This window comes from Pleuronectes platessa, chromosome 2, assembly GCF_947347685.1.
Source record: "Pleuronectes platessa chromosome 2, fPlePla1.1, whole genome shotgun sequence".
In the NCBI taxonomy this organism is placed as follows: Eukaryota; Metazoa; Chordata; class Actinopteri; order Pleuronectiformes; family Pleuronectidae; genus Pleuronectes; species Pleuronectes platessa.
The window spans coordinates 11,233,385-11,305,473 of NC_070627.1; the positions used below are offsets into that span (position 1 = coordinate 11,233,385).

At 42.2% G+C, this 72,089-nt stretch overlaps 4 protein-coding genes across 4 annotated transcripts in view; 3 read left to right on the forward strand and 1 right to left on the reverse strand.

Moving 5' to 3' along the window:
* The first annotated feature begins 23,346 nt into the window (after nt 1–23,346).
* Nucleotides 23,347–26,183, forward strand: LOC128460591 (mucin-3B-like). Its single transcript, XM_053445837.1, has 9 exons — nt 23,347–23,359; nt 23,624–23,748; nt 24,217–24,281; nt 24,369–24,571; nt 24,703–24,868; nt 24,964–25,128; nt 25,775–25,845; nt 25,946–26,028; nt 26,142–26,183. Exons 1-9 carry the CDS (start codon nt 23,347–23,349, stop codon nt 26,181–26,183), a joined length of 933 nt encoding a protein of 310 aa, XP_053301812.1.
* A 4,882-nt stretch (nt 26,184–31,065) lies between these two features.
* Nucleotides 31,066–34,897, reverse strand: LOC128452246 (ERBB receptor feedback inhibitor 1-like). The gene is given in 4 exon segments (XM_053435512.1): nt 31,066–34,099; nt 34,272–34,360; nt 34,553–34,707; nt 34,709–34,897. Coding segments are annotated over 4 exon segments (1,305 nt in total). The 5' UTR covers nt 34,769–34,897; the 3' UTR covers nt 31,066–33,098.
* A 1,638-nt stretch (nt 34,898–36,535) lies between these two features.
* Nucleotides 36,536–39,188, forward strand: LOC128460600 (28S ribosomal protein S16, mitochondrial-like). The gene is made up of 3 exons (XM_053445846.1): nt 36,536–36,569; nt 37,644–37,910; nt 38,814–39,188. The coding sequence occupies exons 1-3, from the start codon at nt 36,536–36,538 to the stop codon at nt 38,942–38,944; spliced, it is 432 nt and encodes a 143-aa protein (XP_053301821.1). The 3' UTR covers nt 38,945–39,188.
* A 27,800-nt stretch (nt 39,189–66,988) lies between these two features.
* The window catches only part of LOC128460629 (spore coat protein SP96-like), a gene marked incomplete at both ends in the record, with an annotated part of 6,462 nt that continues 1,361 nt past the window's right edge, over nt 66,989–72,089 (forward strand). The window contains 3 exons of the mRNA XM_053445876.1: nt 66,989–67,005; nt 67,249–67,282; nt 71,339–71,386. Of these exons, the coding sequence (XP_053301851.1) occupies nt 66,989–67,005; nt 67,249–67,282; nt 71,339–71,386 (99 nt within the window). The remainder of the gene's footprint in view (nt 67,006–67,248; nt 67,283–71,338; nt 71,387–72,089) is intronic.

Below are 72,089 nucleotides of genomic sequence, written 5' to 3' on the forward strand. Positions count from 1 at the left end.
GTTGGAGATATTGAGACCACTTATTAACCTGGCTGGGTTTGTGTTTAACAATCTATTTATAGAATGCCTATTCAATTCAGTGGATATCAATCAACATGTTGCTCAATATATAAATATTGGACTAAAATAATGTAACAACATGTGTCAACAATAGAACAAATAAAATACTATTTGCCAGATGTCTGGGGAATACAGCTAATAGAGTGTTTTTTGAATGTATCACTTGTGTTTTCCTTGAAACAGACCCACCTACCTCACACAATCACACCTTAGTCCTTGACCACTTCACTTTTACTGTGATCTGGACTGTAATAAACACACGCACTGGGTGTGCATGTACACTCAACTTTACAGTTCCTTACAGTGCCGTATCACAATAAGAGGTTTGCTTAGGGAGGGTAGTCCGTCTCAACCTCAGTTACCAGTCGATCATTGATGACACACGGGGGAGACTGAACTCCGATAGACAAATGTTTATACAACTGCCAGCAGAATCAAACTTTACTGCCAGTACATTGACGATTGTAAGGGGAGATCATTTGACATTTACGGCAAGACAGAGAATTACAGAAAAGTCTACATTTTTCTGCCTCAGTGGAATATATAGGTATTCATGGAATGAGGAACATTGCAGCAGTTGAAATACTTCGTTTTTGCATCGTTTGGATGTTTACCTGAAAGACTTGGAATATGAAGACGTGGATTTATTTGGGATCCAGTAACTGGAGGAGGATTTCCAACATTTTCATAACTCTTGCTTTTGTGGTCATCATACTAATTTCAGTCAATGTGTTCTTTGTACAAAAAAGGGGTAAGTCTATGATTTCTATAATTCTTATTGCATAAACGAGTGATAGAGAACCCATTTGAATTAAGAATGATAATTTGCATGCAATCTTTACATTGATATAATTTGGCAGTATATTTACAGTGATTCAATTTGATATAATTAATTTTAGTCCCAGTTAAAGTCGTCAATGATATACACACAGTGGATATAAAAAGTCTACACACCCCTGTTAAAATGCAAGGTTTTTGTGATGTAAACAAATGAGACAAAGATAAATCCTGTTTGAACTTTTTCCACCTTTAATGTGACCTATAACGTGAACAATTCAATTGAAAACAAACTGAAATCTTTTAGACGGAAGAATTAAAAATTAAAAACTTACAATAACCTGGCTGCATAAATATGCACACCCTTAAACTAATACTTTGTTGAAGCGCCTTTTGATTTTATTACAGCACTCAGTCTTTTTGGGTAGGAGTCTATTAGCATGGCAAATGTTGACGTGGCAATATTTGCCCACTTTTCTTTGCATAAGGGCTCCAAATCTTTCAGATTGCGAGGGCATTTCCCGCGCGCAGCCCTCTTCACATCACCCCACAGCTGTTCAATTGGATTCCAATCTGGGCTCTTTCTGAGCCATTCCAAAACTTTAATCTTCTCCTGGTGAAGCCATGCTTTAGTTGATTTGGATGTATGCTTTAGGTTGTTGTCATGCTGATAAGTGAAATTCCTCTTCATCTTCAGCTTTCTAACGGAAGCCTGAAGGTTTTGTGCAAAACTGACGGGTATTTTTTAACTATTCATAATTCCCTCCACCTTAACTAAAGCCCTAGCTCCAGCTGAAGTAAAACAGCCCCAAAGCCTGATGCTGCCACCACCATGCTTCACTGTGGGTATGGTGTTCTTTGGATGATTTGCAGTGTTGTCTTTGCGCCAAACATGCCTTTTGGAATTATGGCCAAAAAGTTTAACCTTGGTTTCATCAGACCATAACACATTTTCCCACATGCTTTTGGAGACTTCTTGTATGTTTTCGCAAAATGTAGTCGGGCTTGGATGTTTTTCTTGGTAAGAAAAGGACTCCGTCGTGCCACACTACCCATTAGTCCAAACATACGAAGAATACAGGAGATTGTTGTCACATGTAGTACACAGCTAGTACTTTCCATAAATTCCTGCAGCTCCTTTAATGTTGCTGTAGGCCTCTTGGAAGCCTCCCTGATCAGTTTTCTTCTCGTCTTTTCATCAATTTTGAAGGGATGTCCAGTTCTTGGTAATGTCACCATATTTTCTTCACTGTGTTCCATGGTATATCTAATGACTTGGAAATGAATTTGGAACCCTTTTCCTGATTGAAACCTTTCAGCAATGAGATCCCTCTGATGCTTTGGAAGCTCTCTTCAGAACATGGCTTTTGCGCTAAGATGCAATTAAGAAAATGTCAGGAAAAGCCTACTAGAACAGCTGAACTTTACTTGGGATTAATCAGAGTCACTGTAAATGATGGAAAATGTGTACTGAATACTATTTAATATGAATTTGAATGGGATTTGTTAATTCTGAATACAACCACATCCCCATTTATAAGAGGGTGTGCACACTTATGCAACCACATTATTTTATATTTATTTTTTTATTTTCCCCCCTAAAAGATTTCAGTTAGTTTTTTCAATTGAACTGTTCACGTTACAGGTCACATTAATGGTGGAAAAAGTTATGCCTAGATTTATCTTGGTCCCATTTTTTTACATCACAAAAACTTGGCATTTTTAAACTGTAGACTTTTTATATCCACTGTACATACTTACAAAAAGAATGACTGCCCTTAATTCTTAACATTGCACGTTACTCGTCGCACAATATTTCATGTTTATTTGTACAAAACATACGCACATATTTTTCAAGCATGGTTAAAAAAATTTGACAATTATTGGTTGTTAATTTATTTTAAATTATGACATCTGAGGTAATATTATCTGCACTTAGGGAAGCATATTTGACAAACCTTTGTAATCATTACAAATCATCACTTTTATTACTAATAATCTACCTGATTCATATTATTTACATTTATAGTTGAATAACTTTCTTCATAACGAAAAGTTATTGCAGCTTTAGGTTTTCAACAGATACAGTCATCTTAGCACTCGTCTCTATCTCATGATGGCATAAATCCAAATTCCATTGAGGCAATAGAGTTTGCATAACAAGGGAATCAGTGATACTGACTGTAAATGGACGAGAAGTTCATAACTATAGAAAATAAATGGTGTGCCACTGAACCATTACAGAAACTGGATGATAGATTGTTCATCTGGACATAAGTAAAATAACCAGTTGCACAGTGCTGAAGGGAATGCATTTTAATTTAGTAAACTTAGTTAATATTGAACTGACATGGGAATTCGACCAACACTTGAGAGATAACAAAAATAACGTAAAAAAACTATTTGGTGATACTTCCAATAAGACAAATTGAAAACAATGACATGACAATAGAATGTTTTGTGATGTGTTATCTTCCATGTGTAACTGAAAATGTGAAGCAAGTCGCTCTTAAGGTCACAAACAAATTGATGCATCTTGCACAACCATTGTTTCTACAGGAAATCAAAATGCAAAACAAGATCAACCTGAGAACCAGTGGAAGAGAACACAGACAGCACCCGACCCTCAGGGGAACAATCAATCAGAACTCAACATGAGAGTAGATGAACCGTCACAGGATTTGGAAAATACTACAGCAACTCTGCAAAGTAATTCCCCATCAACAAACATATTTCCTTCATCCATGCAGACGTCAGCTGAATCCACAACAAGTGAATCTATGACACCAACAACATCTACCACACTTACCAGTTCAATACCAGCATCAACTACCCACACTATTGAAACTACAAAAACAACCCTGCAAAGTGCTTCTCCATCATCAACCATGTTTACTTCATCCATGCAGACTTCGGCTGAGTCAACAACAAGTGAATCTATGACGCCCACAACATCTACCACATCTGCCAGTTCATCACCAGCATCAACTACACAGAATACTGAAACTACCAAGAGTACCCTGCAAACTGCTTCCCCATCAACTACCATAAATACTTCATCCATGCGGACTTCGGCTGAGTCAACAACAAGTGAATCTATGACGCCCAAAACATCTACCATATTTACCAGTTCAACGCCAGTATCAACCACCCCAACTATTGAAACTACAAAAACAACCCTGCAAAGTGCTTCCCCATCAACTACCATAAATACTTCATCCATGCAGACGTCAGCTGGATCCACAACAAGTGAATCTACCACAGCTGCCAGTTCATCACCAGCATCAACTACCCAGAAAACTGAAACTACCAAGAGAACCCTGCAAACTGCTTCACCATCAACTACCATAAATACTTCATCCATGCAGACGTCATCTGGATCCACAACAAGTGAATCTATGACGCCCACAACATCTACCACATCTGCCAGCTCATCACCAGCATCAACTACACAGAATACTGAAACTACCAAGAGTACCCTGCAAAGTGCTTCCCCATCAACTACCATAAATACTTCATCCATGCAGACTTCGGCTGAGTCAACAACAAGTGAATCTATGACGCCCACAACATCTACCATATTTACCAGTTCAACACCAGTATCAACCATCCAAACTATTGAAACTACAAAAACAACCCTGCAAAGTGCTTCCCCATCAACTACCATAAATACTTCATCCATGCAGACGTCAGCTGGATCCACAACAAGTGAATCTATCACACCTGCCAGTTCATCACCAGCATCAACTACCCAGAATACTGAAACTACCAAGAGTACCCTGCAAACTGCTTCCCCATCAACTACCATAAATACTTCATCCATGCAGACTTCAGCTGAGTCAACAACAAGTGAATCTATGACGCCCACAACGTCTACCACACTTACCAGTTCAATTCCAGTATCAACAACCCAGAATACTGAAACTACCAAGAGTACCCTGCAAAGTGCTTCCCCATCAACTACCATAAATACTTCATCCATGCAGACTTCGGCTGAGTCAACAACAAGTGAATCTATGACGCCCACAACATCTACCACATCTGCCAGTTCAGCACCAGCATCAACTACACAGAATACTGAAACTACCAAGAGTACCCTGCAAACTGCTTCCCCATCAACTACCATAAATACTTCATCCATGCAGACTTCGGCTGAGTCAACAACAAGTGAATCTATGACGCCCAAAACATCTACCATATTTACCAGTTCAACACCAGTATCAACCACCCAAACTATTGAAACTACAAAAACAACCCTGCAAAGTGCTTCCCCATCAACTACCATAAATACTTCATCCATGCAGACGTCAGCTGGATCCACAACAAGTGAATCTACCACAGCTGCCAGTTCATCACCAGCATCGACTACCCAGAATACTGAAACTACCAAGAGTACCCTGCAAACTGCTTCCCCATCAACTACCATAAATACTTCATCCATGCAGACTTCGGCTGAGTCAACAACAAGTGAATCTGTGACGCCCACAACGTCTACCACACCAACCAGTTCATTACCAGCATCAACTACCCATACTATTGAAACTACAAAAACAACCCTGCAAACTGCTTCCCCATCAACTACCATAAATACTTCATCCATGCAGACGTCATCTGGATCCACAACAAGTGAATCTATGACGCCCACAACATCTACCATATTTACCAGTTCAACACCAGTATCAACCATCCAAACTATTGAAACTACAAAAACAACCCTGCAAAGTGCTTCCCCATCAACTACCATAAATACTTCATCCATGCAGACGTCAGCTGGATCCACAACAAGTGAATCTATCACACCTGCCAGTTCATCACCAGCATCAACTACCCAGAATATTGAAACTACCAAGAGTACCATGCAAAGTGCTTCCCCATCAACTACCATGAATACTTCATCCATGCAGACGTCATCTGGATCCACAACAAGTGAATCTATGACGCCCACAACATCTACCACATCTGCAAGTTCATCAGCAGAATCAACTACACAGAATACTGAAACTACCAAGAGTACCCTGCAAACTGCTTCCCCATCAACTACCAGAAATACTTCATCCATGCAGACTTCGGCTGAGTCAACAACAAGTGAATCTATGACGCCCAAAACATCTACCATATTTACCAGTTCAACACCAGTATCAACCACCCAAACTATTGAAACTACAAAAACAACCCTGCAAAGTGCTTCCCCATCAACTACCATAAATACTTCATCCATGCAGACGTCAGCTGGATCCACAACAAGTGAATCTACCACAGCTGCCAGTTCATCACCAGCATCGACTACCCAGAATACTGAAACTACCAAGAGTACCCTGCAAACTGCTTCCCCATCAACTACCATAAATACTTCATCCATGCAGACTTCGGCTGAGTCAACAACAAGTGAATCTATGACGCCCACAAAGTCTACCACACCAACCAGTTCATTACCAGCATCAACTACCCATACTATTGAAACTACAAAAACAACCCTGCAAACTGCTTCCCCATCAACAACCATAAATACTTCATCTATGCAGACATCAGCTGAATCCACAACAAGTGAATCGATGACGCCCACAAGGTCTACCACACTTACCAGTTCAATGCCAGTATCAACTACGCAGAATACTGAAACTACCAAAAGTACCCTGCAAAGTACTCCGGTATCCGTTCCCATAATTACGTCATCAACGCAGACTTCGGCTGAATCAACAACAAGTGAATCTATGACGCCCACCACATCTACCATATTTACTAGTTCAAAACCAGAATCAACCACCCAAACTATTGAAACTACAAAAACAACCCTGCAAAGTGCTTCTCCATCAACAACCATAAATACTTCATCTATGCAGACATCAGCTGAATCCACAACAAGTGAATCCATGACGCCCACAACATCTACCACACAAACTAGTTCAATACCAGAATCAACCACCCAAACTATTGAAACTACAAAAACAACCCTGCAAAGTGCTTCTCCATCTACAACCATGTTTACTTCATCCATGCAGACGTCAGCTGAATCAACAACAAGTGAATCCATGACGCCCACAACATCTACCACACTAACTAGTTCAATACCAGAATCAACCACCCAAACTATTGAAACTACAAGAACAACCCTGCAAAGTGCTTCTCCATCTACAACCATGTTTACTTCATCCATGCAGACGTCAGCTAAATCAACAACAAGTGAATCCATGACGCCCACAACATCTACCACACTAACTACTTCAATACCAGAATCAACCACCCAAACTATTGAAACTACAAAAACAACTCTGCAAAGTGCTTCTCCATCAACAACCATAAATACTTCATCTATGCAGACATCAGCTGAATCCACAACAAGTGAATCTATGACGCCCACAACATCTACCACACCTACCACATCATTATCAGCGTCAACCACCCAGAATACTGAAACTACCAAGAGTACCCTGCAAAGTGCTTCCCCATCAACAACGATAAATACTTCATCTATGCAGACTTCGGCTGAGTCAACAACAAGTGAATCTATGACGCCCACAACGTCTACCACACTTACCAGTTCAATTCCAGTATCAACAACCCAGAATACTGAAACTACCAAGAGTACCCTGCAAAGTGCTTCCCCATCAACTACCATAAATACTTCATCCATGCAGACTTCGGCTGAGTCAACAACAAGTGAATCTATGACGCCCACAACATCTACCACATCTGCCAGTTCATCACCAGCATCAACTACACAGAATACTGAAACTACCAAGAGTACCCTGCAAACTGCTTCCCCATCAACTACCATAAATACTTCATCCATGCAGACTTCGGCTGAGTCAACAACAAGTGAATCTATGACGCCCAAAACATCTACCATATTTACCAGTTCAACACCAGTATCAACCACCCAAACTATTGAAACTACAAAAACAACCCTGCAAAGTGCTTCCCCATCAACTACCATAAATACTTCATCCATGCAGACGTCAGCTGGATCCACAACAAGTGAATCTACCACAGCTGCCAGTTCATCACCAGCATCAACTACCCAGAATACTGAAACCACCAAGAGTACCCTCCAAACTGCTTCCCCATCAACTACCATAAATACTTCATCCATGCAGACTTCGGCTGAGTCAACAACAAGTGACTCTATGACGCCCACAACGTCTACCACACTTACCAGTTCAATTCCAGTATCAACAACCCAGAATACTGAAACTACCATGAGTACCCTGCAAAGTGCTTCCCCATCAACTACCATAAATACTTCATCCATGCAGACTTCGGCTGAGTCAACAACAAGTGAATCTATGACGCCCACAACATCTACCACACTAACAAGTTCAATACCAGCATCAACTACCCAGAATAGTGAAACTACCAAAAGTACCCTGCAAAGTACTCCGGTATCCGTTCCCATACTTACGTCATCAACGCAGACTTCGGCTGAATCAACAACAAGTGAATCTATGACGCCCACCACACCTACCACATCATTATCAGCGTCAACCACCCAGAATACTGAAACTACCAAGAGTACCCTGCAAAGTGCTTCCCCATCAACAACCATAAATACTTCATCTATGCAAACTTCGGCTGAGTCAACAACAAGTGAATCTATGACGCCCACAACATCTACCACACCTTCCAGTTCATCACCAGCATCAACTACCCAGAATACTGAAACTACCAAGAGTACCCTGCAAAGTGCTTCCCCATCAACTACCATAAACACTTCATCCATGCAGACTTCGGCTGAGTCAACAACAAGTGAATCTATGACGCCCACAACATCTACCATATTTACCAGTTCAACACCAGTATCAACCATCCAAACTATTGAAACTACAAAAACAACCCTGCAAAGTGCTTCCCCATCAACTACCATAAATACTTCATCCATGCAGACGTCAGCTGGATCCACAACAAGTGAATCTATCACACCTGCCAGTTCATCACCAGCATCAACTACCCAGAATACTGAAACTACCAAGAGTACCATGCAAAGTGCTTCCCCATCAACTACCATGAATACTTCATCCATGCAGACGTCATCTGGATCCACAACAAGTGAATCTATGACGCCCACAACATCTACCACATCTGCAAGTTCATCAGCAGCATCAACTACACAGAATACTGAAACTACCAAGAGTACCCTGCAAACTGCTTCCCCATCAACTACCATAAATACTTCATCCATGCAGACTTCGGCTGAGTCAACAACAAGTGAATCTATGACGCCCAAAACATCTACCATATTTACCAGTTCAACACCAGTATTAACCACCCAAACTATTGAAACTACAAAAACAACCCTGCAAAGTGCTTCCCCATCAACTACCATAAATACTTCATCCATGCAGACGTCAGCTGGATCCACAACAAGTGAATCTACCACAGCTGCCAGTTCATCACCAGCATCAACTACCCAGAATACTGAAACTACCAAGAGTACCCTGCAAACTGCTTCCCCATCAACTACCATAAATACTTCATCCATGCAGTCTTCGGCTGAGTCAACAACAAGTGAATCTATGACGCCCACAACATCTACCACACTAACAAGTTCAATACCAGCATCAACTACCCAGAATACTGAAACTACCAAAAGTACCCTGCAAAGTACTCCGGTATCCGTTCCCATACTTACGTCATCAACGCAGACTTCGGCTGAATCAACAACAAGTGAATCTATGACGCCCACCACATCTACCACACCTACCACATCATTATCAGCGTCAACCACCCAGAATATTGAAACTACCAAGAGTACCCTGCAAAGTGCTTCCCCATCAACAACCATAAATACTTCATCTATGCAGACTTCGGCTGAGTCAACAACAAGTGAATCTATGAAGCCCACAACGTCTACCACACTTACCAGTTCAATTCCAGTATCAACAACCCAGAATGCTGAAACTACCACGAGTACCCTGCAAAGTGCTTCCCCATCAACTACCATAAATTCTTCATCCATGCAGACTTCGGCTGAGTCAACAACAAGTGAATCTATGACGCCCACAAAATCTACCACACCTTCCAGTTCATCACCAGCATCAACTACCCAGAATACTGAAACTACCAAGAGTACCCTGCAAAGTGCTTCCCCATCAACTACCATAAATACTTCATCCATGCAGACTTCGGCTGAGTCAACAACAAGTGAATCTATGACGCCCACAACATCTACCATATTTACCAGTTCAACACCAGTATCAACCACCCAAACTATTGAAACTACAAAAACAACCCTGCAAAGTGCTTCCCCATCAACTACCATAAATACTTCATCCATGCAGACGTCAGCTGGATCCACAACAAGTGAATCTATGACGCCCACAACATCTATCACACCTGCCAGTTCATCACCAGCATCAACTACCCAGAATATTGAAACTACCAAGAGTACCATGCAAAGTGCTTCCCCATCAACTACCATGAATACTTCATCCATGCAGACGTCATCTGGATCCACAACAAGTGAATCTATGATGCCCACAACATCTACCACATCTGCCAGTTCATCACCAGCATCAACTACACAGAATACTGAAACTACCAAGAGTACCCTGCAAAGTGCTTCCCCATCAACAACCATAAATACTTCATCTATGCAGACATCAGCTGAATCCACAACAAGTGAATCGATGACGCCCACAACGTCTACCACACTTACCAGTTCAATGCCAGTATCAACTACGCAGAATACTGAAACTACCAAAAGTACCCTGCAAAGTACTCCGGTATCCGTTCCCATAATTACGTCATCAACGCAGACTTCGGCTGAATCAACAACAAGTGAATCTATGACGCCCACCACATCTACCATATTTACTAGTTCAAAACCAGAATCAACCACCCAAACTATTGAAATTACAAAAACAACCCTGCAAAGTGCTTCTCCATCAACAACCATAAATACTTCATCTATGCAGACATCAGCTGAATCCACAACAAGTGAATCCATGACGCCCACAACATCTACCACACAAACTAGTTCAATACCAGAATCAACCACCCAAACTATTGAAACTACAAAAACAACCCTGCAAAGTGCTTCTCCATCTACAACCATGTTTACTTCATCCATGCAGACGTCAGCTGAATCAACAACAAGTGAATCCATGACGCCCACAACATCTACCACACTAACTAGTTCAATACCAGAATCAACCACCCAAACTATTGAAACTACAAGAACAACCCTGCAAAGTGCTTCTCCATCTACAACCATGTTTACTTCATCCATGCAGACGTCAGCTAAATCAACAACAAGTGAATCCATGACGCCCACAACATCTACCACACTAACTACTTCAATACCAGAATCAACCACCCAAACTATTGAAACTACAAAAACAACTCTGCAAAGTGCTTCTCCATCAACAACCATAAATACTTCATCTATGCAGACATCAGCTGAATCCACAACAAGTGAATCTATGACGCCCACAACATCTACCATATTTACCAGTTCAACACCAGTATCAACCACCCAAACTATTGAAACTACAAAAACAACCCTGCAAAGTGCTTCCCCATCAACTACCATAAATACTTCATCCATGCAGACGTCAGCTGGATCCACAACAAGTGAATCTACCACAGCTGCCAGTTCATCACCAGCATCAACTACCCAGAATACTGAAACCACCAAGAGTACCCTCCAAACTGCTTCCCCATCAACTACCATAAATACTTCATCCATGCAGACTTCGGCTGAGTCAACAACAAGTGACTCTATGACGCCCACAACGTCTACCACACTTACCAGTTCAATTCCAGTATCAACAACCCAGAATACTGAAACTACCATGAGTACCCTGCAAAGTGCTTCCCCATCAACTACCATAAATACTTCATCCATGCAGACTTCGGCTGAGTCAACAACAAGTGAATCTATGACGCCCACAACATCTACCACATCTGCCAGTTCATCACCAGCATCAACTACACAGAATACTGAAACTACCAAGAGTACCCTGCAAACTGCTTCCCCATCAACTACCATAAATACTTCATCCATGCAGACTTCGGCTGAGTCAACAACAAGTGAATCTATGACGCCCAAAACATCTACCATATTTACCAGTTCAACACCAGTATCAACCACCCAAACTATTGAAACTACAAAAACAACCCTGCAAAATGCTTCCCCATCAACTACCATAAATACTTCATCCATGCAGACGTCAGCTGGATCCACAACAAGTGAATCTACCACAGCTGCCAGTTCATCACCAGCATCAACTACCCAGAATACTGAAACCACCAAGAGTACCCTCCAAACTGCTTCCCCATCAACTACCATAAATACTTCATCCATGCAGACTTCGGCTGAGTCAACAACAAGTGAATCTATGACGCCCAAAACATCTACCATATTTACCAGTTCAACACCACTATCAACCACCCAAACTATTGAAACTACAAAAACAACCCTGCAAAGTGCTTCCCCATCAACTACCATAAATACTTCATCCATGCAGACGTCAGCTGGATCCACAACAAGTGAATCTACCACAGCTGCCAGTTCATCACCAGCATCAACTACCCAGAATACTGAAACTACCAAGAGTACCCTGCAAACTGCTTCCCCATCAACTACCATAAATATTTCATCCATGCAGACTTCGGCTGAGTCAACAACAAGTGAATCTATGACGCCCACAACATCTACCACACTAACAAGTTCAATACCAGCATCAACTACCCAGAATAGTGAAACTACCAAAAGTACCCTGCAAAGTACTCCGGTATCCGTTCCCATACTTACGTCATCAACGCAGACTTCGGCTGAATCAACAACAAGTGAATCTATGACGCCCACCACACCTACCACATCATTATCAGCGTCAACCACCCAGAATACTGAAACTACCAAGAGTACCCTGCAAAGTGCTTCCCCATCAACAACCATAAATACTTCATCTATGCAAACTTCGGCTGAGTCAACAACAAGTGAATCTATGACGCCCACAACATCTACCACACCTTCCAGTTCATCACCAGCATCAACTACCCAGAATACTGAAACTACCAAGAGTACCCTGCAAAGTGCTTCCCCATCAACTACCATAAACACTTCATCCATGCAGACTTCGGCTGAGTCAACAACAAGTGAATCTATGACGCCCACAACATCTACCATATTTACCAGTTCAACACCAGTATCAACCATCCAAACTATTGAAACTACAAAAACAACCCTGCAAAGTGCTTCCCCATCAACTACCATAAATACTTCATCCATGCAGACGTCAGCTGGATCCACAACAAGTGAATCTATCACACCTGCCAGTTCATCACCAGCATCAACTACCCAGAATACTGAAACTACCAAGAGTACCATGCAAAGTGCTTCCCCATCAACTACCATGAATACTTCATCCATGCAGACGTCATCTGGATCCACAACAAGTGAATCTATGACGCCCACAACATCTACCACATCTGCAAGTTCATCAGCAGCATCAACTACACAGAATACTGAAACTACCAAGAGTACCCTGCAAACTGCTTCCCCATCAACTACCATAAATACTTCATCCATGCAGACTTCGGCTGAGTCAACAACAAGTGAATCTATGACGCCCAAAACATCTACCATATTTACCAGTTCAACACCAGTATTAACCACCCAAACTATTGAAACTACAAAAACAACCCTGCAAAGTGCTTCCCCATCAACTACCATAAATACTTCATCCATGCAGACGTCAGCTGGATCCACAACAAGTGAATCTACCACAGCTGCCAGTTCATCACCAGCATCAACTACCCAGAATACTGAAACTACCAAGAGTACCCTGCAAACTGCTTCCCCATCAACTACCATAAATACTTCATCCATGCAGTCTTCGGCTGAGTCAACAACAAGTGAATCTATGACGCCCACAACATCTACCACACTAACAAGTTCAATACCAGCATCAACTACCCAGAATACTGAAACTACCAAAAGTACCCTGCAAAGTACTCCGGTATCCGTTCCCATACTTACGTCATCAACGCAGACTTCGGCTGAATCAACAACAAGTGAATCTATGACGCCCACCACATCTACCACACCTACCACATCATTATCAGCGTCAACCACCCAGAATACTGAAACTACCAAGAGTACCCTGCAAAGTGCTTCCCCATCAACAACCATAAATACTTCATCTATGCAAACTTCGGCTGAGTCAACAACAAGTGAATCTATGACGCCCACAACATCTATCACACCTGCCAGTTCATCACCAGCATCAACTACCCAGAATATTGAAACTACCAAGAGTACCATGCAAAGTGCTTCCCCATCAACTACCATGAATACTTCATCCATGCAGACGTCATCTGGATCCACAACAAGTGAATCTATGATGCCCACAACATCTACCACATCTGCCAGTTCATCACCAGCATCAACTACACAGAATACTGAAACTACCAAGAGTACCCTGCAAAGTGCTTCCCCATCAACAACCATAAATACTTCATCTATGCAGACATCAGCTGAATCCACAACAAGTGAATCGATGACGCCCACAACGTCTACCACACTTACCAGTTCAATGCCAGTATCAACTACGCAGAATACTGAAACTACCAAAAGTACCCTGCAAAGTACTCCGGTATCCGTTCCCATAATTACGTCATCAACGCAGACTTCGGCTGAATCAACAACAAGTGAATCTATGACGCCCACCACATCTACCATATTTACTAGTTCAAAACCAGAATCAACCACCCAAACTATTGAAATTACAAAAACAACCCTGCAAAGTGCTTCTCCATCAACAACCATAAATACTTCATCTATGCAGACATCAGCTGAATCCACAACAAGTGAATCCATGACGCCCACAACATCTACCACACAAACTAGTTCAATACCAGAATCAACCACCCAAACTATTGAAACTACAAAAACAACCCTGCAAAGTGCTTCTCCATCTACAACCATGTTTACTTCATCCATGCAGACGTCAGCTGAATCAACAACAAGTGAATCCATGACGCCCACAACATCTACCACACTAACTAGTTCAATACCAGAATCAACCACACAAACTATTGAAACTACAAGAACAACCCTGCAAAGTGCTTCTCCATCTACAACCATGTTTACTTCATCCATGCAGACGTCAGCTAAATCAACAACAAGTGAATCCATGACGCCCACAACATCTACCACACTAACTACTTCAATACCAGAATCAACCACCCAAACTATTGAAACTACAAAAACAACTCTGCAAAGTGCTTCTCCATCAACAACCATAAATACTTCATCTATGCAGACATCAGCTGAATCCACAACAAGTGAATCTATGACGCCCACAACATCTACCATATTTACCAGTTCAACACCAGTATCAACCACCCAAACTATTGAAACTACAAAAACAACCCTGCAAAGTGCTTCCCCATCAACTACCATAAATACTTCATCCATGCAGACGTCAGCTGGATCCACAACAAGTGAATCTACCACAGCTGCCAGTTCATCACCAGCATCAACTACCCAGAATACTGAAACCACCAAGAGTACCCTCCAAACTGCTTCCCCATCAACTACCATAAATACTTCATCCATGCAGACTTCGGCTGAGTCAACAACAAGTGACTCTATGACGCCCACAACGTCTACCACACTTACCAGTTCAATTCCAGTATCAACAACCCAGAATACTGAAACTACCATGAGTACCCTGCAAAGTGCTTCCCCATCAACTACCATAAATACTTCATCCATGCAGACTTCGGCTGAGTCAACAACAAGTGAATCTATGACGCCCACAACATCTACCACATCTGCCAGTTCATCACCAGCATCAACTACACAGAATACTGAAACTACCAAGAGTACCCTGCAAACTGCTTCCCCATCAACTACCATAAATACTTCATCCATGCAGACTTCGGCTGAGTCAACAACAAGTGAATCTATGACGCCCAAAACATCTACCATATTTACCAGTTCAACACCAGTATCAACCACCCAAACTATTGAAACTACAAAAACAACCCTGCAAAATGCTTCCCCATCAACTACCATAAATACTTCATCCATGCAGACGTCAGCTGGATCCACAACAAGTGAATCTACCACAGCTGCCAGTTCATCACCAGCATCAACTACCCAGAATACTGAAACCACCAAGAGTACCCTCCAAACTGCTTCCCCATCAACTACCATAAATACTTCATCCATGCAGACTTCGGCTGAGTCAACAACAAGTGAATCTATGACGCCCAAAACATCTACCATATTTACCAGTTCAACACCACTATCAACCACCCAAACTATTGAAACTACAAAAACAACCCTGCAAAGTGCTTCCCCATCAACTACCATAAATACTTCATCCATGCAGACGTCAGCTGGATCCACAACAAGTGAATCTACCACAGCTGCCAGTTCATCACCAGCATCAACTACCCAGAATACTGAAACTACCAAGAGTACCCTGCAAACTGCTTCCCCATCAACTACCATAAATATTTCATCCATGCAGACTTCGGCTGAGTCAACAACAAGTGAATCTATGACGCCCACAACATCTACCACACTAACAAGTTCAATACCAGCATCAACTACCCAGAATAGTGAAACTACCAAAAGTACCCTGCAAAGTACTCCGGTATCCGTTCCCATACTTACGTCATCAACGCAGACTTCGGCTGAATCAACAACAAGTGAATCTATGACGCCCACCACACCTACCACATCATTATCAGCGTCAACCACCCAGAATACTGAAACTACCAAGAGTACCCTGCAAAGTGCTTCCCCATCAACAACCATAAATACTTCATCTATGCAAACTTCGGCTGAGTCAACAACAAGTGAATCTATGACGCCCACAACATCTACCACACCTTCCAGTTCATCACCAGCATCAACTACCCAGAATACTGAAACTACCAAGAGTACCCTGCAAAGTGCTTCCCCATCAACTACCATAAACACTTCATCCATGCAGACTTCGGCTGAGTCAACAACAAGTGAATCTATGACGCCCACAACATCTACCATATTTACCAGTTCAACACCAGTATCAACCATCCAAACTATTGAAACTACAAAAACAACCCTGCAAAGTGCTTCCCCATCAACTACCATAAATACTTCATCCATGCAGACGTCAGCTGGATCCACAACAAGTGAATCTATCACACCTGCCAGTTCATCACCAGCATCAACTACCCAGAATACTGAAACTACCAAGAGTACCATGCAAAGTGCTTCCCCATCAACTACCATGAATACTTCATCCATGCAGACGTCATCTGGATCCACAACAAGTGAATCTATGACGCCCACAACATCTACCACATCTGCAAGTTCATCAGCAGCATCAACTACACAGAATACTGAAACTACCAAGAGTACCCTGCAAACTGCTTCCCCATCAACTACCATAAATACTTCATCCATGCAGACTTCGGCTGAGTCAACAACAAGTGAATCTATGACGCCCAAAACATCTACCATATTTACCAGTTCAACACCAGTATTAACCACCCAAACTATTGAAACTACAAAAACAACCCTGCAAAGTGCTTCCCCATCAACTACCATAAATACTTCATCCATGCAGACGTCAGCTGGATCCACAACAAGTGAATCTACCACAGCTGCCAGTTCATCACCAGCATCAACTACCCAGAATACTGAAACTACCAAGAGTACCCTGCAAACTGCTTCCCCATCAACTACCATAAATACTTCATCCATGCAGTCTTCGGCTGAGTCAACAACAAGTGAATCTATGACGCCCACAACATCTACCACACTAACAAGTTCAATACCAGCATCAACTACCCAGAATACTGAAACTACCAAAAGTACCCTGCAAAGTACTCCGGTATCCGTTCCCATACTTACGTCATCAACGCAGACTTCGGCTGAATCAACAACAAGTGAATCTATGACGCCCACCACATCTACCACACCTACCACATCATTATCAGCGTCAACCACCCAGAATACTGAAACTACCAAGAGTACCCTGCAAAGTGCTTCCCCATCAACAACCATAAATACTTCATCTATGCAAACTTCGGCTGAGTCAACAACAAGTGAATCTATGACGCCCACAACATCTACCACACCTTCCAGTTCATCACCAGCATCAACTACCCAGAATACTGAAACTACCAAGAGTACCCTGCAAAGTGCTTCCCCATCAACTACCATAAACACTTCATCCATGCAGACTTCGGCTGAGTCAACAACAAGTGAATCTATGACGCCCACAACATCTACCATATTTACCAGTTCAACACCAGTATCAACCATCCGAACTATTGAAACTACAAAAACAACCCTGCAAAGTGCTTCCCCATCAACTACCATAAATACTTCATCCATGCAGACGTCAGCTGGATCCACAACAAGTGAATCTATCACACCTGCCAGTTCATCACCAGCATCAACTACCCAGAATACTGAAACTACCAAGAGTACCATGCAAAGTGCTTCCCCATCAACTACCATGAATACTTCATCCATGCAGACGTCATCTGGATCCACAACAAGTGAATCTATGACGCCCACAACATCTACCACATCTGCAAGTTCATCAGCAGCATCAACTACACAGAATACTGAAACTACCAAGAGTACCCTGCAAACTGCTTCCCCATCAACTACCATAAATACTTCATCCATGCAGACTTCGGCTGAGTCAACAACAAGTGAATCTATGACGCCCAAAACATCTACCATATTTACCAGTTCAACACCAGTATTAACCACCCAAACTATTGAAACTACAAAAACAACCCTGCAAAGTGCTTCCCCATCAACTACCATAAATACTTCATCCATGCAGACATCAGCTGGATCCACAACAAGTGAATCTACCACAGCTGCCAGTTCATCACCAGCATCAACTCCTCAGAATACTGAAACTACCAAGAGTACCCTGCAAACTGCTTCCCCATCAACTACCATAAATACTTCATCCATGCAGTCTTCGGCTGAGTCAACAACAAGTGAATCTATGACGCCCACAACATCTACCACACTAACAAGTTCAATACCAGCATCAACTACCCAGAATACTGAAACTACCAAAAGTACCCTGCAAAGTACTCCGGTATCCGTTCCCATACTTACGTCATCAACGCAGACTTCGGCTGAATCAACAACAAGTGAATCTATGACGCCCACCACATCTACCACACCTACCACATCATTATCAGCGTCAACCACCCAGAATACTGAAACTACCAAGAGTACCCTGCAAAGTGCTTCCCCATCAACAACCATAAATACTTCATCTATGCAAACTTCGGCTGAGTCAACAACAAGTGAATCTATGACGCCCACAACATCTACCACACCTTCCAGTTCATCACCAGCATCAACTACCCAGAATACTGAAACTACCAAGAGTACCCTGCAAAGTGCTTCCCCATCAACTACCATAAACACTTCATCCATGCAGACTTCGGCTGAGTCAACAACAAGTGAATCTATGACGCCCACAACATCTACCATATTTACCAGTTCAACACCAGTATCAACCATCCAAACTATTGAAACTACAAAAACAACCCTGCAAAGTGCTTCCCCATCAACTACCATAAATACTTCATCCATGCAGACGTCAGCTGGATCCACAACAAGTGAATCTATCACACCTGCCAGTTCATCACCAGCATCAACTACCCAGAATACTGAAACTACCAAGAGTACCATGCAAAGTGCTTCCCCATCAACTACCATGAATACTTCATCCATGCAGACGTCATCTGGATCCACAACAAGTGAATCTATGACGCCCACAACATCTACCACATCTGCAAGTTCATCAGCTGCATCAACTACACAGAATACTGAAACTACCAAGAGTACCCTGCAAACTGCTTCCCCATCAACTACAATAAATACTTCATCCATGCAGACTTCGGCTGAGTCAACAACAAGTGAATCTATGACGCCTACAACATCTACCACACTAACAAGTTCAATACCAGCATCAACTACCCAGAATACTGAAACTACCAAAAGTACCCTGCAAAGTACTCCGGTATCCGTTCCCATACTCACATCATCAACGCAGACTTCGGCTGAATCAACAACAAGTGAATCTATGACGCCCACCACATCTACCACACCTACCACATCATTATCAGTATCAACCACCCAGAATACTGAAACTACCAAGAGTACCATGCAAAGTGCTTCCCCATCAACTACCATGAATACTTCATCCATGCAGACGTCATCTGGATCCACAACAATTGAATCTATGACGCCCACAACATCTACCACACCAACCAGTTCATTACCAGCATCAACTACCCATACTATTGAAACTACAAAAACAACCCTGCAAAGTGCTTCCCCATCAACTACCATAAATACTTCATCCATGCAGACGTCAGCTGGATCCACAACAAGTGAATCTACCACAGCTGCCAGTTCATCACCAGCATCAACTACCCAGAATACTGAAACTACCAAGAGTACCCTGCAAACTGCTTCCCCATCAACTACCATAAATACTTCATCCATGCAGACTTCGGCTGAGTCAACAACAAGTGAAACTATGACGCCCACAACATCTACCACACTAACAAGTTCAATACCAGAATCAACTACCCAGAATACTGAAACTACCAAAAGTACCCTGCAAAGTACTCCGGTATCCGTTCCCATACTTACGTCATCAACGCAGACTTCGGCTGAATCAACAACAATTGAATTTATGACGCCCACCACATCTACCACACCTACCACATCATTATCAGCGTCAACCACCCAGAATACTGAAACTACCAAGAGTACCCTGCAAAGTGCTTCCCCATCAACTACCATAAATACTTCATCCATGCAGACTTCGGCTGAGTCAACAACAAGTGAATCTATGACGCCCAAAACATCTACCATATTTACCAGTTCAACACCAGTATCAACCACCCAAACTATTGAAACTACAAAAACAACCCTGCAAAATGCTTCACCATCAACTACCATAAATACTTCATCCATGCAGACGTCAGCTGGATCCACAACAAGTAAATCTACCACAGCTGCCAGTTCATCACCAGCATCAACTACCCAGAATACTGAAACCACCAAGAGTACCCTCCAAACTGCTTCCCCATCAACTACCATAAATACTTCATCCATGCAGACTTCGGCTGAGTCAACAACAAGTGAATCTATGACGCCCACAACGTCTACCACACTTACCAGTTCAATTCCAGTATCAACAACCCAGAATACTGAAACTACCAAGAGTACCCTGCAAAGTGCTTCCCCATCAACTACCATAAATACTTCATCCATGCAGACTTCGGCTGAGTCAACAACAAGTGAATCTATGACGCCCACAACATCTACCACATCTGCCAGTTCATTACCAGCATCAACTACACAGAATACTGAAACTACCAAGAGTACCCTGCAAACTGCTTCCCCATCAACTACCATAAATACTTCATCCATGCAGACTTCGGCTGAGTCAACAACAAGTGAATCTATGACGCCCAAAACATCTACCATATTTACCAGTTCAACACCAGTATCAACCACCCAAACTATTGAAACTACAAAAACAACCCTGCAAAGTGCTTCCCCATCAACTACCATAAATACTTCATCCATGCAGACGTCAGCTGGATCCACAACAAGTGAATCTACCACAGCTGCCAGTTCATCACCAGCATCAACTACCCAGAATACTGAAACTACCAAGAGTACCCTGCAAACTGCTTCCCCATCAACTACCATAAATACTTCATCCATGCAGACTTCGGCTGAGTCAACAACAAGTGAATCTATGACGCCCACAACATCTACCACGCTAACAAGTTCAATACCAGAATCAACTACCCAGAATACTGAAACCACCAAAAGTACCCTGCAAAGTACTCCAGTATCCGTTCCCATACTTACATCATCAACGCAGACTTCGGCTGAATCAACAACAAGTGAATCTATGACGCCCACCACATCTACCAAACCTACCACATCATTATCAGTATCAACCACCCAGAATACTGAAACTACCAAGAGTACCCTGCAAAGTGCTTCACCATCAACAACCATAAATACTTCATCTATGCAGACTTCAGCTGAGTCAACAACAAGTGAATCTATGACGCCCACAACGTCTACCACACTTACCAGTTCAATTCCAGTATCAACAACCCAGAATACTGAAACTACCAAGAGTACCCTGCAAAGTGCTTCCCCATCAACTACCATAAATACTTCATCCATGCAGACTTCGGCTGAGTCAACAACAAGTGAATCTATGACGCCCACAACATCTACCACACCTGCCAGTTCATCACCAGCATCAACTACCCAGAATACTGAAACTACCAAGAGTACCCTGCAAAGTGCTTCCCCATCAACTACCATAAATACTTCATCCATGCAGACGTCATCTGGATCCACAACAAGTGAATCTATGACGCCCACAACATCTACCTCACTAACAAGTTCAATACCAGCATCAACTACCCACGCTATTAAAACTACAAAAACAACCCTGCAAAGTGCTTCTCCATCATCAACCATGTTTACTTCATCCATGCAGACGTCAGCTGAATCCACAACAAGTGAATCTATGACGCCCACAACGTCTACCACACTTACCAGTTCAATTCCAGTATCAACTACCCAGAATACTGAAACTACCAAAAGTACCCTGCAAAGTACTCCGGTATCTGTTCCCATACTTACGTCATCAACCCAGACTTCGGCTGAATCAACAACAAGTGAATCTATGACGCCCACCACATCTACCACACCTACCATATCATTATCAGCATCAACCACCCAGAATACTGAAACTACCAAGAGTACCCTGCAAAGTGCTTCCCCATCAACTACCATAAATACTTCATCTATGCAGACTTCAGCTGAGTCAACAACAAGTGAATCTATGACGCCCACAACGTCTACCACACTTACCAGTTCAATTCCAGTATCAACTACCCAGAATACTGAAACTACCAAGAGTACCCTGCAAAGTGCTTCCCCATCAACAACCATAAATACTTCATCTATGCAGACTTCGGCTGAGTCAACAACAAGTGAATCTATGACGCCCATAATGTCTACCACAATTACCAGTTCAAAACCAGTGTCAACTACCCAAACTATTGAAACTACAAAAACAACCATGGAAAGTTCTTCTCCATCAACTACCATAAATACGTCATCAACGCAGACATCGGCTGAATCGACAACTAGTGAATCCTTGACACCAACAACTTCCTTCACAGCTACCAGTTCAATACCAGCATCCACCACCCATACTAATGAAACCCCGAAAACAACCCTGCAAAGTGCTTCCCCATCAACAACCATATTTACTTCAACCAAGCAGACGACAGCTAAATCGACAACAATTGAATCCTTGGCAACTACAACATCTTCCAAACCTACCAGTTCAACACCAGCATCAACCACGCAGACTACTGAAACTACAAAAACAACCCTGCAAAGTGCTTTTAATTCTACAACTTTGTCTGCAACCACTGTAATTGAATCTACAACTCCTCAGTGTAGAGATGAGGACTGTCAGTGTGCCAGCGGTGTCTGTAAATACAATTCAACACTTGGACGCTGTCATTGCCAATGTCTAGATTCTGTCTACGGTGATATCTGCTCTTTTGGAAACAATGACACCTCCCCTCATATTGGTGAGATTTTTTTATTCCATAATGTAATACTTTGTGTTTTGCCGTTTTGTTTTCATCCAATGTTCTATTAAAAGAAATATTGTATTTTACTGTGCATTTAATGGTCTTTTAACCTCAATGCCCCTTGTCTCATGTTTTTTTGCAGATACCGGGGCAATACCAACACGAAAAACGAATTTCACCTTGTCAATCCAGATGGATTTTCAGCTTGCTTTTAATGATTTAAACTCAACTAAATCACAAGAATTCATCAACACATTAGTCCTGCAGGTATATATTATTTTTTCATTGTTACACAATGTAATCATCATGACGTCTGCCAGTGAGGTTTTATTGTCTTTACTAATCGATGTCTGTTGGCAGTTTTACACAGAAACTACACAACTTAATTTATTGAAACTTAAATAAAATATAAGACAATCCTTTGATTTATGATCTCCTTGTGTAACTTGAAGGATGCTCAGAGAGTGCATACCTCCATCAAGGCTAATGCCATATCTTGCCATGGTATAGAGAGAATGTTTTTTTTCTGGATCTGCCCCCTTATTCTAATCTCATTAAAAGGTTAATGGCTTCTTCCCTGGTTCATATCCTACCCTAATGACGTTTCAGTAAAACAGGTTTAAAGTGGTGGAGTTAAAAAATAATTGCAGATAATTGTTTTATAGTGACTGTCGCTATATAGTATTTACTGCCATACATTTTTTTAACTTTAATAATGTTTGTTCTATGTTCCAGCTTCAACCCCTATGCAAAGAAGCGGAACCACAAAGCTTTGAAAAAGTACAAATCATCAAGTTATCGTAAGTGTCTTAGAGCGATTTAACTGACTTTTTAATTCAATGCAGTCTGAGTTTTTGGGTTAATTTCTATCTATTTTGCTCCTTTAGAAACGGAAGTGTTGTTGCAGCAAGTCTGGCAGAATACAGCTATCTGAATAATGAAACACAAATCCAGTTTGTCAACACTGAGCTTGAGGGGGTGTTGACTGATATCTTGAACAACACAAGTAACCTCAATAAGATTTCTCAGGCCTTTGATAACAGAAGTGTGAATTTAAAGGAAATCACCTTCCTATCACCTGAAGTTAACAGTAAGTGTGTTACTACCTTTGACATGTTGATGCTTTTTAGTTTTTTCATTTAATGTGTTTCATAGTTTTACATTTGCATTATGGTACTAAAAGTGTTAAAACAAATAAACACCACTTTTTTGTATTTTTAGATATTACAGACTTGAAGCCTTATGTTGACTGCACTCAGTTTGCTAATTACACTGCTGTGATAAGTAATGGTCAATGGCAGTGTGCTGGACATTGTAAAACTCATCCTAATTACTGCAATCATCACGGAGAGTGCCTCAATGAAATTCAGAAAGGGCCTATATGTCGGTAAGACAAAACATTTACTTCTATTCAATATACTTGAATTCTCGTAACATATACTTTTTATGAATGCAATTCACTCTTGTTTCTTCTCATCCCAGGTGCTATGAATCAAGCCTGCAGCAGTTTTATGGTCCACAGTGTGAATTCTTCCGCTGGGGTCCAGCTTTCTATGGAGCCCTGTTTGGATCATTGGCAGCAGTATTCCTGCTCTTGATTGGCATTATCATTGCTGTCTATGCCAAAAAGAAATATACAGGAATTTGGTGAGTTATGATTACTTAAAGGAATAGTTCACCCTGAAATGAAAATTCACTTATTATCTACCCACCCCTGTGCCAAGGAAGGGTGGGTGAAGTGTTTGAGTCCACAAAACACTTTGAGTCTCAGGGGTAAACAGCGTAGTTGATTAGTGCCCTAACTTAGTGACACAATAATACAGAAAAAACATAACATGCCTCCATACTGCTCGCGGAATGTCACCCAAGTGTCCGGAAGCCCCAACATTCATATTCGACTCGAAATGTTTTAAAGCCTAAAAGTCCAACAGAAGTGGCTATGCTGGCAGACGTTAGCATTTTTTCCGACTGACAGATATCAGAGGACATAAAGGCTTAAAAAACTATGGTAGTGACAGAGTATCGAGTTGAATATGAATGTCAGGGCTTGTGGACACTTGGATGACACCACACAAGCTGTATGGACTCCCCATTGACTTAAATTGTATTGGATTCTAGTCTTACAAAGTTTACCACTGAGACTCCAGAAGTGTTAGGCATAGGGATGAGTAGATAGAGTGAATTTTCATATTTGGATGAACCATCCAAATAAATGCATCTACCAGTACAGTTATGTTGATGGTCAAGCTGCAAACACCGACATGTAAAACTGATCATCCTGTATCCATTTTAGGAAAAGGAGCAACTCCTTTAACAGAAGACTGTCTATTTTAGAGGATGATTTCTTTGACTTCACTAATTCAGGTGTGTTCTTGCTTTCTTCTATTCGTTTACATATTTTAGAATTTTCCCAGCAAGGACCTTCAAATTTGCAAGGTTTAACGTGATCACATTCTTTTTACAGCATACCATAACTTGGGAATGAAAGACCCTTACTTATCAGAGACCTATAGACCACATCTAGGAAATGTTGACACTCAAGTGCAGGTATTATTTATTTTTTATTATTATTCTCGTATTACACTTCTCAGCTATAACTAAATCTAAGCTCATTGATACAACATATTGATATTAATATGGGATCCTTCTTGTTTCTTCAGGTCACAACAGACGATCCAGAGGTGTTGGACATCAACCCCTGATGAAGGCTTTAGTCTGGACAATTATAGTTTTATTAGAATATTTCCTAGAGTTGTCAAGTGTATATAACACATGAAGTGTCTTATTAGTATTTATGATGATTTTATTTAAGCTTTATCAATTTTAATCGACTGTAGCGTCTTGTGTCCTATAAAACTGAGCATTCAAATTCAGACTCCAGTGTTTTAATTTATACTATTTTATTAATGTTTGTCAATGTTTGCATTTACTTTAAATGGCAGCAACTAGCAGTGAGAAACACAAGGTTGAAAAAAAATACACAACCTGTCAGGTTTTAGTGAGCAGGTGGACCCAAAAATGCAGAGACAAAAGTATAACCAAATGCACAAAAAAAGGCAAAATCCCAAAACAGAAAAACGCGGTGATCAAAATTCTAAAAAACACAAAAAAAACTGGTAAAGAGACTAGGAAACACTAGAATATACAAGAGAGGGATGTGAGACATCCATGTAAGATGACAAACTGACAAATGGAAGCACAGAGACTTATACACACAGGGGAGGCAGGATGACTTGACAAAGACTGGAAGTAAAGTAGGGAAACACACAAGGAGCAAAACTTCAAAATAAAACAGGAAACTGAAAACTCAAGGTGAACACAGATCCAATCATGAGGAAAACCAGGTACAGGCTAAACAAAAAATCACTCCACAATCAAAACCAAGACAATCCTCATTCAGGAGGCAAAGTTCAGAGTTATGACAGTTTGTTCTGTCTCTTTCTCAAACGCTTGTCCTGGAGTTTTTTCAGCGACGTTGTCTTCACACAGGAACATGCAGACATGTTATCGTCAAATTCTTGGTCTGGTGGTTTTTACCTCAAGTCTACATCTTCTCAGAGTGCACAGAATAATTTCTAGGAATTAGATGAATTGGGAAACCACACAGACAACTTGAATTAGCTTGTAACTGTTAAAACCCGAGAGTGGAAAGTTATTGATTTTCATGCAGTCTAATCCATGTGACCCAGTGCAGAACTTATACCCGAGTAGCCCTGATTTGTAGCATTCTGATACATTGGGTCAACACAATAGCCATGCAATAGGTCAACCTTGTCGGAGAGATTTAGGGGATTTGTGTTTGGATCCATTACAAATTAGCTTGGTTATCCACAAAATGGGTGACGGTTCCTTATGGATGTCCCGCTAGTCATAGTCATTACTATCCCCTGTCACTAGATGGCATACATGCATTAACTTTTATAGCTGTTTTGCCTTTGCAATAAGTTAGGAGGGAGGAATATTGAAAGGCAGAGGGATCAAGTGAGTTTCATTTAATTTGTCATGATTTGCTAGAGTGATCTGAAAATTCTTCATGCATAAATAACCTTAATAGTGGTAATTTGCAATGACAGCAAACCAGGTTCCCCAGCTCAACGGCAGTCCAATATTATACCTAGCGACCACTTGTTTTAAAACAGCCACTGCACCCTAAGCTGCGTCTGTAAATCTCTGTTGCTGATCCATAACAGAAATAAAGAGTTCTCGTTGTCTTTTCATATGAAAGGCTAAAGGGATATTTGTCTCCATCTAGTGGCTAAAGACAGATTTGTGACCAGTTTCTTTAAGTTCACAGGACTACAGTGCCTTGCATAAGTATTCACCCCCTTTGGACTTTTCTACATTTTGTCATGGTATAACCACAGATTAAAATTTATTTCATCGTGAGTTTATGTAATGGACCAACACAAAATAGTGCATCATTTGGAAGTGGGGGGAAATATTACATGGATTTCACAATTATTTACAAATAAAAATCTGAAAAGTGTTGAGTGCATATGTATTCACCCCCTTTACTGTGAAACCCCTAACAAAGATCTGGTGCGACCAATTGCATTCACAAGTCACATTTGCAAGTCACATAATTAGTAAATAGGGTCCACCTGTCTGCAATTTAATCTCAGTATAAATACACCTGTTCTGTGACGGACTCAGAGTTTGTTGGAGATCATTACTGAACAAACAGCATCATGAAGACCAAGGAGCTCACCAAACAGGTCAGGGATAAAGTTGTGGAGAAATATGAAGCAGGGTTAGGTAATAAAAAAATATCCAGAGCTTTGAACATCTCTCTGAGCACCATAAAATCCATCATAAGAAAATGGAAAGAATATGGCACAACCGCAAACCTACCAAGAGGAGGCCGTCCACCCAAACTGAAGAGTCGGACAAGGAGAAAATTAATCAGAGAAGCAACCAGGAGGCCCATGGTTACTCTGGAGGAGTTGCAGAGATCCACAGCTGGGGTGGGAGAATCTGTCCACAGGACAACTATTAGTCGTCTACTCCACAAATCTGGCCTTTATGGAAGAGTGGCAAGAAGAAAGCCATTGTTGAAAGGGATCCATAAAAAATCCCGTTTGGAGTTTGCCAGAAGCCATGTGGGAGACACAGCAAACATGTGGAGGAAGGTGCTCTGGTCAGATGAGACCAAAATTGAACTTTTTGGCCTCAATGCAAAACGCTATGTGTGGCGAAAACCCAACACTGCCCATCACCCTGAGCACACCATCCCAACAGTGAAACATGGTGGTGGTAGCATCATGCTGTGGGGATGCTTCTCTTCAGCAGGTACAGGGAAACTGGTCAGAATAGAGGGAAAGATGGATGGAGCCAAATACAGGGAAATCCTTGAAGAAAATCTGATGCAGTCTGCAAAAGACTTGAGACTGGGGCGGAGGTTCATCTTCCAGCAGGACAATGACCCTAAACATACAGCCAGAGCTACAAAGGAATGGTTTGGATTAAAGAATGTTAATGTCTTAAAATGGCCCAGTCAAAGCCCAGACCTCAATCCAATAGAGAATCTATGGCAAGACTTGAAGATTGCGGTTCACAGACGGTCTCCATCCAATCTGACTGAGCTTCATCTTTTTTGCCAAGAAGAATGGACAAACCTTTCCATCTCTAGATGTGCAAAGCTGGTAGAGACATACCCCAAAAGACTTGCAGCTGTAATTGCAGCGAAAGGGGGTTCTACCAAGTATTGACACAGGGGGGTGAATACTTATGCACCCAACAGATGTCAACTTTTTTGTTCTCATTATTGTTTGTGTCACAATAAAATTTATTTTGCACCTCCAAAGTACTATGCATGTTTTGTTGATCAAACGGGAAAAAGTTTATTTAAGTCTATTTGAATTCCAGTTAGTAACAGTACATAATGGGAAAAAGTCCAAGGGGGGTGAATACTTATGCAAGGCACTGTATATGTTCAAAATAAGCGCTTTGACCTGGGTAAAATTTAACCAGCAGCACTTCAGCCTGAGTTAAATATTCACAACTGTGTCCACCCTTTCACAGCAAATGAAAAGTTACACCCAAATAAACAGAAAAAACTGATCAATGCAACCAATGTAACCAATTTGCATATTTTCCAAACAAGGTGCATATTTGGAACGTGGGATGGAGATCAGAAGACCCAGAAAAATCCCACTCAAAAGCAACAGAACATATAAACTCCAGTTTTTCCACTCTTTGGACATATGACATATGACAGGTTAGGATATAGCACAGAGTATCTGTCGTGTACACTTCTCATTGTCATACATTAGGTGGTTATTGGTTAAACAGTATTCCCTCTACCGGTGAATCTTTCTGCAGATCTATGCGGCACTGCAGACTTGTGTTATGAGCCGGAAACAGCGAAAAGAAATGTTCTCTTCCTGCCGACTACTCTTCAGAGCCTGTGGAGCAATTAATGAGAAATGCAGTAATCACAATTAATGTAATAATCATTGTAATTAAAGTGAGTTTAGTCCATCAATAGTGCCAGCCAAGAATTTATCTGTAATTGACTGAGGGAAACAAATATATTTGATGTCGTCAACTGGAAGTTAAATCTCTTGTCCTCGATACCTGAGATGAACACAAGTCAGCGCCAAAACCCAGCTAAGACTCAAATTGTGTTGACAGAGAGGAAAAGCTCAGTCAGGAGGGTTTTTTATTTACCTGCGGCTTTTCAAAAGACAAAGAAAGAACAGACAACAGCCACACATTTCAGATGGTGTAGAAAATGTCTCACTTTAACGCAGAATCATAATGATCCCTAGTGCCTTTCTGATCAGAAGTCATGAAAATAGTGAAAGTGAAGTCCCAGTGAGTTCTTCCCTCTGGCATCACAGCACCTTTTAGTTTTATATGGGTGCAACAATGTGTGTTGCTTTTCTATTAATTTTAGAAAACCACACACCTAGTAAATTCATCTGGCACGTGATCTTTCTTGCCTCCAGCTGACTATATTTAAAATGAGCAACCTGTCTTTCTTTGAGTTGCCATAGTCACCACCCATGCTGTCACCTAGCAGCTCGCTGAAGAAGGAAACAAGTGACAGGGTTTGCAGCCAGGTGGCCTAGATAGTTCCGCCTGCTGCCTCTTGTTTTCAGTGGGAGAATAATGCTAAATCAACTGCTACAGCACAGTAAACGTACAGAAATGGCAACTGCCTTGCTGCGAGTTTACGGTGGAAGCTGTAAGTCCAGCTGAATTGCAGTGTATTGAGTAATTAATTGACTTCTGATGCCATGTGTCGTTCGCTGTGGTTTCGGCTCCATGCCTAACCACATGGACTCAAGTCAGGAGTAAAATGTTTGTAACATTGTTAAGTACTTCCAAAACTTGTGGGTGCAAAACTGGCTGCCATAGAGCATCTAATCGGTCATGAAAGAGGAGACTGCAATAACCAGGAAGAGGAAGGCCATATACTGTACACCTGTCAGTCGGCCATTGTAAGTCACTCTCCTTTCTCTGGATAGAGGCCAGTCACAATAAGGCACAGCATGAGGGTGTGTGTGGGTGATAAAACAGGCCAGACAGCTGAGTTGACACTTCACTCTCGACAGATTCAAGAAACGGAACGAAGCAGGCTCATAAATAAGTCACTTTATTTTGCTTTCTTTTTTTAAAGACTATATACTTATCGACTATTCATAATAACAAATGGAATAGTTAAATACTGTACACAGCATACTGCACTCTCCCAGTGCATGTCTTCACCACAGCAGAGAAGTTATGTCTCAATAAACTTCATTCAGTTTCATCATTTCTAATAAGACATGTGAATACCTTAAGATTAAATAGTATCAGTGTGTGATGTAAACTTTTTTTATCTCAAAAAAACGTTTAAGTCAAAAGCAAGATTGTGTTGGCAAGGGTCCGTGAGCAGGAGGGATAGAAGAAGTATACTTCAATGACCGTTTGACCTTAGCAGTTATGTTTCCCAATTTGAACACCAAGGGTTACTTCAATTCATATGCTACATTTACAATATCATCCTGATGCCTCTTGAATAATCTACGACAATAAAAGTTCATATATTTTCTAGGCTGCCAGCAGCCAAAGTCTCTCAGACCACACCCACTGCAATCATGTAAGGCAGGAATGCATGAGCAGAACAGGAAAGTCTGTGTCAGGTAGGTAAACCCTGCACTGTCTTTGTAATGTGTCTGTATTAACAGGTTAGCCTCACATCTCTGAGCTCTGCCTGATCTAAACTCTTGATTTTAGGATACTCTTGTGATACTTGACTTTGTAGCTTCGTATTTAAGCTTCATCCCGGGTCACGTCTGGAGCCGTTTACCTCGAGTTTTGTAGATCACGATGTCGTGATTTTGCCGTAGGACACAATTTAAAATGGGGGAGTATATGAAGTATAGGATTTAATATCAAAGGGAGGTAGTATTTGAGGCAAATTCATTCCAAGCAATGACTCACAGCTTGACCAAAAAAAAAAAAAAAGAAAGAAAAGAAAAAGCTCCACCAACTGTTTGACGGAATTTCAGTAAGAAGAGCATACATTCATTCATTTATGTTCAACAGGTCGATTTCTGTGCGAGAGAATGGACCTGGCGCCTGAAACAAAGCAAACAAATGTGTGCACTTTGAGGAGGGCTGAGCTCAACAAGCAGAGCACAGTAACAAATATGGTTGACAATTCTCTGCTTCACCGTAGAATGTCACTCCTTTACAAATCACCGCAACACTTTTCCGACCGTTGTTCACATGCACGTATGTACAAACACGTCCACGCACATATAATATACACAAACGCACTCATCAGACAACTATACCATGTAAGCTGCACTAGACATTCCATTGGAAACATGCATAGCTACCAGTAATGTACCCCTCTCTCAGGACAAAATGTACCATGACAATGTGCCATGTGGGAAACACAATTTTACACAGACATAGTATAGGCCGGAATAAGACTGAATCTTCATCAAGGCAGGAGAAGCCATCAGTGTCGATATATAATAGCAAACAGAATTGAGAATTGCGTGCTAACATCCTTCACTTTGTTAGAAAGTAATTGGCCTTGCGTTTAGACTTCATAGATTAAGCGATCTGTGGTGACATTACTGACCTTCTGTCCCCAGTGAGATACGTAAGCAGCATCAAACAGCCTCAACCTTACAGACACAGAATACTGAGCACACGAGGGCCAAGGCCCGCTTGTCCCTTTCTGACTGAACCACAACATCAGCAAAAACAGCACAATATTGAATGACATCAAATAAAATAAAAATCATATCAAAAATAAGCTCTACAGTGTTGAATTTTGCCCTCAGCCTAATCAGAGATACGATTTGTATGTAAGGTATCTCGATTGTGACGGCTACTCCAACATTACCAGTAACTGAATACAGTGCGTAAATACCCTGTGAGATCAGAATACATAAGGGGTTCATAAGAAAAATGTTAACTGTAAAAGCAGCATTTGAGGGTTGTTAGTGTCCAGTTTCACCATTTTGTCAAGTGGTTTTTGCTCATGTACAGCAAAGTCGTCTGCTACTTCCATCAAAACTTCAAATCAGAGTAAATCCTCCGGTGTTGCAGTCGCAGTCCGACATAACTGTATTGCGATCTGCAGAGCTGTACATGTTCCGAAGAAAATGTCTCTACACGAAGTGAGTCTCCTGAGGCAGGATATAGTAATGTGTGTTGCTGACCTTCTCCCCGTTTTCCATAACAGGACGTATGCAGGGGGAGCCCTCACTGTTTTGTCTCCGTAAACCTCGAAAGCTCACGTATTTAGGATCTGGTGCAAAGCTTTGGGTAGGAGGCATCACTCCATTAGTGTATGTTGGGAGGCTCTTGGGGCTGGGGGTACGAGAGCTGCCTCTGGAAAAAGGTTCCCTTGGGGGCAACTTAGGTGGTTTGTCTTCGTCACTATAAGCCCCAGAAGAGACCTCTGCTGACCAGCGGCGGTAGTCTCCTGTCTTTGTTCGAGGAGGGATAGGGGGGGGCACCTCAGGTTTATCCATACTGTTGGTGTAGCGTTTGTTGCAAGCGAAGCGCAGCGAGGCTTTGTTAAAGGATCCAGCCGGGCCTGAGTGAGAGCGCCGTAGCTTCCTCTGAGTCTTGTCCTGCTGTCTCTGACAGACCACCGGCTGAGGGGGTTCCTGACGCTGCTGGGGTGGCTGCTGCTCATACTGTTCCCGTACTTCCTGTGGAGGATGCATCTGATGGTGCTGTTGGGGCTGTCTCTGGCTTTGTGGTCTCAATGGGCCCTCGTAGTAAGAGTAGGCATGGTTTATCTGCCCCCAGTCCCTGAAGCTCCGTCGGCCAAGGACTCTATACTGAAAAGGAAACGATTTGGGACTCTGATCGGACACCAGACACAAGCTGTCGTCCGTACTCGTGAAAAATTCTACCTCATTGTCTATGGCCTGCTCATGGGAGAAGTCTGTTTGTGGGGGGATTGGGGGCAGAGGCTTGGAGCATCTGCCCGGTGTCTGTGGTGGGCTGCTGCACTCGTACACCGAGAGCCTCTGGAATGAGGGGACCACCTGGTCATCGTCGGCAGGACTTGGGGTGGAGGGTTCAGCAGTGCAGGACAGGGAGAGATGGGAGGGCCGGCATTTCTTTGGAGGTAATCTCTGTGTGTTGGGACTGTGTCCTGTCAGAGGAAAATAAAGGACGTTGAGGGGGATTCCTTAACAACAATTGTTACTTATACAACTTCAAGCGATCTTGTAAACTTTCTCTCCATTTCTGGAAAATCTATTCTTTCATATTTGTATTTATTTCAGAGGACCTTTTAATATAAAGGTGATTGATCATGCACTTACTGTCGTGACTTAGAGACGCTGGAGGCCGCCCCTTTTGTTGGGTTGGAGAGCTGTGTTCTGTGTGTGCTCTCTCCATACTGAAGTAGAAGCTGTTAAAGAAGACAAAATTAATCTTTTTAGATGCTTTTTTCCAGGTCTAATAAAGTTTCATTGGGACATACAAATAATCTCAGTCCATACAATCTAAGCATGTCATGCATAATAGAATTAAAGAAAAATTATTCCTTTCTGACAATCTTCCCCTGATGGATTACTCCTGGTCCTGGCCTCTCAACACTCACTTGTTTGGCTCTGTGCGGTAGCTCCAGGAGGATTTGGATCCAGCCATGCTGTGACAGTAGCTGCCCCGCAGGAAGGGGTTTTCTATGGGAAAAGAGATCTCCTGGACAGTCAGGCCCACTGTGGACATGCTCCAGGTACACTCGGGTCGCATCAAAAATCAGGAAACACTCAGATCGCCCGGCTGGCTGCCCCTGCCTCTGGTGGAACTGCAACATAGCCAAGACAAAACCGAGAAATACTGTTAAAGGAAGTTGGAAGCAAAAGCAGATGGACAGACACAGATGATGTGGCAGCACGTGATAACATCCTGTAGTGAAGCCAGGAAGAACCAAAATACTGATATTACACAAACAAAACAAGGCACATGTTTAGTTATGGCCTTGTCTGTTTTGTATGACAAGTGAGGATACAAATCTCATATAACAAACAGAGGGAGGACAGGAGCTTGGTTTCAAAGGACGTTTATACACTTGTGTCCCAATGCGCCCTGAGGACAGAACAGAGTTGTTTATAATGTTCTGAGTGAGAACTAAAGTACTAGTCTTGATCAACAGCGAAAATAAGTCCCCATCAAAGTAAAACGGTTGCTAGGATCTGTTGCACTTTAAGAGAAAGAAAAATTTCATCGGGCGTAAATGAGCAAGAAGGGCTTGAATTTGAACTGATTCAAGATTCAAGTGAGGTGGTATGACATTCGAAAGGTGTCGGTGTATATCGAGTAAATTGATTATTTCTATACTCCCTTACAAACCTCAATTTCAAGGTGGGAAATCAGCTTTACCAGCTTTCAGATTTGCATTTCTACACACTCTAACGTCGAATCCCAACAGGTTTACGGTTTATTTTAAAACTTGAATGTGCTGTGCTCTGCTGCTGCAATCTCACTTGTCCAGAACAGCAGAGGATGGGACTCTCCTGTTACCACAGATATACAGTGCCTTGCATAAGTATTCACCCCCCTTGGACTTTTTCCCATTATGTACTGTTACTAACTGGAATTCAAATAGACTTAAATAAACTTTTTCCTGTTTGATCAACAAAACATGCATAGTACTTTGGAGGTGCAAAATAAATTTTATTGTGACACAAACAATAATGAGAACAAAAAAGTTGACATCTGTTGGGTGCATAAGTATTCACCCCCCTGTGTCAATACTTGGTAGAACCCCCTTTCGCTGCAATTACAGCTGCAAGTCTTTTGGGGTATGTCTCTACCAGCTTTGCACATCTAGAGATGGAAAGGTTTGTCCATTCTTCTTGGCAAAAAAGATGAAGCTCAGTCAGATTGGATGGAGACCGTCTGTGAACCGCAATCTTCAAGTCTTGCCATAGATTCTCTATTGGATTGAGGTCTGGGCTTTGACTGGGCCATTTTAAGACATTAACATTCTTTAATCCAAACCATTCCTTTGTAGCTCTGGCTGTATGTTTAGGGTCATTGTCCTGCTGGAAGATGAACCTCCGCCCCAGTATTACAGATGAGAAAAGATTAAAAACAACATAAAACCAAACATTATAAAATGATTCAAACAGTTGGTAACACCAGTGCTAGATTAAAAGTAAATAGATAAATAATAATATGAAGTTGAAGGTGAATTCAGACCCCAAGTTCTGAGAAAACAAACCATACAAACATTTCTTAAGGGAGATTTTAAAGGGGATGAAAAGTACAAAAGAACTACAAACTCCAATTTTTCAAGAGGTTTTTGCCCACAGAACCCCACATGGCAATAATCACGTAGATGTAATGCTCCTCTGGCCCAGTCATTATCATGATGTTCCGTCATTACATTGAGCAATTGTGTCTTTATCTAGATATATCGTAGTCCAATATGTAGCTCTTTCCTTTTTTTTATCTGTTTATTGGTCACGCTCACGTTGTCATGATCACTGAGAAGCAAATAGTAACATTAATCATTAATTTTAATCATAAATTCCTTTGTTTACTCAGTAAGAACAAGGTATGAAAGTTAAAACATATTATGTGGCTGTTCTACCCTCTCTACTCTTTACACAGTAAGACAAAATGTTGATTTCCCCAAAATTCAGATTTCTACCCTGCACTGTAAAATTAGTTTAACTCAGTATCTGAGGAAACACATAGTTGAATTTATTTCTTCTTTCCTCTAAAATGCCCGATCCTGTCACTTGTCACATGGTCGTTACATCCAAGTATCATTAGGGATATTTTAGTTGTGTTTCACAAGGAAATTATAGTATAAAATCGCAGCCTGTATTAAAAAGTGTTCCACAATTTTACATTGAGTTAATTGAATGTGTTGCCAAACGTATTTCACATTTATGACGGTCTGAGTTACATTTAGTACAGCCAGGTGTGGACTGCTTCCTCACATATATGACTTTCCCAACTGCAAATAAACAATAAAACAAACATGACATTTTCCGTTAGCTTGTTGTAGAATACAGTCAAGTAGATTTTGTTTGATTATAAGGCTTCAACATACATTTAGATTTGAAAAAAATGCCCATCACAAATCCAAATACATCCAGTTAAGCTTTTCAAATGTCTTGTTTTCTGCTGGCCAACAGTCCAAAACACATAGATAAGAGAGTAAAATCAAACCTTAATTTGTATATAAATATACATCCAATTCACAATGTATAATGTACACGACAATAAAATGGATGCAAAACTAGTTGCATGTTGTTTTTCAAGGATTTGTATAGCTTTAAATTTTTTTAATTATATTTTGTCCCACCCTTTTATATCAATAAGGGAAAAACTAAACATCACATAAGGACCACAAGCTACAGCCTCCGAAAATACATTTTGATAGAATTCACACCTCACTGTGGCTTCTAAAAGCGGAATGTAATAAAAATAGGATTTTAGACTAGATCGGTGTGTGAAAGACACTGAGCAAAAGCAAGTATTGAACATTTTACCACTGCTCCCCCTCGCACTCCTCTTCCCTTCAGCTCGTACAATTTTAATTGTGCGGTTTGTTTTCAGATAAATCTACAGCAGGGTTGAAAATGACTTGAAGTCTGACTGGTGTACTGAGGTGTTTAAGGGTTACAAAATACTGCCCCTTTGATAATGCTTACTGTGCTAATCTCTCTCTGCAGCATCACTCCTCCTGAAGAAGTACCATGGGGGTTATGTTGTCATCCGATTGGCTCTTGCAGGCCACAAACAAGCCAACAGACCCTTTTACCGCATCGTAGCTGCGTACAATAAAAGGGCGAGAGACGGCAAATACATTGAGCAGCTGGGTTCCTATGATCCCCTCCCTAACATCTACAACGAGAAACTTGTCAGTTTCAACTTCGACCGAATCAAGTACTGGATCGGCTGCGGCGCACACCCGACAAACCCTGTGTCCAAACTTCTAGGTGTGTATTTACAACACAAGAATTCTTTGAAGTCGAATCAACATTGCACAATATCATTGTCAGCTTGTCAAGGGAATTATGCGTGTCATATTGATATGTTTATTCAAGGAGGTCCATCCATAACTATTTGAGCACATACACCTTTTAGTTTTATGTATTATCTGCCACCATACACCATGAATCCTATCTATTGCTATTACTGTAGCCTCAGATTATATCTGCCTTTCACGGTTATGAAAGCATCTAATATATCACAGTTGTTTTTGTTACTTGACAAGTTGGTACGATAACGTGCCAAAAATTAAATATAATATGGATGGATAAAGGGAAAGAATCATCTTAAAGGGATAGTTCACCGTGAAATGAAAATTCACTCATCATCTACTCACCACTATGCTGTTGGAGGAATGGATGAAGTGATTGAGTCCACAACACACTTGACGAGTATCAGGGGTAAACTTTGTTGCAACAGAATCCAATACAATTGAAGTCAACGGTGAGCTATTCTTCAAATGTAATAAAACAGAAAAGAACATATCATTCCTCCATCCTGCTTGTTTGGTGTCACCCAAGTCTCCGCAAGACCCGACATTCATATTTGATCGAAACGGCGGAATTAACATTGTGTTTTAAGGAAGTGGCTAAGCTATCGGATCCTAGCATTTCCTGAATGCACCTCGTCAGAAGATATCAGTGGACATTTTGGCTTAAAACCCGTTGCAATGACGCCGTTTCTGCCTTGACATTAGTATTCGAGTAGAAACTGGGTCATTTACATACATTTAAAAATGTTTGGGTGAACTATCCCATAAAACGATGATCCATCAGCTCCTCGAGTCCGTTCAACATGTTTGGCAACCCTGGGCTCTGCTACAGTCTTCTCTCCCTACTCTCTTTCGGCAGGGTTGGCGGGATTCTTCCCTCTGCACCCCATGACGATCACGGAGGCAGAGCGTCTCAGAGCCCGAACAGAGCAGACTGTAGCCGGAGCAGAGGAGGGTCTGGAGGTGGGACAAGAGCAGGCTGAAGTGTGAGAACCAATGCTGGGGACTCCGTGTGACTGCCGAGTCCAAAAGGAGGCCACAGGTCTTTTGGAAGAGAACAGATGGATTTGTTTCCTGATCTGTTGGCTGTACAGCTCATTGCAACCTCACATATAGTCCTGATTGATTCAGTGGTCTCCATGTACAAACTTTTTCCATTACAACTTATGCTTCATTGAATTTATTTGTACTTACTATTTCATGTGACCTAATTAAAGTATTTGTTATCATTGAACTAGTTTGTAGTTAAGTTTCAGTTTTTTACATTATGCTCTGTGCAATCTTTAAGATGTATAACCACCAATATTTATTTTCTATTGAAAATGATGTGAACTTTGCATCCATCCCTCCCTCTTTTGTTGAAAGTCAGCAACGTCAGACTTGAACAAAAGAAACATAAGTGGGTGGGATGGTTGGTTGATTAGATTGTCATCTATGGTTATAGCACATAATGCATTTTTGGATCAATACCAAACTTTCAACCCATAAACTGTACTGTGTGCTATGGAAACCTTTGTAAACTGGAAACGAATCACTCACTTAGGTCAGATGACATTGGGCAGTGTTGTGAGTCATCAGTTTTCTATGTTCCATTTTATTCTATTTCAAGCTCTTAACTGTGACCGCAAAAATCCACAAATTCCGTTTGCATCGTAAAAAGATTAAGTTTTATCAGATTGAGCTCAAAGAGATAATCGCATTACTGTTGTCTTCATCATCAATGAGTCATATCGTAAAAAAAGTGACAGCCAAAGAGATATCACCATTTCAGCACCAGTAACACAGCAATCAAAGTCAACTACAGTGCCTTGCATAAGTATTCACCCCCCTTGGACTTTTTCCCATTATGTACTGTTACTAACTGGAATTCAAATAGACTTAAATAAACTTTTTCCCGTTTGATCAACAAAACATGCATAGTACTTTGGAGGTGCAAAATAAATTTTATTGTGACACAAACAATAATGAGAACAAAAAAGTTGACATCTGTTGGGTGCATAAGTATTCACCCCCCTGTGTCAATACTTGGTAGAACCCCCTTTCGCTGCACTTACAGCTGCAAGTCTTTTGGGGTATGTCTCTACCAGCTTTGCACATCTAGAGATGGAAAGGTTTGTCCATTCTTCTTGGCAAAAAAGATGAAGCTCAGTCAGATTGGATGGAGACAGTCTGTGAACCGCAATCTTCAAGTCTTGCCATAGATTCTCTATTGGATTGAGGTCTGGGCTTTGACTGGGCCATTTTAAGACATTAACATTCTTTAATCCAAACCATTCCTTTGTAGCTCTGGCTGTATGTTTAGGGTCATTGTCCTGCTGGAAGATGAACCTCCGCCCCAGTCTCAAGTCTTTTGCAGACTGCATCAGATTTTCTTCAAGGATTTCCCTGTATTTGGCTCCATCCATCTTTCCCTCTATTCTGACCAGTTTCCCTGTACCTGCTGAAGAGAAGCATCCCCACAGCATGATGCTACCACCACCATGTTTCACTGTTGGGATGGTGTGCTCAGGGTGATGGGCAGTGTTGGGTTTTCGCCACACATAGCGTTTTGCATTGAGGCCAAAAAGTTAAATTTTGGTCTCATCTGACCAGAGCACCTTCTTCCACATGTTTGCTGTGTCTCCCACATGGCTTCTGGCAAACTCCAAACGGGATTTTTTATGGATCCCTTTCAACAATGGCTTTCTTCTTGCCACTCTTCCATAAAGGCCAGATTTGTGGAGTAGACGACTAATAGTTGTCCTGTGGACAGATTCTCCCACCTCAGCTGTGGATCTCTGCAACTCCTCCAGAGTAACCATGGGCCTCCTGGTTGCTTCTCTGATTAATTTTCTCCTTGTCCGACTCTTCAGTTTGGGTGGACGGCCTCCTCTTGGTAGGTTTGCGGTTGTGCCATATTCTTTCCATTTTCTTATGATGGATTTTATGGTGCTCAGAGAGATGTTCAAAGCTCTGGATATTTTTTTATAACCTAACCCTGCTTCATATTTCTCCACAACTTTATCCCTGACCTGTTTGGTGAGCTCCTTGGTCTTCATGATGCTGTTTGTTCAGTAATGATCTCCAACAAACTCTGAGTCCGTCACAGAACAGGTGTATTTATACTGAGATTAAATTGCCGACAGGTGGACCCTATTTACTAATTATGTGACTTGCAAATGTGACTTGTGAATGCAATTGGTCGCACCAGATCTTTGTTAGGGGTTTCACAGTAAAGGGGGTGAATACATATGCACTCAACACTTTTCAGATTTTTATTTGTAAATAATTGTGAAATCCATGTAATATTTCCCCCCACTTCCAAATGATGCACTATTTTGTGTTGGTCCATTACATAAACTCACGATGAAATAAATTTTAATCTGTGGTTATACCATGACAAAATGTAGAAAAGTCCAAAGGGGGTGAATACTTATGCAAGGCACTGTATAATAAATATTTAGATAAATGTTTTATAGGTGACTTGTCTTAGGGTCATATTCCAAACCACAAGGGCTGTTTGCGTCATTCATCTGGTGATAAAGGGACTACTTTGAGCAAAGGCACACCTGACAACACCCTGGGGTCCGCATCAAAGTCCAGCTCTGCTCTTGAAATGTCTTCATTTCCATGAAAATTGTGGAATCCCAAAGTAGTTTAATAACATGGCAGCAGGGCGTTGGTCTGCAGCTCTACTCATTGTTGTTTCCAATACCGGTGATCGTTTGTACATATCAGGAAAAATGGTAAAATAATCATTTCTAATATGAAATTACTGCAATCCATAATGTATTGAGCAGGAAATACCCATATTGTTTGATGTGTAACAATGAAATTAGAAATGATTTAACAATGAGCAAACAGAGGTGTGGAGGGTCAAACAACTTGTGCCCTCGAGATCGAGCACAATATTTGTGCTTACTCTCGTCACAGCTCATTTATTGTTGGAGATATTGAGACCACTTATTAACCTGGCTGGGTTTGTGTTTAACAATCTATTTATAGAATGCCTATTCAATTCAGTGGATATCAATCAACATGTTGCTCAATATATAAATATTGGACTAAAATAATGTAACAACATGTGTCAACAATAGAACAAATAAAATACTATTTGCCAGATGTCTGGGGAATACAGCTAATAGAGTGTTTTTTGAATGTATCACTTGTGTTTTCCTTGAAACAGACCCACCTACCTCACACAATCACACCTTAGTCCTTGACCACTTCACTTTTACTGTGATCTGGACTGTAATAAACACACGCACTGGGTGTGCATGTACACTCAACTTTACAGTTCCTTACAGTGCCGTATCACAATAAGAGGTTTGCTTAGGGAGGGTAGTCCGTCTCAACCTCAGTTACCAGTCGATCATTGATGACACACGGGGGAGACTGAACTCCGATAGACAAATGTTTATACAACTGCCAGCAGAATCAAACTTTACTGCCAGTACATTGACGATTGTAAGGGGAGATCATTTGACATTTACGGCAAGACAGAGAATTACAGAAAAGTCTACATTTTTCTGCCTCAGTGGAATATATAGGTATTCATGGAATGAGGAACATTGCAGCAGTTGAAATACTTCGTTTTTGCATCGTTTGGATGTTTACCTGAAAGACTTGGAATATGAAGACGTGGATTTATTTGGGATCCAGTAACTGGAGGAGGATTTCCAACATTTTCATAACTCTTGCTTTTGTGGTCATCATACTAATTTCAGTCAATGTGTTCTTTGTACAAAAAAGGGGTAAGTCTATGATTTCTATAATTCTTATTGCATAAACGAGTGATAGAGAACCCATTTGAATTAAGAATGATAATTTGCATGCAATCTTTACATTGATATAATTTGGCAGTATATTTACAGTGATTCAATTTGATATAATTAATTTTAGTCCCAGTTAAAGTCGTCAATGATATACACACAGTGGATATAAAAAGTCTACACACCCCTGTTAAAATGCAAGGTTTTTGTGATGTAAACAAATGAGACAAAGATAAATCCTGTTTGAACTTTTTCCACCTTTAATGTGACCTATAACGTGAACAATTCAATTGAAAACAAACTGAAATCTTTTAGACGGAAGAATTAAAAATTAAAAACTTACAATAACCTGGCTGCATAAATATGCACACCCTTAAACTAATACTTTGTTGAAGCGCCTTTTGATTTTATTACAGCACTCAGTCTTTTTGGGTAGGAGTCTATTAGCATGGCAAATGTTGACGTGGCAATATTTGCCCACTTTTCTTTGCATAAGGGCTCCAAATCTTTCAGATTGCGAGGGCATTTCCCGCGCGCAGCCCTCTTCACATCACCCCACAGCTGTTCAATTGGATTCCAATCTGGGCTCTTTCTGAGCCATTCCAAAACTTTAATCTTCTCCTGGTGAAGCCATGCTTTAGTTGATTTGGATGTATGCTTTAGGTTGTTGTCATGCTGATAAGTGAAATTCCTCTTCATCTTCAGCTTTCTAACGGAAGCCTGAAGGTTTTGTGCAAAACTGACGGGTATTTTTTAACTATTCATAATTCCCTCCACCTTAACTAAAGCCCTAGCTCCAGCTGAAGTAAAACAGCCCCAAAGCCTGATGCTGCCACCACCATGCTTCACTGTGGGTATGGTGTTCTTTGGATGATTTGCAGTGTTGTCTTTGCGCCAAACATGCCTTTTGGAATTATGGCCAAAAAGTTTAACCTTGGTTTCATCAGACCATAACACATTTCCCCACATGCTTTTGGAGACTTCTTGTATGTTTTCGCAAAATGTAGTCGGGCTTGGATGTTTTTCTTGGTAAGAAAAGGACTCCGTCGTGCCACACTACCCATTAGTCCAAACATACGAAGAATACAGGAGATTGTTGTCACATGTAGTACACAGCTAGTACTTTCCATAAATTCCTGCAGCTCCTTTAATGTTGCTGTAGGCCTCTTGGAAGCCTCCCTGACCAGTTTTCTTCTCGTCTTTTCATCAATTTTGAAGGGATGTCCAGTTCTTGGTAATGTCACCATATTTTCTTCACTGTGTTCCATGGTATATCTAATGACTTGGAAATGAATTTGGAACCCTTTTCCTGATTGAAACCTTTCAGCAATGAGATCCCTCTGATGCTTTGGAAGCTCTCTTCAGAACATGGCTTTTGCGCTAAGATGCAATTAAGAAAATGTCAGGAAAAGCCTACTAGAACAGCTGAACTTTACTTGGGATTAATCAGAGTCACTGTAAATGATGGAAAATGTGTACTGAATACTATTTAACATGAATTTGAATGGGATTTGTTAATTCTGAATACAGCCACATCCCCATTTATAAGAGGGTGTGCACACTTATGCAACCACATTATTTTATATTTATTTTTTTATTTTCCCCCCTAAAAGATTTCAGTTAGTTTTTTCAATTGAACTGTTCACGTTACAGGTCACATTAATGGTGGAAAAAGTTATGCCTAGATTTATCTTGGTCCCATTTTTTTACATCACAAAAACTTGGCATTTTTAAACTGTAGACTTTTTATATCCACTGTACATACATACAAAAAGAATGACTGCCCTTAATTCTTAACATTGCACGTTACTCGTCGCACAATATTTCATGGTTAATTGTACTAAACATACGCACATATTTTTCAAGCATGGTTAAAAAAATTTGACAATTATTGGTTGTTAATATATTTTAAATTATGACATCTGAGGTAATATTATCTGCACTTAGGGAAGCATATTTGACAAACCTTTGTAATCAATACAAATCATCACTTTTATTACTAATAATCTACCTGATTCATATTATTTACATTTATAGTTGAATAACTTTCTTCATAACGAAAAGTTATTGCAGCTTTAGGTTTTCAACAGATACAGTCATCTTAGCACTCGTCTCTATCTCATGATGGCATAAATCCAAATTCCATTGAGGCAATAGAGTTTGCATAACAAGGGAATCAGTGATACTGACTGTAAATGGACGAGAAGTTCATAACTATAGAAAATAAATGGTGTGCCACTGAACCATTACAGAAACTGGATGATAGATTGTTCATCTGGACATAAGTAAAATAACCAGTTGCACAGTGCTGAAGGGAATGCATTTTAATTTAGTAAACTTAGTTAATATTGAACTGACATGGGAATTCGACCAACACTTGAGAGATAACAAAAATAACGTAAAAAAACTATTTGGTGATACTTCCAATAAGACAAATTGAAAACAATGACATGACAATAGAATGTTTTGTGATGTGTTATCTTCCATGTGTAACTGAAAATGTGAAGCAAGTCGCTCTTAAGGTCACAAACAAATTGATGCATCTTGCACAACCATTGTTTCTACAGGAAATCAAAATGCAAAACAAGATCAACCTGAGAACCAGAGGAAGAGAACACAGACAGCACCCGACCCTCAGGGGAACAATCAATCAGAACTCAACATGAGAGTAGATGAACCGTCACAGGATTTGGAAAATACTACAGCAACTCTGCAAAGTAATTCCCCATCAACAAACATATTTCCTTCATCCATGCAGACGTCAGCTGAATCCACAACAAGTGAATCTATGACACCAACAACATCTACCACACTTACCAGTTCAATACCAGCATCAACTACCCACACTATTGAAACTACAAAAACAACTCTGCAAAGTGCTTCTCCATCATCAACCATGTTTACTTCATCCATGCAGACGTCAGCTGAAACCACAACAAGTGAATCTATGACGCCCACAACATCTACAACACCTACCAGTTCAATTCCAGTATTAACTACCCAAACTATTGAAACTACAAAAACAACCCTCCAAAGTGCTTCTCCATCTACAACCATATTTACTTCATCCATGCAGACGTCAGCTGAATCCACAACAAGTGAATCCATGACGCCCACAACATCAACCACACCAACCACTTCAATACCTGCATCAACTACCCAGACTATTGAAACTACAAAAACAACCCTGCAAAGTGCTTCTCCATCAACAACCATAAATACTTCATCCATGCAGACATCAGCTGAATCCACAACAAGTGAATCTATGACGCCCACAACATCTACCACCCCTACCACATCATTATCAGCATCAACCACCCAGAATACTGAAACTACTAAGAGTACCCTGCAAAGTGCTTCCCCATCAACTACCATAAAAACTTCATCCATGCAGACTTCGGCTGAGTCAACAACAAGTGAATCTATGACGCCCAAAACATCTACCATATTTACAAGTTCAACACCAGTATCAACCACCCAAACTATTGAAACTACAAAAACAACCCTGCAAAGTGCTTCCCCATCAACTACCATAACTACTTCATCCATGCAGACATCAGCTGGATCCACAACAAGTGAATCTACCACAGCTGCCAGTTCATCACCAGCATCAACTACCCAGAATACTGAAACTACCAAGAGTACCCTGCAAACTGCTTCCCCATCAACTACCATAAATATTTCATCCATGCAGACTTCGGCTGAGTCAACAACAAGTGAATCTATGACGCCCACAACGTCTACCACACCAACCAGTTCATTACCAGTATCAACCACCCAAACTATTGAAACTACAAAAACAACCCTGCAAAGTGCTTCCCCATCAACTACCATAAATACTTCATCCATGCAGACGTCAGCTGGATCCACAACAAGTGAATCTACCACAGCTGCCAGTTCATCACCAGCATCAACTACCCAGAATACTGAAACTACCAGGAGTACCCTGCAAACTGCTTCCCCATCAACTACCATAAATACTTCATCCATGCAGACTTCGGCTGAGTCAACAACAAGTGAATCTATGACGCCCACAACATCTACCACACTAACAAGTTCAATACCAGCATCAACTACCCAGATTACTGAAACTACCAGGAGTACCCTGCAAACTGCTTCCCCATCAACTACCATAAATACGTCATCCATGCCGACATCAGCTGAATCCACAACAAGTGAAACTATGACGCCCACAACATCTACCACACTAACTAGTTCAACACCAGTATCAACCACCCAAACTATTGAAACTATAAAAACAACCCTGCAAAGTGCTTCCCCATCAACAACCATAAATACTTCATCTATGCAGACATCAGCTGAATCCACAACAAGTGAATCGATGACGCCCACAACGTCTACCACACTTACCAGTTCAATTCCAGTCTCAACTACCCAGAATACTGAAACTACCAAAAGTACCCTGCAAAGTACTCCGGTATCCGTTCCCATACTGACGTCATCAACGCAGACTTCGGCTGAATCAACAACAAGTGAATCTATGACGCCCACCACATCTACCACACCTACCACATCATTATCAGCATCAACCACCCAGAATACTGAAACTACCAAGAGTACCCTGCAAAGTGCTTCTCCATCTACAACCATGTTTACTTCATCCATGCAGACATCAGCTGAATCAACAACAAGTGAATCTATGACGCCCACAACACCTACCACACCTACCACATCATTATCAGCATCAACCACCAAGAATACTGAAACTACCAGGAGTACCCTGCAAACTGCTTCCCCATCGACTACCATAAATACTTCATCCATGCAGACGTCATCTGGATCCATTACAAGTGAATCTATGACGCCCACAACATCTACCACACCTGCCAGTTCATCACCAGCATCAACTACCCAGAATACTGAAACTACCAAGAATACCCTGGAAAGTGCTTCCCCATCAACTACCATAAATACTTCATCCATGCAGACGTCATCTGGATCCACAACAAGTGAATCTATGACGCCCACAACATCTACCACACCTGCCAGTTCATCACCAGCATCAACTACCCAGAATACTGAAACTACCAGGAGTACCCTGCAAACTGCTTCCCCATCAACTACCATAAATACTTCATCCATGCAGACTTCGGCTGAGTCAACAACAAGTGAATCTATGACGCCCAAAACATCTACCATATTTACAAGTTCAACACCAGTATCAACCACCCAAACTATTGAAACTACAAAAACAACCCTGCAAAGTGCTTCCCCATCAACTACCATAAATACTTCATCCATGCAGACATCAGCTGGATCCACAACAAGTGAATCTACCACAGCTGCCAGTTCATCACCAGCATCAACTACCCAGAATACTGAAACTACCAAGAGTACCCTGCAAACTGCTTCCCCATCAACTACCATAAATATTTCATCCATGCAGACTTCGGCTGAGTCAACAACAAGTGAATCTATGACGCCCACAACGTCTACCACACCAACCAGTTCATTACCAGTATCAACCACCCAAACTATTGAAACTACAAAAACAACCCTGCAAAGTGCTTCCCCATCAACTACCATAAATACTTCATCCATGCAGACGTCAGCTGGATCCACAACAAGTGAATCTACCACAGCTGCCAGTTCATCACCAGCATCAACTACCCAGAATACTGAAACTACCAGGAGTACCCTGCAAACTGCTTCCCCATCAACTACCATAAATACTTCATCCATGCAGACTTCGGCTGAGTCAACAACAAGTGAATCTATGACGCCCACAACATCTACCACACTAACAAGTTCAATACCAGCATCAACTACCCAGATTACTGAAACTACCAGGAGTACCCTGCAAACTGCTTCCCCATCAACTACCATAAATACGTCATCCATGCCGACATCAGCTGAATCCACAACAAGTGAAACTATGACGCCCACAACATCTACCACACTAACAAGTTCAATACCAGAATCAACTACCCAGAATACTGAAACTACCAAAAGTACCCTGCAAAGTACTCCGGTATCCGTTCCCATACTTACGTCATCAACGCAGACTTCGGCTGAATCAACAACAAGTGAATCTATGACGCCCACCACATCTACCACAACTACCACATCATTATCAGCGTCAACCACCCAGAATACTGAAACTACCAAGAGAACCCTGCAAAGTGCTTCCCCATCAACAACCATAAATACTTCATCTATGCAGACTTCGGCTGAGTCAACAACAAGTGAATCTATGACGCCCACAACGTCTACCACACTTACCAGTTCAATTCCAGTATCAACAACCCAGAATACTGAAACTACCAAGAGTACCCTGCAAAGTGCTTCCCCATCAACTACCATAAATACTTCATCCATGCAGACTTCGGCTGAGTCAACAACAAGTGAATCTATGACGCCCACAACATCTACCACATCTGCCAGTTCATCACCAGCATCAACTACACAGAATACTGAAACTACCAAGAGTACCCTGCAAACTGCTTCCCCATCAACTACCATAAATACTTCATCCATGCAGACTTCGGCTGAGTCAACAACAAGTGAATCTATGACGCCCAAAACATCTACCATATTTACCAGTTCAACACCAGTATCAACCACCCAAACTATTGAAACTACAAAAACAACCCTGCAAAATGCTTCCCCATCAACTACCATAAATACTTCATCCATGCAGACGTCAGCTGGATCCACAACAAGTGAATCTACCACAGCTGCCAGTTCATCACCAGCATCAACTACCCAGAATACTGAAACCACCAAGAGTACCCTCCAAACTGCTTCCCCATCAACTACCAAAAATACTTCATCCATGCGGACTTCGGCTGAGTCAACAACAAGTGAATCTATGACGCCCAAAACATCTACCATATTTACCAGTTCAACGCCGGTATCAACCACCCAAACTATTGAAACTACAAAAACAACCCTGCAAAGTGCTTCCCCATCAACTACCATAAATACTTCATCCATGCACACGTCAGCTGGATCCACAACAAGTGAATCTACCACAGCTGCCAGTTCATCACCAGCATCAACTACCCAGAATACTGAAACTACCAAGAGAACCCTGCAAACTGCTTCCCCATCAACTACCATAAATACTTCATCCATGCAGACTTCGGCTGAGTCAACAACAAGTGAATCTATGACGCCCACAACGTCTACCACACCAACCAGTTCATTACCAGCATCAACTACCCATACTATTGAAACTACAAAAACAACCCTGCAAACTGCTTCCCCATCAACTACCATAAATACTTCATCCATGCAGACGTCATCTGGATCCACAACAAGTGAATCTATGACGCCCACAACATCTACCACATCTGCCAGCTCATCACCAGCATCAACTACACAGAATACTGAAACTACCAAGAGTACCCTGCAAAGTGCTTCCCCATCAACTACCATAAATACTTCATCCATGCAGACTTCGGCTGAGTCAACAACAAGTGAATCTATGACGCCCACAACATCTACCATATTTACCAGTTCAACACCAGTATCAACCATCCAAACTATTGAAACTACAAAAACAACCCTGCAAAGTGCTTCCCCATCAACTACCATAAATACTTCATCCATGCAGACGTCAGCTGGATCCACAACAAGTGAATCTATCACACCTGCCAGTTCATCACCAGCATCAACTACCCAGAATATTGAAACTACCAAGAGTACCATGCAAAGTGCTTCCCCATCAACTACCATGAATACTTCATCCATGCAGACGTCATCTGGATCCACAACAAGTGAATATATGACGCCCACAACATCTACCACATCTGCAAGTTCATCAGCAGCATCAACTACACAGAATACTGAAACTACCAAGAGTACCCTGCAAACTGCTTCCCCATCAACTACCATAAATACTTCATCCATGCAGACTTCAGCTGAGTCAACAACAAGTGAATCTATGACGCCCAAAATATCTACCATATTTACCAGTTCAACACCAGTATCAACCACCCAAACTATTGAAACTACAAAAACAACCCTGCAAAGTGCTTCCCCATCAACTACCATAAATACTTCATCCATGCAGACATCAGCTGGATCCACAACAAGTGAATCTACCACAGCTGCCAGTTCATCACCAGCATCAACTACCCAGAATACTGAAACTACCAAGAGTACCCTGCAAACTGCTTCCCCATCAACTACCATAAATACTTCATCCATGCAGACTTCGGCTGAGTCAACAACAAGTGAATCTATGACGCCCAAAACATCTACCATATTTACCAGTTCAACACCAGTATCAACCACCCAAACTATTGAAACTACAAAAACAACCCTGCAAAGTGCTTCCCCATCAACTACCATAAATACTTCATCCATGCAGACGTCAGCTGGATCCACAACAAGTGAATCTACCACAGCTGCCAGTTCATCACCAGCATCAACTACGCAGAATACTGAAACTACCAAGAGTACCCTGCAAACTGCTTCCCCATCAACTACAATAAATACTTCATCCATGCAGACTTCGGCTGAGTCAACAACAAGTGAATCTATGACGCCCACAAAGTCTACCACACCAACCAGTTCATTACCAGCATCAACTACCCAGAATACTGAAACTACCAAAAGTACCTTGCAAAGTACTCCGGTATCCGTTCCCATACTTACGTCATCAACGCAGACTTTGGCTGAGTCAACAACAAGTGAATCTATGACGCCCACCACATCTACCACACCTACCACATCATTATCAGCGTCAACCACCCAGAATATTGAAACTACCAAGAGTACCCTGCAAAGTGCTTCCCCATCAACAACCATAAATACTTCATCTATGCAGACTTCGGCTGAGTCAACAACAAGTGAATCTATGAAGCCCACAACGTCTACCACACTTACCAGTTCAATTCCAGTATCAACAACCCAGAACGCTGAAACTACCAAGAGTACCCTGCAAAGTGCTTCCCCATCAACTACCATAAATTCTTCATCCATGCAGACTTCGGCTGAGTCAACAACAAGTGAATCTATGACGCCCACAAAATCGACCACACCTTCCAGTTCATCACCAGCATCAACTACCCAGAATACTGAAACTACCAAGAGTACCCTGCAAAGTGCTTCCCCATCAACTACCATAAATTCTTCATCCATGCAGACTTCGGCTGAGTCAACAACAAGTGAATCTATGACGCCCACAAAATCTACCACACCTTCCAGTTCATCACCAGCATCAACTACCCAGAATACTGAAACTACCAAGAGTACCCTGCAAAGTGCTTCCCCATCAACTACCATAAATACTTCATCCATGCAGACTTCGGCTGAGTCAACAACAAGTGAATCTATGACGCCCACAACGTCTACCACACCAACCAGTTCATTACCAGCATCAACTACCCATACTATTGAAACTACAAAAACAACCCTGCAAACTGCTTCCCCATCAACTACCATAAATACTTCATCCATGCAGACGTCATCTGGATCCACAACAAGTGAATCTATGACGCCCACAACATCTACCACATCTGCCAGCTCATCACCAGCATCAACTACACAGAATACTGAAACTACCAAGAGTACCCTGCAAAGTGCTTCCCCATCAACTACCATAAATACTTCATCCATGCAGACTTCGGCTGAGTCAACAACAAGTGAATCTATGACGCCCACAACATCTACCATATTTACCAGTTCAACACCAGTATCAACCATCCAAACTATTGAAACTACAAAAACAACCCTGCAAAGTGCTTCCCCATCAACTACCATAAATACTTCATCCATGCAGACGTCAGCTGGATCCACAACAAGTGAATCTATCACACCTGCCAGTTCATCACCAGCATCAACTACCCAGAATATTGAAACTACCAAGAGTACCCTGCAAACTGCTTCCCCATCAACTACCATAAATACTTCATCCATGCAGACTTCGGCTGAGTCAACAACAAGTGAATCTATGACGCCCAAAACATCTACCATATTTACCAGTTCAACACCAGTATCAACCACCCAAACTATTGAAACTACAAAAACAACCCTGCAAAGTGCTTCCCCATCAACTACCATAAATACTTCATCCATGCAGACGTCAGCTGGATCCACAACAAGTGAATCTACCACAGCTGCCAGTTCATCACCAGCATCAACTACGCAGAATACTGAAACTACCAAGAGTACCCTGCAAACTGCTTCCCCATCAACTACAATAAATACTTCATCCATGCAGACTTCGGCTGAGTCAACAACAAGTGAATCTATGACGCCCACAAAGTCTACCACACCAACCAGTTCATTACCAGCATCAACTACCCAGAATACTGAAACTACCAAAAGTACCTTGCAAAGTACTCCGGTATCCGTTCCCATACTTACGTCATCAACGCAGACTTTGGCTGAGTCAACAACAAGTGAATCTATGACGCCCACCACATCTACCACACCTACCACATCATTATCAGCGTCAACCACCCAGAATATTGAAACTACCAAGAGTACCCTGCAAAGTGCTTCCCCATCAACAACCATAAATACTTCATCTATGCAGACTTCGGCTGAGTCAACAACAAGTGAATCTATGAAGCCCACAACGTCTACCACACTTACCAGTTCAATTCCAGTATCAACAACCCAGAACGCTGAAACTACCAAGAGTACCCTGCAAAGTGCTTCCCCATCAACTACCATAAATTCTTCATCCATGCAGACTTCGGCTGAGTCAACAACAAGTGAATCTATGACGCCCACAAAATCGACCACACCTTCCAGTTCATCACCAGCATCAACTACCCAGAATACTGAAACTACCAAGAGTACCCTGCAAAGTGCTTCCCCATCAACTACCATAAATTCTTCATCCATGCAGACTTCGGCTGAGTCAACAACAAGTGAATCTATGACGCCCACAAAATCTACCACACCTTCCAGTTCATCACCAGCATCAACTACCCAGAATACTGAAACTACCAAGAGTACCCTGCAAAGTGCTTCCCCATCAACTACCATAAATACTTCATCCATGCAGACTTCGGCTGAGTCAACAACAAGTGAATCTATGACGCCGAAAACATCTACCATATTTACCAGTTCAACACCAGTATCAACCACCCAAACTATTGAAACTACAAAAACAACCCTGCAAAGTGCTTCCCCATCAACTACCATAAATACTTCATCCATGCAGACGTCAGCTGGATCCACAACAAGTGAATCTATGACGCCGAAAACATCTACCATATTTACCAGTTCAACACCAGTATCAACCACCCAAACTATTGAAACTACAAAAACAACCCTGCAAAGTGCTTCCCCATCAACTACCATAAATACTTCATCCATGCAGACGTCAGCTGGATCCACAACAAGTGAATCTATGACGCCCACAACATCTATCACACCTGCCAGTTCATCACCAGCATCAACTACCCAGAATATTGAAACTACCAAGAGTACCCTGCAAAGTGCTTCCCCATCAACTACCATAAATACGTCATCCATGCATACATCAGCTGAATCCACAACAAGTGAATCTATGACACCCACAACATCTACCACACCTACCACATCATTATCAGCATCAACCACCCAGAATACTGAAACTACCAAGAGTACCCTGCAAAGTGCTTCCCCATCAACAACCATAAATACTTCATCTATGCAGACATCAGCTGAATCCACAACAAGTGAATCGATGACGCCCACAACGTCTACCACACTTACCAGTTCAATTCCAGTATCAACTACGCAGAATACTGAAACTACCAAAAGTACCCTGCAAAGTACTCCGGTATCCGTTTCCATACTGACGTCATCAACGCAGACTTCGGCTGAATCAACAAAAAGTGAATCTATGACGCCCACCACACCTACCACATCATTATCAGCGTCAACCACCCAGAATACTGAAACTACCAGGAGTACCCTGCAAACTGCTTCCCCATCGACTACCATGAATACTTCATCCATGCAGACGTCATCTGGATCCATTACAAGTGAATCTATGACGCCCACAACATCTACCACACCTGCCAGTTCATCACCAGCATCAACTACCCAGAATACTGAAACTACCAAGAGTACCCTGCAAAGTGCTTCCCCATCAACTACCATAAATACTTCATCCATGCAGACGTCATCTGGATCCACAACAAGTGAATCTATGACGCCCACAACATCTACCACACCTGCCAGTTCATCACCAGCATCAACTACCCAGAATACTGAAACCACCAAGAGTACCCTCCAAACTGCTTCCCCATCAACTACCATAAATACTTCATCCATGCAGACTTCGGCTGAGTCAACAACAAGTGAATCTATGACGCCCACTACGTCTACCACACCAATTAGTTCATTACCAGCATCAACTACCCATACTATTGAAACTACAAAAACAACCCTGCAAACTGCTTCCCCATCAACTACCATAAATACTTCATCCATGCAGACGTCATCTGGATCCACAACAAGTGAATCTATGATGCCCACAACATCTACCTCATCTGCCAGCTCATCACCAGCATCAACTACACAGAATACTGAAACTACCAAGAGTACCCTGCAAAGTGCTTCCCCATCAACTACCATAAATACTTCATCCATGCAGACTTCGGCTGAGTCAACAACAAGTGAATCTATGGCGCCCACAACATCTACCATATTTACCAGTTCAACACCAGTATCAACCATCCAAACTATTGAAACTACAAAAACAACCCTGCAAAGTGCTTCCCCATCAACTACCATAAATACTTCATCCATGCAGACGTCAGCTGGATCCACAACAAGTGAATCTATCACACCTGCCAGTTCATCACCAGCATCAACTACCCAGAATATTGAAACTACCAAGAGTACCAGGCAAAGTGCTTCCCCATCAACTACCATGAATACTTCATCCATGCAGACGTCATCTGGATCCACAACAAGTGAATCTATGACGCCCACAACATCTACCACATCTGCAAGTTCATCAGCAGCATCAACTACACAGAATACTGAAACTACCAAGAGTACCCTGCAAACTGCTTCCCCATCAACTACCATAAATACTTCATCCATGCAGACTTCGGCTGAGTCAACAACAAGTGAATCTATGACGCCCAAAACATCTACCATATTTACCAGTTCAACACCAGTATCAACCACCCAAAGTATTGAAACTACAAAAACAACCCTGCAAAGTGCTTCCCCATCAACTACCATAAATACTTCATCCATGCAGACATCAGCTGGATCCACAACAAGTGAATCTACCACAGCTGCCAGTTCATCACCAGCATCAACTACCCAGAATACTGAAACTACCAAGAGTACCCTGCAAACTGCTTCCCCATCAACTACCATAAATACTTCATCCATGCAGACTTCGGCTGAGTCAACAACAAGTGAATCTATGACGCCCAAAACATCTACCATATTTACCAGTTCAACACGAGTATCAACCACCCAAACTATTGAAACTACAAAAACAACCCTGCAAAGTGCTTCCCCATCAACTACCATAAATACTTCATCCATGCAGACGTCAGCTGGATCCACAACAAGTGAATCTACCACAGCTGCCAGTTCATCACCAGCATCAACTACCCAGAATACTGAAACTACCAAGAGTACCCTGCAAAGTGCTTCCCCATCAACTACCATAAATTCTTCATCCATGCAGACTTCGGCTGAGTCAACAACAAGTGAATCTATGACGCCCACAAAATCTACCACACCTTCCAGTTCATCACCAGCATCAACTACCCAGAATACTGAAACTACCAAGAGTACCCTGCAAAGTGCTTCCCCATCAACTACCATAAATACTTCATCCATGCAGACGTCATCTGGATCCACAACAAGTGAATCTATGACGCCCACAACATCTACCACATCTGCCAGCTCATCACCACCATCAACTACACAGAATACTGAAACTACCAAGAGTACCCTGCAAAGTTCTTCCCCATCAACTACCATAAATACGTCATCCATGCAGACATCAGCTGAATCCACAACAAGTGAATCTATGACGCCCACAACATCTACCACACTAACAAGTTCAATACCAGCATCAACTACCCAGAATACTGAAACTACCAAAAGTACCCTGCAAAGTACTCCGGTATCCGTTCCCATACTTACGTCATCAACGCAGACTTCGGCTGAGTCAACAACAAGTGAATCTATGACGCCCACAAAATCTACCACACCTTCCAGTTCATCACCAGCATCAACTACCCAGAATACTGAAACTACCAAGAGTACCCTGCAAAGTGCTTCCCCATCAACTACCATAAATACTTCATCCATGCAGACTTCGGCTGAGTCAACAACAAGTGAATCTATGATGCCCACAACATCTATCACACCTGCCAGTTCATCACCAGCATCAACTACCCAGAATATTGAAACTACCAAGAGTACCATGCAAAGTGCTTCCCCATCAACTACCATGAATACTTCATCCATGCAGACGTCATCTGGATCCACAACAAGTGAATCTATGACGACCACAACATCTACCACATCTGCCAGTTCATCACCAGCATCAACTACACAGAATACTGAAACTACCAAGAGTACCCTGCAAAGTGCTTCCCCATCAACTACCATAAATACGTCATCCATGCATACATCAGCTGAATCCACAACAAGTGAATCTATGACACCCACAACATCTACCACACCTACCACGTCATTATCAGCATCAACCACCCAGAATACTGAAACTACCAAGAGTACCCTGCAAAGTGCTTCCCCATCAACAACCATAAATACTTCATCTATGCAGACATCAGCTGAATCCACAACAAGTGAATCGATGACGCCCACAACGTCTACCACACTTACCAGTTCAATTCCAGTATCAACTACGCCGAATACTGAAACTACCAAAAGTACCCTGCAAAGTACTCCGGTATCCGTTCCCATAATTACGTCATCAACGCAGACTTCGGCTGAATCAACAACAAGTGAATCTATGACGCCCACCACATCTACCATATTTACTAGTTCAAAACCAGAATCAACCACCCAAACTATTGAAACTACAAAAACAACCCTGCAAAGTGCTTCTCCATCTACAACCATGTTTACTACATCCATGCAGACGTCAGCTGAATCAACAACAAGTGAATCCATGACGCCCGCAACATCTACCACACTAACTAGTTCAACACCAGTATCAACCACCCAAACTATTGAAACTATAAAAACAACCCTGCAAAGTGCTTCCCCATCAACAACCATAAATACTTCATCTATGCAGACATCAGCTGAATCCACAACAAGTGAATCGATGACGCCCACAACGTCTACCACACTTACCAGTTCAATTCCAGTCTCAACTACCCAGAATACTGAAACTACCAAAAGTACCCTGCAAAGTACTCCGGTGTCCGTTCCCATACTGACGTCATCAACGCAGACTTCGGCTGAATCAACAACAAGTGAATCTATGACGCCCACCACATCTACCACACCTACCACATCATTATCAGCATCAACCACCCAGAATACTGAAACTACCAAGAGTACCCTGCAAAGTGCTTCTCCATCTACAACCATGTTTACTTCATCCATGCAGACATCAGCTGAATCAACAACAAGTGAATCTATGACGCCCACAACATCTACCACACCTACCACATCATTATCAGCATCAACCACCAAGAATACTGAAACTACCAGGAGTACCCTGCAAACTGCTTCCCCATCGACTACCATAAATACTTCATCCATGCAGACGTCATCTGGATCCATTACAAGTGAATCTATGACGCCCACAACATCTACCACACCTGCCAGTTCATCACCAGCATCAACTACCCAGAATACTGAAACTACCAAGAGTACCCTGCAAAGTGCTTCCCCATCAACTACCATAAATACTTCATCCATGCAGACGTCATCTGGATCCACAACAAGTGAATCTATGATGCCCACAACATCTACCACACCTGCCAGTTCATCACCAGCATCAACTACCCAGAATACTGAAACTACCAAGAGTACCCTGCAAAGTGCTTCCCCATCAACTACCATAAATTCTTCATCCATGCAGACTTCGGCTGAGTCAACAACAAGTGAATCTATGACGCCCACAAAATCTACCACACCTTCCAGTTCATCACCAGCATCAACTACCCAGAATACTGAAACTACCAAGAGTACCCTGCAAAGTGCTTCCCCATCAACTACCATAAATACTTCATCCATGCAGACGTCATCTGGATCCACAACAAGTGAATCTATGACGCCCACAACATCTACCACATCTGCCAGCTCATCACCAGCATCAACTACACAGAATACTGAAACTACCAAGAGTACCCTGCAAAGTTCTTCCCCATCAACTACCATAAATACGTCATCCATGCAGACATCAGCTGAATCCACAACAAGTGAATCTATGACGCCCACAACATCTACCACACTAACAAGTTCAATACCAGCATCAACTACCCAGAATACTGAAACTACCAAAAGTACCCTGCAAAGTACTCCGGTATCCGTTCCCATACTTACGTCATCAACGCGGACTTCGGCTGAGTCAACAACAAGTGAATCTATGACGCCCACAAAATCTACCACACCTTCCAGTTCATCACCAGCATCAACTACCCAGAATACTGAAACTACCAAGAGTACCCTGCAAACTGCTTCCCCATCAACTACCATAAATACTTCATCCATGCAGACGTCATCTGGATCCACAACAAGTGAATCTATGACGCCCACAACATCTACCACATCTGCCAGCTCATCACCAGCATCAACTACACAGAATACTGAAACTACCAAAAGTACCCTGCAAAGTACTCCGGTAACCGTTCCCATACTGACGTCATCAACGCAGACTTCGGCTGAATCAACAGCAAGTGAATCTATGACGCCCACCACATCTACCACACCTACCACATCATTATCAGCATCAACCACCCAGAATACTGAAACTACCAAGAGTACCCTGCAAAGTGCTTCTCCATCTACAACCATGTTTACTTCATCCATGCAGACATCAGCTGAATCAACAACAAGTGAATCTATGACGCCCACAACATCTACCACACCTACCACATCATTATCAGCATCAACCACCAAGAATACTGAAACTACCAGGAGTACCCTGCAAACTGCTTCCCCATCGACTACCATAAATACTTCATCCATGCAGACGTCATCTGGATCCATTACAAGTGAATCTATGACGCCCACAACATCTACCACACCTGCCAGTTCATCACCAGCATCAACTACCCAGAATACTGAAACTACCAAGAGTACCCTGCAAAGTGCTTCCCCATCAACTACCATAAATACTTCATCCATGCAGACGTCATCTGGATCCACAACAAGTGAATCTATGACGCCCACAACATCTACCACACCTGCCAGTTCATCACCAGCATCAACTACCCAGAATACTGAAACCATCAAGAGTACCCTCCAAACTGCTTCCCCATCAACTACCATAAATACTTCATCCATGCAGACTTCGGCTGAGTCAACAACAAGTGAATCTATGACGCCCACAACGTCTACCACACCAATTAGTTCATTACCAGCATCAACTACCCATACTATTGAAACTACAAAAACAACCCTGCAAACTGCTTCCCCATCAACTACCATAAATACTTCATCCATGCAGACGTCATCTGGATCCACAACAAGTGAATCTATGACGCCCACAACATCTACCACATCTGCCAGCTCATCACCAGCATCAACTACACAGAATACTGAAACTACCAAGAGTACCCTGCAAAGTGCTTCCCCATCAACTACCATAAATACTTCATCCATGCAGACTTCGGCTGAGTCAACAACAAGTGAATCTATGGCGCCCACAACATCTACCATATTTACCAGTTCAACACCAGTATCAACCATCCAAACTATTGAAACTACAAAAACAACCCTGCAAAGTGCTTCCCCATCAACTACCATAAATACTTCATCCATGCAGACGTCAGCTGGATCCACAACAAGTGAATCTATCACACCTGCCAGTTCATCACCAGCATCAACTACCCAGAATATTGCAACTACCAAGAGTACCATGCAAAGTGCTTCCCCATCAACTACCATGAATACTTCATCCATGCAGACGTCATCTGGATCCACAACAAGTGAATCTATGACGCCCACAACATCTACCACATCTGCAAGTTCATCAGCAGCATCAACTACACAGAATACTGAAACTACCAAGAGTACCCTGCAAACTGCTTCCCCATCAACTACCATAAATACTTCATCCATGCAGACTTCGGCTGAGTCAACAACAAGTGAATCTATGACGCCCAAAACATCTACAATATTTACCAGTTCAACACCAGTATCAACCACCCAAAGTATTGAAACTAGAAAAACAACCCTGCAAAGTGCTTCCCCATCAACTACCATAAATACTTCATCCATGCAGACATCAGCTGGATCCACAACAAGTGAATCTACCACAGCTGCCAGTTCATCACCAGCATCAACTACCCAGAATACTGAAACTACCAAGAGTACCCTGCAAACTGCTTCCCCATCAACTACCATAAATACTTCATCCATGCAGACTTCGGCTGAGTCAACAACAAGTGAATCTATGACGCCCAAAACATCTACCATATTTACCAGTTCAACACGAGTATCAACCACCCAAACTATTGAAACTACAAAAACAACCCTGCAAAGTGCTTCCCCATCAACTACCATAAATACTTCATCCATGCAGACGTCAGCTGGATCCACAACAAGTGAATCTACCACAGCTGCCAGTTCATCACCAGCATCAACTACCCAGAATACTGAAACTACCAAGAGTACCCTGCAAAGTGCTTCCCCATCAACTACCATAAATTCTTCATCCATGCAGACTTCGGCTGAGTCAACAACAAGTGAATCTATGACGCCCACAAAATCTACCACACCTTCCAGTTCATCACCAGCATCAACTACCCAGAATACTGAAACTACCAAGAGTACCCTGCAAAGTGCTTCCCCATCAACTACCATAAATACTTCATCCATGCAGACGTCATCTGGATCCACAACAAGTGAATCTATGACGCCCACAACATCTACCACATCTGCCAGCTCATCACCACCATCAACTACACAGAATACTGAAACTACCAAGAGTACCCTGCAAAGTTCTTCCCCATCAACTACCATAAATACGTCATCCATGCAGACATCAGCTGAATCCACAACAAGTGAATCTATGACGCCCACAACATCTACCACACTAACAAGTTCAATACCAGCATCAACTACCCAGAATACTGAAACTACCAAAAGTACCCTGCAAAGTACTCCGGTATCCGTTCCCATACTTACGTCATCAACGCAGACTTCGGCTGAGTCAACAACAAGTGAATCTATGACGCCCACAAAATCTACCACACCTTCCAGTTCATCACCAGCATCAACTACCCAGAATACTGAAACTACCAAGAGTACCCTGCAAAGTGCTTCCCCATCAACTACCATAAATACTTCATCCATGCAGACTTCGGCTGAGTCAACAACAAGTGAATCTATGATGCCCACAACATCTATCACACCTGCCAGTTCATCACCAGCATCAACTACCCAGAATATTGAAACTACCAAGAGTACCATGCAAAGTGCTTCCCCATCAACTACCATGAATACTTCATCCATGCAGACGTCATCTGGATCCACAACAAGTGAATCTATGACGACCACAACATCTACCACATCTGCCAGTTCATCACCAGCATCAACTACACAGAATACTGAAACTACCAAGAGTACCCTGCAAAGTGCTTCCCCATCAACTACCATAAATACGTCATCCATGCATACATCAGCTGAATCCACAACAAGTGAATCTATGACACCCACAACATCTACCACACCTACCACATCATTATCAGCATCAACCACCCAGAATACTGAAACTACCAAGAGTACCCTGCAAAGTGCTTCCCCATCAACAACCATAAATACTTCATCTATGCAGACATCAGCTGAATCCACAACAAGTGAATCGATGACGCCCACAACGTCTACCACACTTACCAGTTCAATTCCAGTATCAACTACGCCGAATACTGAAACTACCAAAAGTACCCTGCAAAGTACTCCGGTATCCGTTCCCATAATTACGTCATCAACGCAGACTTCGGCTGAATCAACAACAAGTGAATCTATGACGCCCACCACATCTACCATATTTACTAGTTCAAAACCAGAATCAACCACCCAAACTATTGAAACTACAAAAACAACCCTGCAAAGTGCTTCTCCATCTACAACCATGTTTACTTCATCCATGCAGACGTCAGCTGAATCAACAACAAGTGAATCCATGACGCCCACAACATCTACCACACTAACTAGTTCAACACCAGTATCAACCACCCAAACTATTGAAACTATAAAAACAACCCTGCAAAGTGCTTCCCCATCAACAACCATAAATACTTCATCTATGCAGACATCAGCTGAATCCACAACAAGTGAATCGATGACGCCCACAACGTCTACCACACTTACCAGTTCAATTCCAGTCTCAACTACCCAGAATACTGAAACTACCAAAAGTACCCTGCAAAGTACTCCGGTATCCGTTCCCATACTGACGTCATCAACGCAGACTTCGGCTGAATCAACAACAAGTGAATCTATGACGCCCACCACATCTACCACACCTACCACATCATTATCAGCATCAACCACCCAGAATACTGAAACTACCAAGAGTACCCTGCAAAGTGCTTCTCCATCTACAACCATGTTTACTTCATCCATGCAGACATCAGCTGAATCAACAACAAGTGAATCTATGACGCCCACAACATCTACCACACCTACCACATCATTATCAGCATCAACCACCAAGAATACTGAAACTACCAGGAGTACCCTGCAAACTGCTTCCCCATCGACTACCATAAATACTTCATCCATGCAGACGTCATCTGGATCCATTACAAGTGAATCTATGACGCCCACAACATCTACCACACCTGCCAGTTCATCACCAGCATCAACTACCCAGAATACTGAAACTACCAAGAGTACCCTGCAAAGTGCTTCCCCATCAACTACCATAAATACTTCATCCATGCAGACGTCATCTGGATCCACAACAAGTGAATCTATGATGCCCACAACATCTACCACACCTGCCAGTTCATCACCAGCATCAACTACCCAGAATACTGAAACTACCAAGAGTACCCTGCAAAGTGCTTCCCCATCAACTACCATAAATTCTTCATCCATGCAGACTTCGGCTGAGTCAACAACAAGTGAATCTATGACGCCCACAAAATCTACCACACCTTCCAGTTCATCACCAGCATCAACTACCCAGAATACTGAAACTACCAAGAGTACCCTGCAAAGTGCTTCCCCATCAACTACCATAAATACTTCATCCATGCAGACGTCATCTGGATCCACAACAAGTGAATCTATGACGCCCACAACATCTACCACATCTGCCAGCTCATCACCAGCATCAACTACACAGAATACTGAAACTACCAAGAGTACCCTGCAAAGTTCTTCCCCATCAACTACCATAAATACGTCATCCATGCAGACATCAGCTGAATCCAAAACAAGTGAATCTATGACGCCCACAACATCTACCACACTAACAAGTTCAATACCAGCATCAACTACCCAGAATACTGAAACTACCAAAAGTACCCTGCAAAGTACTCCGGTATCCGTTCCCATACTTACGTCATCAACGCGGACTTCGGCTGAGTCAACAACAAGTGAATCTATGACGCCCACAAAATCTACCACACCTTCCAGTTCATCACCAGCATCAACTACCCAGAATACTGAAACTACCAAGAGTACCCTGCAAACTGCTTCCCCATCAACTACCATAAATACTTCATCCATGCAGACGTCATCTGGATCCACAACAAGTGAATCTATGACGCCCACAACATCTACCACATCTGCCAGCTCATCACCAGCATCAACTACACAGAATACTGAAACTACCAAAAGTACCCTGCAAAGTACTCCGGTAACCGTTCCCATACTGACGTCATCAACGCAGACTTCGGCTGAATCAACAGCAAGTGAATCTATGACGCCCACCACATCTACCACACCTACCACATCATTATCAGCATCAACCACCCAGAATACTGAAACTACCAAGAGTACCCTGCAAAGTGCTTCTCCATCTACAACCATGTTTACTTCATCCATGCAGACATCAGCTGAATCAACAACAAGTGAATCTATGACGCCCAAAACATCTACCACACCTACCACATCATTATCAGCATCAACCACCAAGAATACTGAAACTACCAGGAGTACCCTGCAAACTGCTTCCCCATCGACTACCATAAATACTTCATCCATGCAGACGTCATCTGGATCCATTACAAGTGAATCTATGACGCCCACAACATCTACCACACCTGCCAGTTCATCACCAGCATCAACTACCCAGAATACTGAAACTACCAAGAGTACCCTGCAAAGTGCTTCCCCATCAACTACCATAAATACTTCATCCATGCAGACGTCATCTGGATCCACAACAAGTGAATCTATGACGCCCACAACATCTACCACACCTGCCAGTTCATCACCAGCATCAACTACCCAGAATACTGAAACCACCAAGAGTACCCTCCAAACTGCTTCCCCATCAACTACCATAAATACTTCATCCATGCAGACTTCGGCTGAGTCAACAACAAGTGAATCTATGACGCCCACAACGTCTACCACACCAATTAGTTCATTACCAGCATCAACTACCCATACTATTGAAACTACAAAAACAACCCTGCAAACTGCTTCCCCATCAACTACCATAAATACTTCATCCATGCAGACGTCATCTGGATCCACAACAAGTGAATCTATGACGCCCACAACATCTACCACATCTGCCAGCTCATCACCAGCATCAACTACACAGAATACTGAAACTACCAAGAGTACCCTGCAAAGTGCTTCCCCATCAACTACCATAAATACTTCATCCATGCAGACTTCGGCTGAGTCAACAACAAGTGAATCTATGGCGCCCACAACATCTACCATATTTACCAGTTCAACACCAGTATCAACCATCCAAACTATTGAAACTACAAAAACAACCCTGCAAAGTGCTTCCCCATCAACTACCATAAATACTTCATCCATGCAGACGTCAGCTGGATCCACAACAAGTGAATCTATCACACCTGCCAGTTCATCACCAGCATCAACTACCCAGAATATTGCAACTACCAAGAGTACCATGCAAAGTGCTTCCCCATCAACTACCATGAATACTTCATCCATGCAGACGTCATCTGGATCCACAACAAGTGAATCTATGACGCCCACAACATCTACCACATCTGCAAGTTCATCAGCAGCATCAACTACACAGAATACTGAAACTACCAAGAGTACCCTGCAAACTGCTTCCCCATCAACTACCATAAATACTTCATCCATGCAGACTTCGGCTGAGTCAACAACAAGTGAATCTATGACGCCCAAAACATCTACCATATTTACCAGTTCAACACCAGTATCAACCACCCAAAGTATTGAAACTAGAAAAACAACCCTGCAAAGTGCTTCCCCATCAACTACCATAAATACTTCATCCATGCAGACATCAGCTGGATCCACAACAAGTGAATCTACCACAGCTGCCAGTTCATCACCAGCATCAACTACCCAGAATACTGAAACTACCAAGAGTACCCTGCAAACTGCTTCCCCATCAACTACCATAAATACTTCATCCATGCAGACTTCGGCTGAGTCAACAACAAGTGAATCTATGACGCCCAAAACATCTACCATATTTACCAGTTCAACACCAGTATCAACCACCCAAACTATTGAAACTACAAAAACAACCCTGCAAAGTGCTTCCCCATCAACTACCATAAATACTTCATCCATGCAGACGTCAGCTGGATCCACAACAAGTGAATCTACCACAGCTGCCAGTTCATCACCAGCATCAACTACCCAGAATACTGAAACTACCAAGAGTACCCTGCAAAGTGCTTCCCCATCAACTAGCATAAATTCTTCATCCATGCAGACTTCGGCTGAGTCAACAACAAGTGAATCTATGACGCCCACAAAATCTACCACACCTTCCAGTTCATCACCAGCATCAACTACCCATACTATTGAAACTACAAAAACAACCCTGCAAACTGCTTCCCCATCAAGTACCATAAATACTTCATCCATGCAGACGTCATATGGATCCACAACAAGTGAATCTATGACGCCCACAACATCTACCACGTCTGCCAGCTCATCACCAGCATCAACTACACAGAATACTGAAACTACCAAAAGTACCCTGCAAAGTACTCCGGTATCCGTTCCCATACTGACGTCATCAACGCAGACTTCGGCTGAATCAACAGCAAGTGAATCTATGACGCCCACCACATCTACCACACCTACCACATCATTATCAGCATCAACCACCCAGAATACTGAAACTACCAAGAGTACCCTGCAAAGTGCTTCTCCATCTACAACCATGTTTACTTCATCCATGCAGACATCAGCTGAATCAACAACAAGTGAATCTATGACGCCCACAACATCTACCACACCTACCACATCATTATCAGCATCAACCACCAAGAATACTGAAACTACCAGGAGTACCCTGCAAACTGCTTCCCCATCGACTACCATAAATACTTCATCCATGCAGACGTCATCTGGATCCATTATAAGTGAATCTATGACGCCCACAACATCTACCACACCTGCCAGTTCATCACCAGCATCAACTACCCAGAATACTGAAACTACCAAGAGTACCCTGCAAAGTGCTTCCCCATCAACTACCATAAATACTTCATCCATGCAGACGTCATCTGGATCCACAACAAGTGAATCTATGACGCCCACAACATCTACCACACCTGCCAGTTCATCACCAGCATCAACTACCCAGAATACTGAAACCACCAAGAGTACCCTCCAAACTGCTTCCCCATCAACTACCATAAATACTTCATCCATGCAGACTTCGGCTGAGTCAACAACAAGTGAATCTATGACGCCCACTACGTCTACCACACCAATTAGTTCATTACCAGCATCAACTACCCATACTATTGAAACTACAAAAACAACCCTGCAAACTGCTTCCCCATCAACTGCCATAAATACTTCATCCATGCAGACGTCATTTGGATCCACAACAAGTGAATCTATGACGCCCACAACATCTACCACATCTGCCAGCTCATCACCAGCATCAACTACACAGAATACTGAAACTACCAAGAGTACCCTGCAAAGTTCTTCCCCATCAACTACCATAAATACGTCATCCATGCAGACATCAGCTGAATCCACAACAAGTGAATCTATGACGCCCACAACATCTACCACACTAACAAGTTCAATACCATCATCAACTACCCAGAATACTGAAACTACCAAAAGTACCCTGCAAAGTACTCCGGTATCCGTTCCCATACTTACGTCATCAACGCAGACTTCGGCTGAATCAACAACAAGTGAATCTATGACGCCCAGCACATCTACCACACCTACCACATCATTATCAGCGTCAACCACCCAGAATATTGAAACTACCAAGACTACCCTGCAAAGTGCTTCCCCATCAACAACCATAAATACTTCATCCATGCAGACTTCGGCTGAGTCAACAAGTGAATCTATGACGCCCACAAAATCTACCACACCTTCCAGTTCATCACCAGCATCAACTACCCAGAATACTGAAACTACCAAGAGTACCCTGCAAAGTGCTTCCCCATCAACTACCATAAATACTTCATCCATGCAGACTTCGGCTGAGTCAACAACAAGTGAATCTATGACGCCGAAAACATCTACCATTTTTACCAGTTCAACACCAGTATCAACCACCCAAACTATTGACACTACAAAAACAACCCTGCAAAGTGCTTCCCCATCAACTACCATAAATACTTCATCCATGCAGACGTCAGCTGGATCCACAACAAGTGAATCTATGACGCCCACAACATCTATCACACCTGCCAGTTCATCACCAGCATCAACTACCCAGAATATTGAAACTACCAAGAGTACCATGCAAAGTGCTTCCCCATCAACTACCATGAATACTTCATCCATGCAGACGTCATCTGGATCCACAACAAGTGAATCTATGACGCCCAGAACATCTACCACATCTGCCAGTGCATCACCAGCATCAACTACACAGAATACTGAAACTACCAAGAGTACCCTGCAAAGTGCTTCCCCATCAACTACCATAAATACTTCATCCATGCAGACGTCATCTGGATCCACAACAAGTGAATCTATGACGCCCACAAAGTCTACCACACCAATCAGTTCATTACCAGCATCAACTACCCATACTATTGAAACTACAAAAACAACCCTGCAAACTGCTTCCCCATCAACTACCATAAATACTTCATCCATGCAGACGTCATCTGGATCCACAACAAGTGAATCTATGACGCCCACAACATCTACCACATCTGCCAGCTCATCACCAGCATCAACTACACAGAATACTGAAACTACCAAGAGTACCCTGCAAAGTTCTTCCCCATCAACTACCATAAATACGTCATCCATGCAGACATCAGCTGAATCCACAACAAGTGAATCTATGACGCCCACAACATCTACCACACTAACAAGTTCAATACCAGCATCAACTACCCAGAATACTGAAACTACCAAAAGTACCCTGCAAAGTACTCCGGTATCTGTTCCCATACTTACGTCATCAACGCAGACTTCGGCTGAGTCAACAACAAGTGAATCTATGACGCCCACAAAATCTACCACACCTTCCAGTTCATCACCAGCATCAACTACCCAGAATACTGAAACTACCAAGAGTACCCTGCAAAGTGCTTCCCCATCAACTACCATAAATACTTCATCCATGCAGACTTCGGCTGAGTCAACAACAAGTGAATCTATGACGCCCACAAAATCTACCACACCTTCCAGTTCATCACCAGCATCAACTACCCAGAATACTGAAACTACCAAGAGTACCCTGCAAAGTGCTTCCCCATCAACTACCATAAATACTTCATCCATGCAGACGTCATCTGGATCCACAACAAGTGAATCTATGACGCCCAAAACATCTACCACACCTGCCAGTTCATCACCAGCATCAACTACCCAGAATACTGAAACCACCAAGAGTACCCTCCAAACTGCTTCCCCATCAACTACCATAAATACTTCATCCATGCAGACTTCGGCTGAGTCAACAACAAGTGAATCTATGACGCCCACTACGTCTACCACACCAATTAGTTCATTACCAGCATCAACTACCCATACTATTGAAACTACAAAAACAACCCTGCAAACTGCTTCCCCATCAACTACCATAAATACTTCATCCATGCAGACGTCATCTGGATCCACAACAAGTGAATCTATGACGCCCACAACATCTACCACATCTGCCAGCTCATCACCAGCATCAACTACACAGAATACTGAAACTACCAAAAGTACCCTGCAAAGTACTCCGGTATCCGTTCCCATACTGACGTCATCAACGCAGACTTCGGCTGAATCAACAGCAAGTGAATCTATGACGCCCACCACATCTACCACACCTACCACATCATTATCAGCATCAACCACCCAGAATACTGAAACTACCAAGAGTACCCTGCAAAGTGCTTCTCCATCTACAACCATGTTTACTTCATCCATGCAGACATCAGCTGAATCAACAACAAGTGAATCTATGACGCCCACAACATCTACCACACCTACCACATCATTATCAGCATCAACCACCAAGAATACTGAAACTACCAGGAGTACCCTGCAAACTGCTTCCCCATCGACTACCATAAATACTTCATCCATGCAGACGTCAGCTGGATCCACAACAAGTGAATCTATCACACCTGCCAGTTCATCACCAGCATCAACTACCCAGAATATTGAAACTACCAAGAGTACCATGCAAAGTGCTTCCCCATCAACTACCATGAATACTTCATCCATGCAGACGTCATCTGGATCCACAACAAGTGAATCTATGACGCCCACAACATCTACCACATCTGCAAGTTCATCAGCAGCATCAACTACACAGAATACTGAAACTACCAAGAGTACCCTGCAAACTGCTTCCCCATCAACTACCATAAATACTTCATCCATGCAGACTTCGGCTGAGTCAACAACAAGTGAATCTATGACGCCCAAAACATCTACCATATTTACCAGTTCAACACCAGTATCAACCACCCAAACTATTGAAACTACAAAAACAACCCTGCAAAGTGCTTCCCCATCAACTACCATAAATACTTCATCCATGCAGACGTCAGCTGGATCCACAACAAGTGAATCTACCACAGCTGCCAGTTCATCACCAGCATCAACTACCCAGAATACTGAAACTACCAAGAGTACCCTGCAAACTGCTTCCCCATCAATGACCATAAATACTTCATCCATGCAGACTTCGGCTGAGTCAACAACAAGTGAATCTATGACGCCCACAAAGTCTACCACACCAACCAGTTCATTACCAGCATCAACTACCCATACTATTGAAACTACAAAAACAACCCTGCAAACTGCTTCCCCATCAACTACCATGAATACTTCATCCATGCAGACGTCATTTGGATCCACAACAAGTGAATCTATGACGCCCACAACATCTACCACATCTGCCAGCTCATCACTAGCATCAACTACACAGAATACTGAAACTACCAAGAGTACCCTGCAAAGTTCTTCCCCATCAACTACCATAAATACGTCATCCATGCAGACATCAGCTGAATCCACAACAAGTGAATCTATGACGCCCACAACATCTACCACACTAACAAGTTCAATACCATCATCAACTACCCAGAATACTGAAACTACCAAAAGTACCCTGCAAAGTACTCCGGTATCCGTTCCCATACTTACGTCATCAACGCAGACTTCGGCTGAATCAACAACAAGTGAATCTATGACGCCCAGCACATCTACCACACCTACCACATCATTATCAGCGTCAACCACCCAGAATATTGAAACTACCAAGACTACCCTGCAAAGTGCTTCCCCATCAACAACCATAAATACTTCATCCATGCAGACTTCGGCTGAGTCAACAAGTGAATCTATGACGCCCACAAAATCTACCACACCTTCCAGTTCATCACCAGCATCAACTACCCAGAATACTGAAACTACCAAGAGTACCCTGCAAAGTGCTTCCCCATCAACTACCATAAATACTTCATCCATGCAGACTTCGGCTGAGTCAACAACAAGTGAATCTATGACGCCGAAAACATCTACCATTTTTACCAGTTCAACACCAGTATCAACCACCCAAACTATTGACACTACAAAAACAACCCTGCAAAGTGCTTCCCCATCAACTACCATAAATACTTCATCCATGCAGACGTCAG

What these genes read in the sequence shown, in the direction of transcription:
- LOC128460600 (XM_053445846.1), top strand. Translation starts at nt 36,536, where the DNA reads ATGTGGCTGTTCTACCCTCTCTACTCTTTACACA. An exon ending in CCCTCTCTACTCTTTACACA is followed by an intron (nt 36,570 to 37,643) that starts GTAAGACAAAAT and finishes CTCTCTCTGCAG; the next exon opens with CATCACTCCTCCTGAAGAAG. An exon ending in CCCTGTGTCCAAACTTCTAG is followed by an intron (nt 37,911 to 38,813) that starts GTGTGTATTTAC and finishes CTCTTTCGGCAG; the next exon opens with GGTTGGCGGGATTCTTCCCT.
- LOC128460591 (XM_053445837.1), top strand. An exon ending in CAGAAAGGGCCTATATGTCG is followed by an intron (nt 24,869 to 24,963) that starts GTAAGACAAAAC and finishes TTCTCATCCCAG; the next exon opens with GTGCTATGAATCAAGCCTGC. An exon ending in ATGTTGACACTCAAGTGCAG is followed by an intron (nt 26,029 to 26,141) that starts GTATTATTTATT and finishes TTGTTTCTTCAG; the next exon opens with GTCACAACAGACGATCCAGA.